The 72,089-nt window shown below is 42.5% G+C and overlaps 1 protein-coding gene across 1 annotated transcript; it reads left to right on the forward strand.

Moving 5' to 3' along the window:
- Window positions 1–8,466: 8,466 nt before the first annotated feature.
- KDR (kinase insert domain receptor) lies at window positions 8,467–39,077 on the forward strand. The gene is made up of 30 exons (XM_082282383.1): window positions 8,467–8,594; window positions 9,834–9,924; window positions 10,412–10,608; window positions 11,771–11,895; window positions 12,196–12,364; window positions 13,586–13,725; window positions 13,921–14,089; window positions 15,502–15,613; window positions 15,706–15,869; window positions 16,679–16,835; window positions 17,929–18,049; window positions 18,641–18,749; window positions 19,513–19,857; window positions 20,757–20,903; window positions 21,049–21,180; window positions 22,861–22,967; window positions 23,389–23,524; window positions 23,785–23,889; window positions 24,518–24,631; window positions 25,854–25,942; window positions 27,660–27,816; window positions 29,186–29,286; window positions 30,634–30,756; window positions 30,897–31,008; window positions 31,397–31,496; window positions 31,613–31,718; window positions 32,799–32,950; window positions 36,398–36,494; window positions 36,589–36,677; window positions 37,537–39,077. The coding sequence occupies exons 1-30, from the start codon at window positions 8,543–8,545 to the stop codon at window positions 37,739–37,741; spliced, it is 4,023 nt and encodes a 1,340-aa protein (XP_082138509.1). The 5' UTR covers window positions 8,467–8,542; the 3' UTR covers window positions 37,742–39,077.
- The last annotated feature ends 33,012 nt before the right edge of the window (window positions 39,078–72,089 follow it).

The following is a 72,089-nucleotide window of genomic DNA, read 5'->3' on the forward strand; positions in this document are numbered from 1 at the left end:
AATCCTCCTGAATAACATGCAGGCTCTGAGCCCTTCATCTGCTATTAACTGTCTGGCTCTAACTTCAGCCAGGCTCAAGCTTCTAGTAAATATTCCTCTTTGCTAGTAGAATTTGTACTTCAATAATGAAGCACTGTGTCCCAGTGGGCTCCCTTTGCTGCCCGTGGTTCTCAAAGGTCAGACTGAATGTCCTAATATTTCCTTCTGTCCTTAATGATTATTCTATGAATTTTGTGCGTGGCCTGTTTGGGCGTCCCCCTCCAGAAAACAATGTGGAATGTATTTTTTAACCTTTGGTTGGTGACAACCTTTGGTGAGACAAACCCAGTGAAGAATACAGTCAGTGCCTGGTCACTTCCTTTCCTTTCCTGTTGATGCTTTTCTTCTGGTCCCATATTGCCACACATCAGCTACTAAATGTTCAGAGGATTCATTTAGCTATAGCCACAGCAGAAAACAATGAGGAGGTAGTACAATATTTGCTATGATATTTCTTCTTGGATGAGAGAGGTGAGAAAATAGTCAGGTGATTAAAAATAGTGTAATCAGTCAGCTTGTTCATAAAGGCAAAATCCATAGAAACCAGAGCTTTGGGTTAGGGTTTCTGGCTTTGGGGTAAAGAATCTGAGAATTGAGGTAGTCTGCTTCCCCAGACTGTTGAAACACGATTTGTACCTCTGTAAAGAGAGTACTTTGATCAGCAAAGAAGCTGTGATATTCTCCTTGTTCCTTTTCAAACCTGACTGATTTGTGTCCTGTAAGGGAAACCTGAACAGAAGCTGAACTTGCACTTAGTGGAACAGTTCTTTTCTTTGGAAAAGATGATGACCGTTATCTCACTAAAATGGGTATGAAATAAACAAAATGGGTGTTTTGTAAACAAAATATTAACATGCAAATACAATTAGTTGTGATGAACTTTTACACTTTGTAAGAAAAGGCTTTTGAGACATGGGTGTTAAAAAATCAACTCCTGTATTACAACGTTAAAGAGTTTAATCACATTTAAGATATCTGCTATGCAAGTAGATTTTGACCATAAAAACAAGGTTTCCTCACTGCTGGGAGGTTCAGTTCTTCAGAGGGACTGTGAGAGCCAGGTGTGCTAGTACCCAAAAAGGTCTTCAGAAGAACAGTAGAGAGATGGAGATCCCTCCTATGTCTGTAGGAGCCCTTGCTGCGTCTTTTGTGGATCTCAAAGTTCTTTGTGTTCTTAAGTCCCTACATCGTGTCCCATAATACAGTTCAGTTACTATTCAGTTATCCTGGCTGTGAAAACATTTGGGAAGAAAATGAGTTACCTGGAAGGAACCAGTTTGGGAGTTTCCCCCAAATGCAGTTTAAATGTACTGGCAAGCAACAGTTGGGAAAGAGAAGTCACATGCTTTGGGCAATTGGCCCTGATTTGGGAAAGTCGTTTGATGTAATTTTGAACCATCACTATAAAATGCTGCTTGTACTTTGGCAACTGTTGACGCATTTCAGAAGTCCTCACCAATTTTTGCCCTCAGGTATCTCCCAGGAATTCCTAGCTGGAAGTAGGGTGATGTGAATAATGGTTTGGAGGTTGGGTGGTTTTGGATTTTCTTCAATTTTGTTGCTGAACACACAAGAAATGACAGGAAATCTAGTCACTTCAAGATACCTTCCAAGAAAAAGGTGTAAAAGAGGTATCAACTTAGACTGGTCACATTAGTTCTTCTAGCTGAAAAGGAGTGCTGAAATGTTGTAGGCTGGATGAAGTATTACACTTGGCCCAATAAAGAAGTACCTAATTTTTGGGCTGTTTTATTAAAGAATGGGAAACCACAAATTGTATTCCTATTAATTATGAATACATGGGACTTGAATAGACCTGAGAAGACTCTCTAATACTGACTTCTATTGTAAATCAGAATTAAATTTCATCCCTTATAAATATCTGACAGACCTGATCTTAAATACCTCAATTAGTATCAGTCCCAGACTCTCCAGACAACCTTATTTGGTGCTTAACTGCCCTGAAAATCAGAAACTGTTCCCCATTACCTGAGATAAATCTCCTGTCTAGAAAATTAGACTGATTATTTCCTCTTTTACCTTTGGTGACTATAAGGATAATTGATCAGGGACCTCCAGTCTGTCCCCTCTGGAAGGTTGTTATCACACCTGTCTGTCTGGTCTCCTCTTCTTCAAGATTGAACAGTCTCAAATCTGTCAGCCTTTCCTTGTAGGCTGAGTTTTCACAATTTCTGACAGCCTGTTTCTGTCCTTTGAGATTCCTCCAGTTTCAACTTTTAATGCTGTCCTATGAAGTGCTGGCAGTTTTTTCCAGTTGTTGTGACCTGTAAATTTTAGGCTGGTTCCCTGTGGAAATAGGACTTACCTAATCACATTTTATGTCTGTCTGTTTACTTTTTATATCTACTTGACTCATAATTTTTTAACTCTTCTGCCAGTTTCAAGCAAACGTGACAGTGGTTAAATATCTCTAAGATATTAGGTCCATATTTATTTCATTTAAGAAGTGGTAAGGTGTAGGAGAGACATCTCAGAGTTCTCACCAGTGAAAGGCTGCAACATGATAAAATCCTTAGCAGACACTGAGGCACCTCCGTGGCAGAAAAGTGCTACAAACAACCCAAAACCCTTCAGATTGTTCCTTATGTAGTATGGGACACACAAACACCCTGGGATCTGGGGTGCATTGCTTTTACTCTGAATGCAATGATGGCTTGCAAGAATATGTTGGATCGGCTGGCTCTCTGTCAGATACATTCACATTTTTTCTTTATTTCATAACACATATCTTTGGCAGACTCTTTCCCAAAGTTAGACTTCCACTACCATGGAAATTCAGCTGTGGGAGGCCTGGCTTTGTGTCACTAGAAAGCCGCAGACACCATGCCATAACAGGTAGCCATTTCAGTTTTCCTGATGGTGCTGTTCCAAATCAAACTCCTTCCGTATTTGCAGGTGCAAGGTCCAGAATCCAGGTCTTTGCTCCAGGATCTTCTTTGTGAGTAGTGTGATATTTACTCCCTTGTTTTCCTTCAGTGAATATTAAGGGAATTCACGTAAAAACACAGCCATTTGGACAAAGTGCCTAAGGATGCTGTTTTCCATTCCTGCAGTATGTAGGTGAGGGTATTCTTGTGAATGCAAATCTCTTCACAGGAGAGGATGCAGTGAAAGCATGCTGCACCTGGCAACTAATGGAAAAAAAGGTTTTTGTTCTTCTCTGGCAGTTTTGTCAACTTAGGCTTTGAGACTTTTTTTAGAGACTTTTAACTTTGAGCCCAAAAAAGGAAAAAGAAAAATCAAGGGGAAAAAAAGAAGGAAAAGAAACAAGAAAAAAATATTACGTGCCACTTCTGTGTAAGAATCTGTAGCTTGTCCCTGTCACCAGTTGCCCATCCATTAGCCAAACTGACCAGGGGCCCCAGGCACCCTCTGCTTCCTGCTCAGAAAGTGATGCTTCAGAGCTGCTTCCTGCTGCAAGCAGCAGAGAAATTTCCATAGACTTCAGCCACAAAAACAACAAAGGCATTTGTCCCTTCTCCACAAAGCCCTTGCCCCACAAAGAGTTTGGTGGCAAAAAGCAACTTGATAGGGTAAAAAATGGAACTCCTTCAATGAGGGATGTGTAGGATCCTGTTATCCTGGCATGAGTAGTTATGCAGAGTTTTAGGACACTATGGGGACAAGCAAATAAACAATGAAATAAATTCAGTTTTTCAAAGGTGTGTCCCTAAAATTCCACATGCCTCCAACCATAATTACATGCCTAGGAGTGGAGAGACATATCCAAGGCACTTTAGACTAGTCTGGGGCTTGACAGCAATGAACCTGCTCCTCCAGTTTTGTTACCTGCAGCACCCAGCAAAGCTAGAATAAAGCCGCTTTGGGGATGTCCATGCACACTGAACACACACCTCCTGTTTATAGATGGACAAAGCCAAATACAAAGCACATATCCCTAGATTTCAGCAAAGGTGTCAACATTTTTGGCATACTCTGAAAATAGAAGTATTCAAACCTCTACCTTTAGGCAACTGTCTGAAAATTAGTGGGTTTATACTGTCTCATTCCTACTTCCACATCTGTTCTCACCTGAGACAGTTATTATTTCATTTCTAGCTGGAAGGTTAGATTTTGTCCTTTGCAATGCCCCTTGCAAACCAACATGTTTTGTGTGGTCTACACACGAAGTACATGTTGTAGTAAATGTATTTCTGATTTTGCCTGTCATTTACATGAATGCCATCTCATTTTCTTGAAGTGGCATCTCAAATGTACTTCCATGTCTGCCTCATCAAAGTTTGTCGGTGTGCCGTGGATGCAGGCCTGAAGAAAGCCACACTAGGGCCAAGGCTGCAGGCTGCTGCAGTGGTGCAGTCTGCAATGTAGACAGAGCTGAAGGGAGCACCCACTCCTGCACTAGATGCTGAGGTGCTTGCAGCCGTGGCTGTGGCACAGAGGTTGTGACCGAGAGGCAGTACAGCTGCCGGCTGCCTCATTCCAGATGTATTCTGCACGGGATGCTGACCGCTTGCAAACTTTTTGAGTTACAGGAGCAGGAAAGAACATAATCGGTGGTGCCAGGGCCAGCCCTTATCTCCCCCCAGGTTGTTAGTTGAATAATTAAGCAAACAAAGGGCCGCTTGGCTGCTGCTGCTCTGTCCTCTAGCCGGGGAGGGCTGCCCGGGAAGCCCTGACAGAGCCAGAGAGCCTGGGGGAGTGCGACAGGTCGGGGAGGAAAGGGGAGGGGGCTTGTCCGGTTCCTCTGCTGCTTCTTTGTGTCTTGTTTTAAATGAGCTTTGGCGATCAGAGGAGCAGATGCACAAAGGCTCGCCGGCCCCGTTTGGCCAAGGCAAGGCTTGGTGCCCCCTCCCACTGCACAGATCATTCCCAGGGACCGTTCGTGGACACGGAGCTTTCCCTGCGTGCAGGCTGCAGCAGAAAGAGGCTGCAGGGAAGGAGGAAGATAAGCGCAGGGACTGGGAACACGCTGATTTCAGGATGGAAGCTGCTCTCCGAGGGGCTCTGGGAGATGCTGTGTGAACTGGCAGTCAATCTGATGAAGCACAGAGTGATGCACAGGGTTTGACTGCATTCTGTCTGTCAGCTACCAGTTCTCCCACAAATCTCCAGGTCTGGTCTCATGCTGAGCTGAGATCTGCTCAGTGTGGCAGGATGGCTGAAGTTTCATGGAGCTCCTTCTAGCCCCACGTTTCTTTGCTGTTATTGTCTGGCCAAGGCAGAGGCACTTTTTTGAATTAAGACAGATTTAAAAAGTCTCAATGGATTTTCCTGTTATTCAAGGCAGGTGAGAATGCTGAGACAGAGGGTAGAGTATCTTTAGAAGCCATTGCAGGCTGGATTTAGATCCCAGGAAGTTTTCCAGATTCACAGTGTCTCTGGATAGGGAGGAGATCCCATCCTGTACTCACTGAACTACGTTAATATGTTTGGCTTCTCTCACTAGCTCCCTGTGGTTCAGCATGGATAGTCTCTGGTGCAATCTGGGCTATGCTAGATAATCTACAAGTCTGGAGGATGACACAAAGGCTGTGCAGAGATCACAGCCTAAAAGGCTGGATGAGAAAGCTGCCATCCCTTAAAGCGCTGGGGTTTTGGTTTTTTAACCAGACATCTGTGTCCCATAGCTATCACAGTAGCAATATATTTACATGAATCTTCCACTTGGATTTTAGGTGACTGTCTTTCCTCTCTGCTCTGGTTGATTCTTCTCTCAGAGGTTCCCCATGGCATCTTCCAGTGAAAATCCTCTTGCAAAAGACCCACTGAAGCTCAAAATAGAAAAATCAGTTTCGCAAAATACATATGACATCATACATCATGTATTGGTAAAGTCACCTCACACATTTTCCAGTTCTCACTTTCCCCTAACATCTACCATTTTCAATGATACTTGGCTCCAGTTTTTATTTGATCTTCCTAGAGGATTAGTCTCACCAACACCATATAAGTAATTTGAATTAGATGAAAAGTCCTGCATCTGTTGAATGACTCTTCAGAGTAAAGTTATTTTTGTGCTCAAATGTTTACAGGGTTAGGGCCCCATTCAAAGAAGTTGCTTTCTTGTTCTCATTGGTACCACAAATATCCCTGGTACTACAGGGATGGCAATTCATACAGTGAAGCAGCAGTTCCTGAAGCATTATTCTAGTTACCAAGATTATATTGACAGACAGGCAAAGTGCTGAAGGATTGTGTCCCATTTAGGAAGCACAGTATAAAAATTGAGATCTCATTGGGATCACTCAGGGAGATAAAAACACTTTGTGCTTTTGAAATGTGCAGTTCCCTGTGGATGCACTACAGTCACAACGTGCAAGCTCCTTGCTGCCAGCTGCTCAGTTCAATGTGTGCACTCACCAGGTTTGTGTGTTTGAAGGGTCAGCCCCTCTCTTTTCTTTCCTTCCTCAGGATGCTGCAGGGGAGAAGGAGGCAGGGGACATGGCAAATGCCAAAGGGCCTGTAGAGGGCTAGCATTCATCTACCTTGGCTTAGATATGCTTAGGGCAAACAGTGGTTATTTGTTTCCATAAAGCTCAGGCACCACAATAATTTTCAACAATGAAAGCAGCCACCCCCCTCCAAACCTCTCATTTAATAGCAATGACTCTGCATGAAAACAGAGCCCAAGTGGTATTGCAGTAAGCTGTAGCTGCACATCATCTGACTGAATTCTAGAAAAGTTACTTGTTAAAATCAAAATAGGAGCATATTCTCTACAGCTGCATTTTGGAAGCTCATATAGGAACACAGAAAGCATTAAAGTGAGCTACCAGTGATTCTACTGTGTTCTGAATTGTTTACTGTGTAACAATTTCACGTAAATAGTTTTTAACTTACGCTGACAATTTCATTTTCTTCGTTGACTACTTAAACTGCTTTTGAGGCAAACACTTCTTGCAGGTCATCCAACCCTTACCAATTTTTTTTCTCTTCATAGTCAAACCCAACAAAAACAGCATCACCACAAACCAAGTTACCAAACTGGCTTTTTTAGCAGTAGGTATGTTTGGTTTTCTCTAAGTATCAGTCACTAGCACAGAAACCTTAAATGCAGCCTAGTATCAGCAAGGTCAGTAGTTGAACTCACTGCCTGAGTTCCCCAAATCACTCAGCAATACCAGTGACCTGACATGCAGTATGATGGAGGAGGGGGGGATATTAAAGAGGGCTGCCAATATTCTGGTTTAAGAGCTCATATGAATAGCAAGTACAGTTTTTATTTGCATGGTGCTGACTTGCTGCCACTTGAATCACATGAGTCTTATTTGACTTTTCATGGATTTTATTTGATCTCTAGGAAAACTTTGGCTTCTCCCATTCCCTGTATCTTTCTGTGAGCAACATGGGTGTAATTTCAAAGGAAATTACACTCTTTCCCCAGTACAGTAAAACAGCTGGAATTGCATCGCATGCAAAATAAAATTACTGCTTCATTAACTTAGTCACTTGTGGACAAGCTTCCACGCAGACTTGAAGGGAAAGAGGAAAAGGTAGCCTGTAGAGGTGCATATACATATATGCATGCATAGTTACATACACAGCTGTGTTTTTCTATGTACCTGATTATCTACATTTTCATCTACACACCTCTCATTGCTGATCTATCTATCTATCTGTCTATCTATCTATCTATCTATCTATCTCCCCAAGAGACTTTATATTAAGCGCATGGATAACACATTAATTAACCATGTGTTTATTTTTCCCAAAGGACTACCTCACAAACTTCTCTTTAACTAGTTAATAGTTTTGATTAAAAGGTATAGTTCCGGTTGGGGGGTTCATTTTTGTAAAAAAATTCCAGCGTTTGGTGTGAGAAGGCAATGGCTAGTGCTACGGGGAGCATCCCACAGAGCGCAGGATGCGGATGCTGATGGGTGGGAAGGGTGGCTCTGGCAGGCATTGTTGGATCCCACAAGCGGTGATGTGGCCAGCCAGGGCTGTTGGGTACGTGCTACCCGGCTAGGGGACTCCACGGCGTGAACTCAGCACTGATGCTGCCAGACACTTCAACCCGGGGGTACAGCCGCTGCCAGCAGGGACGTGGCTGTGTCTCACATGGCAGTACCTCATATGGCTGGCCTTTGGGGTCTTTCCTGTTGAGGGGATTTTAAGAAACCCCCAAAAAGCACGATGAAGAGCCAGAAGACGCTGAATTTTACTGCTGAGGTCCTCCTGCCGCCGAGCAGGGAGGAGGGAGAGCGCCCGGTGCTCGTCCGAAGCGGAGCATCCCGCTGGGATGCGCCGGGGGAGCCCGGGGCCGGGCCGGGGGGCGGGGCTGTGCCGGGGTGGGCGGGGGCTCGGCCCCGGGCCCCTCCCCGGGCACAAGGGGGGCGGTGCCGCTCGCCGGGGTCCCGCATCCCGCCGGGCGCTGCGGGGCGTGCGGAGCGGCTCGGCTCGGCTCGGCTCGGCTCGGCTCGGCTCGGCTCGGCTCGGCTCGGCTCGGCTCGGCGGACGCGGCGCGGCTGCCGTCGGGCAGAGGGCTCGCTTGGCGCCCCGCAGCCCCGGCGGCCGCGGGATGGAGCTCGGCGCGGCGCGGCTGCTGGCGGTCCTGCTGTGCCTGGCTCCCGGTAAGCCCTCGGGGAGCCCCGCGTGCCCCTGGTCCGGGGTGTCGGGGAGCCGCGGGGTCCGGCAGCCCCGCGGGACCCCGAGGAGCGGGGGCGCGGGGATGCCCGGGCGCCGCGAAGGGCGCGGGTGCGGCTTTTCTATGGGTTTGTCGGGGCTGCTTGAGCGGATGAGACAGTGCGAGCCGCCGGGTGGGACGGGACGCGGGCTTGCTGACCCCTCCTGTCCTGTCCTCTTGGCCTCTCCTGTCCGGCCGGCTGGTGCTGGCCCCTCGGAGAGGGCTCCCTGCCTTGGCATAGTGTCCTGCTCGCTTGGCTCCAGCATCAGCTGTCGTTTCCGAGAGCAAAATGTCCCTGGAGCCAAACGCGGGAAACCTGTCATCAGCGAAGGACCTGCTCGGAATGCGAGTGATTAAAGCACGGGGAAATGCTGGCGAAATAGGGAATGTCCCGGTCTGGCCACGCTTTCTTGTTGCCCGTGGAAGCCGGCCGAGCTGTCACGGTCGGAGCTGCGGCTCGGCCCGGTGAGGCGGGATTCCTGAAGGTGATGGCAGCAGCTAGGGCGGACTGAAAATCTCTCCCTGTGGTACCCCCCAATGTTGCACAAGCTGGGCTTGTGCCTCAGAGCAAGCACTGCCACCCAGATCACAGCCCTCACAAGCGTCAGTGGCTCCGGGTGCGTGCAATACAAGCCGTTGTGCCAAGAGTTCAGTAGTAATAGAGTTTTGCCTAACTGCTTAGGAGGAGAGAGATAACCTTAGCAAATCAAGGGATAAAATAAATTCATGGGATCTCAAATTTGTGATGAACTGTTAAATAGTTTCTTCGCATAATTCATTGACCAGTAGTCTCAAAGAAGTATATTCTATTTATTATAAGAAAAGTTGGTAATCCCCAAGGAGTGAGATCATCAAATGAAGGTTCACTTCGTTTCAATGTCCCACATCCTCTTGTTAGACCTTGAAGTTGGCAACACAAGAAAACAGGAACTCCACCCTGGCTGGCTGAATTGTAATGCTCTGCAGCTAGCTCCTGACCATCTGCCTTTGCTTCCTGTTATGACAGAGTTTTTGAACTTTTTGGGATGCGTGAAAAATCATTATTTACCCTTCGCTGCTAAGTAGGTGATGTGAAAGTGTCCATTTAAAACATGCTGCATATCCCTGTATATAATACTTTTCTGATTGAGTAGCATTTACTTTGTTTAGTGGGTTGATTTGAGGGGTTTCATACATGTTTTCGCAGGTTTATTTATTTCTCTGGATCAGCCAACCCTTAGCATCCAAAAAGATGTCCTCACAATAACGGCAAACAACACACTAAATATTACTTGCAGGTAAGATCAAATCTGTTAGCATGATTTTGATGATTGGTAATTTATGTAGTGAGATGTGATCTTCCTCCTGTCATTACTCCTGTTTTCTCCCCACTCCCTTTGTGCCTTCTGCCTCACTTTCCCCTGACAAGTTTTAGAAATTATGTGGGAGGGTTACAGCAAGAGAGAGCTGGGGAGTGTAAGGTGGCTGGGAGGAGGAAGAATCAGCTGGGTCCTTGTGGATCCTGCTGGTGAGCCATAATCTCAGCACTCTCTTTTGGGTGCTTTGTCACTTAGATTCAGCAGAATGTAAACCTCAAGTAGCTTCTTTGTAGCTGTTAACAATAGGGTGTGTATGTGAATTTGTCTACGTGGTTTGACGCTCTTTCTGTGTGACGGGGTGAAGCCCACCCCTCTCCATAGCCACAGAGGGGCTGGGGTTCACCACCAGGGCATCAGTGCTGGCACATATCACAAGTGTATGCTCCTCTAACATTTGCTTTCCCAGCGGTCAGAGACCACTGGAGTGGTCGTGGCCAAGCAAGCAGAGCAGTGCTGAGAAGCGTATCTCGGTGACAGACTGCAGTGATGGCCCCTACTGCAAGACACTTACTCTGAGCAAAGTCATCGGCAATGACACGGGGGACTACAAGTGCCTTTACAGGGACAACCAGGCAGCTACAACCATTTATGTTTATGTTCAAGGTAAGTGCCTACACTCTCAGGTGTCTCTTTCCTTAGCATCAAGAGAAAAAAAGGGTATCAAGTGTCTCAAAACAGTTTTGATACTAAAATTTATTAATCCTAGAATTTTTGATCCTATGAAAATTTTTTCTTGTTTTCATGTTGAGTAATTAAATTCAGGTATGCCAGTTGCCATCAACACAAAAGCTTTCGTACCTATAATTCTGAACTTATTGGCCATATGCAGTACGTGGTCTGCTGACCTCCACCCAGAATTCAGCATACATATCTCTGCTGAGCTCTGAGCCTGTCCTCATGAATGCAGAGCTATTACTGACCTCAGCAGGAGTTTCATACGAGAGAGGATTACAGAGACTGTATATTTGTTAAAAATTACAGATCAAATCCCATGTATAATTTGTACTGATACCATTAAAAAAACCCAGAGAAACCACCCAAACCATAAACTTCCCTACATTTGCTGACCGTGGTGGTAAAATCTGTGTAGGCTGTTAGGGCTCAGTTTTCAGACTCGGGCTGTCAGTTGTGCTGGGAGCAGCGCAGCTGAGTGTCGCAGACGCTGCAGAGCCTCCAGTTACACGCTCAGCTTCAGTAAGTGCATTCATTGTGGCATCTGCCTTTTTGCACTGCTGGCTTCACCCTCGTTCCCATGTGCATCCTGTTTCCTTTTTATCGTTAACTTATAGTTACCACTTGGAGAAATGAGATGTAATCATGTACATGAGTTAGCTTGTTTTATAATGTCATGGACCTATTTTTTTTGGTTTTTGGTCTGACTTTGAAAAGGATGCTGCCATCAAGGGAGCCAGTGTCACATGTCACAACTTTTAACTGATATTTCCTGTAATACTTATGCAAGGAAAGTCACACTAGGGTAAATCAGTTTTTTGTTGGCAAAAGGACTGCTGTGGCGGGAAGCCATTCTCCAAAGTGCACTCTGCTGCTGATAACTGTTTTGAGAATAATGATACTCTAAATCTGGGGGGTGGGGTATCTATAAAAACATGTACCTCCCCTATTTAGTCTCATTTTCTCAGTGCTTTATGACATAGAAAATAATAAAACTGATTTGTGAAATAATAGGGAAAGAAGAAAACTGGAAAAGTTTTCTCCATAATCATGTGACAAATAATACCCATTTATCTATTGAATATTATTCTAGATTACAGATCACCATTTGTGACTTCAGTTAGTGATCAGCTTGGCGTTGTATACATCACTAAGAATAAAACTGTGGTAGTGCCGTGCCTTGGAACCGTATCAAATCTCAATGTATCTCTACATGCGGTAAGGAAAAAGCCTGTTATTTTTTCAAGAGTTAGTTGAAATCACTGTGGCATAAATATGTTGCTTGAAGTATAAATATATTTCTTAAAAACTTATTTCCATCCTTGTGAGTTTTACAGTCTGTGATTACAAGGTGAGTGCTGTACCTGTACTCGTCTGTGGCACTGCACTCTCAAAGTGTGTACTAATTCCCTGAGCTAGGACGTTAAAATGGGGGCCCTGCAGTTGTGGACAATGCTGGAGGTGACAATTCAGGGTTGTTTGATTTTTGACTATGTATTTTATCAATATTTCAAACAGAAATATCCAGAAAAGATATTTGTTCCTGATGGTAAATCCATTTCGTGGAATAATAAAAAAGGCTTCACTATACCCAGTCACTTAATCAACTATGCGGGCATGGTCTTCTGTGAAGCTAAAATAGATGATGAAAGCTACCAGTCTGTGATATACATAGTTGCAGTTGTAGGTAAGCCAAAGTTTTTTATTTCTCTATAACCAATGTTCTTTTGCTTTCTACAGCATACTGAACCAATTACATTTGGTTGGACACTAGGTTATTCAATACTGACAATGCAGCTAATGCAAAATGGATGTTGAGATTTATATCAGTTTTCTTTTAAATGCAATGTATTGTGTTCTTTCTGATTGGTCGTTGGGATAAGTGCTTCTATTTTTAGTGTTTTACATAGATGCCAGGGATTTTAATTTTTTTTTTCTGACAATGCAGACCTTTTTCCTAAAATCACTTATCCACAATGCAAGTCATAGTTGAAGGAAGTGAGAGGCAAGCATCCATCAGCAGCAGATGAAAAGAAATTGCTCTGAAGGGGTACCAAGGGAAGGGTGGATCTGAAGGCTGCACAACAAGCTGGGTTATCTTGTCTCTCTAAAGACCTGTATCTTGACTATCACAGGGTTTTATGCTTTCCTGGTATATTTTATCAGTTGTTCATACAACCCCAGCAATAATGTGATAATTCTGTGGAGGCTTAAGTCTCAGCTGAAACTCAGCAGCTATTTCTCCTTCAGCTGAGGACACAGTGACCATTTAAAGTATCCAAATGGCACCAAGGCAGTCTCTCCTGGCTTGTCAGGAAGGCATAGCAGCCCTCCCCTCTTTACTCTGTGCAGAAGGCTTTTACTTCTCCACCAAATTCACAAGTCCTCCCTCTGATTTGGAGGAATTTCAGAATATCTGTAGAATTTCTGCATTCAGAATACTCTGTTTTGAGTTTTTTTACTGCACAAAGTAAACTTTGGATAATTTTGCTAATGCTGCACTGTTATTCTCTGTAAAGTTCTTGCTTACTGCTGGGAATGGGTATATATCTCCTTTAGTTTTAGGTCTCATAAGGATAAGAAGAAGGTGTCTAAGGCAGAGGAACTGTGTGAGTCACTGTCTCTTGCTTGCTCCCCCCACTGGAGGGGCTCTGATCAAGTGCACATATTCTGCCGTGTCACTGTCTGACACAGGGCTCAGCTGGGAAGTGCTCGGGGCAGGCACATCACTTCTCTCCAGGCTCCTTTGTACACCCATTATTGTGCTGCACTGGGGTATCAAGGGGCTTTTTTGTAGCTGGGGTTTCAGTAGAGTTTTGGTGCATTCACCTGGGAAATTTGGTGCTGAGTGCCATAAAGAAAACTCTTCTTACCCCCGTGTTTTATGCGTGCTTTTTTCTTCCTCTAGGGTACCGAATTTATGACCTGACAATGAACCCGCATGATGAAGTAGAGCTGGCAGTAGGAGAAAAACTTGTTCTCAATTGCACTGTAAGGACAGAGCTGAATGTGGGAATCGATTTTAAATGGGACTACCCTTCCATCAAGGTAAGGTTGTACTAACTTACAGGTGCCTTCATCACAATGCAATTTGATCTAGGTATAATGTCACTTCCCCCTTCAAAACATTGAGAAAGAAGATGATAATATACAACGAAATTTCTGGCATATACAAGTGTGCAAAAGGTGACAGAAGGAATAACAATGACATTTCCAAACATCTCTGTCTTTTGTCTATTACAGGAAAAACGTGCCACTATTAGGGATGTAAAAACCACTGCAGGAGAAATAAAGAAGTTTGTAAGCACCCTTACCATTGACAGTGTGTCCTTAAGTGACAAGGGTCGATATACTTGTGCAGCATCCAGTGGCCGTATGAACATGAAAAACAGCAGTTACTTTGTTATCCATGGTATGACATCGTCCACTTCAGTTTTGTTGGTTGTTTCAGATTTGGGATTAATTACTGGGATGCAGAAGGCATCTTGATGATGAATCAAATGACAGAAATGAACCAAACTGCAGCTACAGTATTTCTCTTGCAACTAGTATGGGATTATTTTTTTACCACAACCTTAGTTAATAATAAGATTTTAAAGGATGCTGTATGTTACTGTAAGCTGTAGAATCCCACCAGAAAGTGGGCAGTAGAATAAACTGATGTAAGCCTCCATCCTCTTCTGCATTGACTTCCTTAAGGTCCTGTAAAACTCAGTTTGGGTAGGTGGCTTTGTATAAGGGCTGCCTGTTCTCACTCTTGGTGAACTAAGGCTAGATTTTGGTGGCTCTGTGACACAAGAGTCTGGGTCAGCATGAATGAAGCTAAGAAAATAAAACTTTCAGCTTTTGCGTTATGAATAGATGAATCAAATGGAGTTTTGGTCATACGGAAATGATGCAAGGGAAACAGCTTTGGCTAAGTGAATAGATAAGTATGAGGCCACATCCTACACCCTTTTCTCAACCCCCTCTTGGGCACAGCCCCAGCTCCACTAACTTACTTATAGAAAAAAATTACCAGCATGAGAATGGCTCATTTTTAATCACCAAGTCAGACAAAGAGATTTATATTTTGAAGGAGACTGGTTTTCCTGAGGTCTGATTTCAGGAGCCAGAATATTAATGGAACTTTTAAAAAGAATCACTATGCCCACAATAAGTTTGAAAGTTCTTTGTTTCAAGATATACTGAATTTTCTGCTGGGTTCTTTCTGTTCTGCTCTTCAGGAGCCAAAATGAGATCATGTGTTATACTGAATATACCAGATACTAAGTCTAAACCATTCTAAATCTTAGTCAAAAGTCTAATTCAGTCAAAAGGCTAATCACTGTCTTATGTCTGAATGCAAGTTTATAACTTATAACAAGTAATGTAAATAATTTCAAAGTACTCTGTGACCGCAGTGGCTCAAATACATACTTGAGAATAGTCTGAGAGTATCTAACTTTATCACACTGTAGTTTTGAATAGTCTAATTTCCTGGAATGAGTATACTGAGAGAGTTTTATGATATGTATATATGTGTATGTGTATACAGGTGTGACAGTTGGCACACTTTCCTGAGAGCTGAGTCTTGTCTCTGCTCTCCAGAGCTCCTCGGTGAGGGAACTGGTCTGTTCCTCTGTGTGAAGGAAAGGACTAGGTTTTCATGATGGCATCTCTGCAGAGTCCAGTTGGGAGCCAGTTGTACTTTACCAATGACCCATAGCCCTATCACTAACTTCTATTTGTCATCTTCTTAGGTGCTAACCCAAATGGAAAGCACTTTTGTTTTGGTCCACGAGGAAGGACCATTTAGTTTAATTCCTTTTTTTTTTTCCCCAGAAAGTCCTTTTATTCATCTGGAGAAAATGGACAATGTCGTTGAGACAAGGCTAGGTGACACAGTCAAAATTCCTGTCAAGTTTAAAGGATATCCTCCACCAGAGGCTAAATGGTAAGAACTGGGATATAATGTGTTTGAAAAAGTGAGATTTTCTTAGTTAAAGAAAATAATTAAATATTCAATGTGCTCTGTATTTTCTTCAGGTATAAAAATGGAAAAGCCATCAATGCGAATCATACAGTTAAACTTGGCTATGCATTAGTGATCACTGAAGCAACTGAAAAGGACGCAGGGAATTACACAGTTGTCCTTACAAATCCCATTAACAAGATGCAGAAAAGACATACATTTACCCTGCTCGTGAATGGTAAGTGGGGTATCAGAGGTGCTTTTCTTTCATGTGTGGATGTGGTATATTACCATTCTTAGGCTTAATTCATCCCATAGCTATGAAGATTTAAGTACTGAGGAAGAACAGCCCTTGAATCTCAGCCCTGGGAGGGCAGAGGTGACCTGTCTCTCCTGTCTCTAGGATGTGTCAGTCAAGAGGCTGCAGACTCTGGGTGTTGGTGTTGTGATGATACTATGTGTGGGGTGGGTTTTTTTGTTTAGGTTTGGGTTTTTTGCTGTATATTATTCTTTGCCTCTGTGTCCTGCTCTTTTCCTGCCCTTCTTGCTGGCTGTGCTGCTGGAGTCCTCCTCCACCCCGCTCCATCCTGGTCCTGTCCCGCCTCACCCATCCTTCCTGCCCCACACAGGCTATCCCTCCTCTTCTGCCCTGCCCTCTACAACCCTCCTCCTCCTCCTCCCCTACCTCCTCCTTTCTGCTCCCCAGGAAACAGCCTGTGCTTTGAAGACAGCAGGTCTTGAAAAGGTCAGTGAAGCTACGTGCAGTGGGATCAGGCGTGGGGAATAATGTGCATTTAATGGCTGGGAATGGTGGTGAGAGTCCAGGAGCTGCATTTGAAACCATGGAGGATTGAAGAGTGATTTTGTAGGAGACCCTAAGTATCCCGATCCTCAAAGTGTTGGGCAGGTTCACTGCTTCCCCACATGTCCTTGGAGACGCTCTGTGTTGCACTCGGGGGCATGGTGTGAATTGGTCACCCTGGGTCTAATGGCATGCATGCTGGGGAGCCTTCAGCAGGAGGTGTGACCTGCTGCTCTCTCCTGCAGTGCCCCCCCAGATCGGTGAGAATGCGCTGATGGCCCCCGTGGACTCCTACAAGTACGGCTCGGCACAAGTGCTCACCTGCACCGTCTACGCTGTCCCACCACCCACCACTGTGCTCTGGCACTGGCAGCTGGAGGAGGAGTGCACTTTCAGCCCCCAGTGAGTGCCACGTCCTTGCTATCTTCTCAGCTTATGTAGATCTTAAGGGATGTTTGTGTTGGGTTGGGGTTTGTTTGGTGCCTCCCTCATCCAGGCTCATTACTGAGTGCAAACCCAATGGCCAGTGAAGAAAAGATTGTTGTACTTAATTTGCAGATTGCTGCAGGCAGGCTCTGCCAAGGTCATTGTTGTTGGCAGAGGCGAGGGCCACCCGCAGAGAGGATCCAGCAGTGCTGGCATGTTGCTGTCGGGCTCTCTTGAAGGGCATCTCGACTTGCACGGGGTTTCAAATGCAGCTGTTCACATGCCCTTCCCGCAGATCCCCTGTGGGCTGCAGGCCCAAAACTCCATCCCAAACAGAGGAAATTTGCTGTTTATGCTAATTACGTGTCCTTGTGGTGTTTTTTTTTCTTGTGCTCAAGTGCTGAGTGTGATGGTGCTCTTTATCTGTGTGAAAGTGTATCTCAGAGGAAGTGCACTGATTGATGTTGGGGAATGATAGAGAGAGTGCCTGACTGAGATTCACGCAGCTTCCCTTATCTGGGCCTGCCATAAGCCCAGATTTCCTTTAAAAAAAAAAAGGCCAGGGACAAAAAAAAAAAAGCATTCTTCTTTCCTGTTGTTGTTTTTAAAATGATTCCTCTAGTTTCTTCCTTTGGTGCCTGGTTGCTTCCTACACAATAGCTACTGTCCTCAAGAAATTCTTGTAGGGAGTTCAGTAATTTCTATGTCTCTCTGTCTTCCTTTGAACTAAATCAACTTGGATCATCCATTTATGAATGGAGGTTTGTTCCCAGAACAGCTGCTTTCCTCCAACCATCCTGACTGAGCTGACACAGCCAGATTAATAAGGAAATTCACCTTTAGGCTTGGGGGTCCTTTACTTTGAAGAGCATGAAGGTGTCAGGAGGTTATAGGGTGACATTTAATAGAAATACTTCCAGAAGCATATGCTTCCCTCACAGATGCAAGCTGTGGCCAGTGATACATCTGATTTATAGATACCTGCATATTTTAAGGAGAACCCAAAATCGCTCTCTTGAAGGGCAAATATTCCTCTTATCTAATGCATATGTGTCTACTTACATTTCAGGAAGGTTCGCTCAGGAGCCAATCCATATGCATGCAAGAAATGGAAAGTGATCTCAGAGAGAAAGGGTGGGAATCAGGTTGAAATTAAGCACCGGGTCGTTACTATTGCTGGGAAAACAAAGGTGAGCAGAGTTTCTTTTCACTTGGCTGGGGATGATTAACCCTATTCAGGCAGTCCACATATCTGGAAATACATCACTAGAGATGAGACTCTTTTCACCTATTGTTAAACTCAGGGATCTACTCTCAGCTAGCCAGGCAAGCTCCTGCTGAAGCCAAGGGGCAGATACACACTTTCAGGTCCTTTGAACACTGATCTGAAGAGAGTCTTCATGGAGGAATATAACTGACTTAGATTTCAGTAACTACCTTTTAGTGGTCTGAAGTTAGATGAGTTAATCTTGCCAATTAACTGTAATTAGAAGCTGAAGAGACTGAAAAGCAGAAAAAATTGTGGGTACAATATTTTTTAACATGTATACCAAAGTCCACCTTCTGCTTCTTCCCGTTTCCTTTTACCTGGTTGTTACACAGTTAAGGACAAATATGTAAACTTCAGAAGGGGACTGTGCTTCTACCATGCCATGGACTTGTGCTTTGGAGGGATTTTCGGTTGTGCAGGTATCTGCAGAGCCCTTTGCTGAGCTGTTGAGGTGGTTGGGTGTTACTTCAGCACTGATGTGGTATGAAATTGCTTGATTGTTCTTTCGTAGACTGTGAGCACCCTCGTGATTCAAGCAGCAAATGTATCTGCTTTGTACAGATGTATGGCTACCAACAGGGCTGGGTCAAGTGAGAGAGTGATCTCCTTCCATGTGACCAGTAAGTGCACCCTGCCAAGGAAGCCATGTTAAATTAATGTTATTTTGTCTGTTTGCTAGTGAAAGGCACTTCAGTGCTGTTATCTGATTCCCGTCCTTTATGAAATCCTTTAATTCTTTTGGATTTTAGGTTTACCTAAGGTTTTCTTTAGGTAGCCTTTAAAGTTGCCACTAATTTCAGCCAAGTGATTAGTTCTGCTAGTATCAGTGGAGTGGCGGGCCAGTGAAAGTGATGCAAGATGGGCACTGTTCTCCCAAGAGTGACTACTTTTAAGCTTTTACAGTCACTTAAAAGAGCTACAGAGAAAATATGGTAATGTCACAAAATGAATAAAGACATACTGTAAGAGCTAAGACTAACATTTTCAAAACCTGTGGCAAAGAGCTTCTGTCTCCTTAACAATCGGTCCCCATATTCACACGCCAAAATTTTATTTTAATCCAAATTTAAAAATTAACTATAAGATAGTGCTGAGAACCATCTTAGGTTGCTGTAAGTTTCTACAGGAAAAACAACAGTATTCGTTACACAGTCTTTCATTTGATCCATTTGAAATATATTGCTTTTAATGAGATTGTACTCCTTAGATAATTGATTGGTTAAATGATTGATTGATTTGATTGCTCTTTTTCAGTGTTTCTTTTCCTTATTTCTAACCAGATAGGATGACAAAATCTGTATTTCCAAAATTACTTTTTCAAGTTAATGTTAGCCACAAAATACAGAATCAAATAGGAATTTCTTTTACTTTTTTAACTTGCAGGGGGTCTTGAAATTAATCTTCAGCCTCAGAATCAACTGACAGAGAAAGATAACATGTCCTTGCGATGCACAGCAGACAAATTCACCTTTGAGAAGCTATCATGGTACAAACTCAGTGCTCATGTTTCACAGACTCCCTTTGGAGGGCTGCCCATGCCTGTTTGCAAGAACCTCAATGCTCTCCAGAAGCTGAATGAGACAGTTTCAAATACCAATGGTGAAAACATCACCTTGGAGCTCATCCTTCGTAACATCTCCCTGCAAGATGGAGGGGACTATGTTTGCATTGCTCAGGACAAAAAGGCTAAGACACAGCACTGCCTGGTGAAGCACCTTACTGTTCAAGGTACTAATCTCTTACTCTGAAGCAAAATGAGTGGTTGTGTATGAAAATCATTGCAGTAGTGGCAGTTTTTGGTGTGTTCAGGCTTTGCATGTGCTTGGTTAATGGTGCACTCAGTGTGTTAAATAGATTTAAACCAGTTGTTGTAACACACACTTCTGGGGCTTGTCCAGGCAGCAGGGACTCTTTCATTAATACCAGTGAGGAAACACTGACTGAGCCACTGTACTGTGCAAGGAGATGTGTTTGGCTCCTGCTGAGGTAATGTGTTTAGCTCAGTAACTTCTCAACTCTACTTTTCAGAACACATTTTTCTCTGTAGCTGTATATGCACATGTGTATTCATAGCATTAATGCTGTTGCTTTGTGTGGCTGTCTCTCGAGTCTGAAGCAGTGCCTATAATTTAAAACTGCCATAAGTGATACTGGTATTCAGACACAAGCAATGCAAGCTGATAATCAGTCAGATTTCACAAAAATAGTGATGACTTTGCTTTGGGACCTAGATGTCTAGGTTGATTAGGCAGATTCAGGAAAATACTTATACATGTTCATGGCCCATCTTGAATGGATGTTTAATGGACTAAGAGTGTCAAGCCTCTCATAAGGACCCTGGACGTAGAAATGTGAGGGAAGCAATTTCTCAAGGATTCCCTCTTCCCTCAGCAGCCTGAGCAGTTACAAATTAAATCAGCTAAAGCAATTTATATCAATACTGTTGAAATTTTCTTGGCTATATTAATCTTTTCATGTCATGTGGAAGTTGAGCTATGATCTTAACATGAATGTTGTGGCTCTTGGTGTAATAAAAGGATCTGAGACTTTGTTACTGGGACATGAATGGCTACTAATTGATCTTTTTATTAATAATCAGTAATTTTACTGTATTTTCAAATCAACAGAGCCCATAGCACCCACACTTGTTGGAAATCTGGAAAATCAAACAACAAACATTGGTGAAACTATAGAAGTGTCATGTGCAGTGAATGGCATTCCTCCTCCAAGCATCACGTGGTTTAAAAATAACGAGACCCTTGTGGAAGATTCAGGTGAGGATTGCTGCCTTGCTATTGTCATTAAAATGCTTTCTTTCATGGGACTGACTGCTGATTTTCACCATGAAAGTTTCATTTTGAATTCTTAACAAAAATTAGCATAAAAATAGCAAAATTAAGAACCATAATTTTTTTCCAGGTATTGTTTTGAAAGATGGGAACAAAACACTAACCATCCGTCGAGTGAGAAAAGAAGATGGAGGGCTATACACCTGCCTTGCATGCAATGTCCTCGGATGCAGTAAAGCAGTGGCTTTTTTTTCAGTGGAAGGTTGGTGTTAGCTTCTTTCCAGATTGTGCATAAAATCTTTAGAATAACTAGAAGGAAAATCTACTGGCTTTCCTGATGGGAGATCTGAAAATACGCTGAAATTTGTGAAAAGTCCTGACCGTTCCTAACAAGCTCAAATTTGGTGCTGTCATAGCTGTCATAAACCAGCTGTTGAGGTTGATGCTGTCTTCTCCACTATGCTGTTTAGAGCTTTTCAACAAAAACTGCATCTATCTTACTTTTTTTGCAAAGAAAACTCTGCCAATCTATATTACATGCAAACCCATACAACAGAGCTACATAAACATGCAGCTATCCTGGGGCAGCTCTGTTGTCTAGGTAACATAACTGACATACTATTTTTTTTAGCATAGGATGTTGTACCTTTCAAAATTATGTCATTGTTCTCACAGCATCTAAGAAAAACATAGTGAAGAGTTTTTGCAGTCTGTTGTGATTGCTGTCCCATTTCATTGAAACAGGTAGTGATTTTGAGTTAGGGGACTCCAGCTTTGGTCCATCACACTCTGAAAGCAGCATTTGTGAGACCCATCTCTCACTTGTTCCAGTCCTGTTGTGGCACACCAAAATACAAGTTGCAATGACAAACAATAAATCCTAGCAAGAGGTTAGTCTGCAATGTGGGTAGCTGGGACCACGATGGACTTTCAAAAGTTGCAACAAGAAGCCTCAAACTAAAAGCTCCTTGCTCTTGGTATTAGTACATTTGCATACTTTAGTCACTGAACCCGTCACAAACCTCTGTCTTTACAGTCAAGGTGGTTGTCTGATCTGTTCCATTAAGGTAATTAAAGCAATATCATGTTATCCTCATAGGTTCCTTTAGGATATTTAGATGTTGGGCAAATGTTTACATGGGGTGGAAATTATCTGCAGATGATATCGATGTAGATCTCAGCTGATGTGGTAAATATGGCTGGGGCACGTCTGTAGAAATTCGAAATCTGTGTAAGACATACTGTTTCACTCCAAGACGTTTTTAGTGCAGCTCATTGGGGTCATGCAATGGAGTGTGCTACTGTGTGGGAAAATCTCTATGCTGCAAAGGATGAAATACAGGAGCATGATGTGGCAAACGGGAGTTGAAGAAGAGAGCTGCCTCTGTGCACTAAAAGATGTTGAAGTGGTATCTGCTGGCCACTATTTTATGGGAAAAGGAACGTTGTAAATAAGACCTTATTATCATGGGTTCTTGTAGATCCACATTTTTCATGGCCCAGATGAATGATGTCAAGAGACAAGAGAGAGATTGTTCCCTGGGTCATTCTCACAGCTCTTTATTTTCTATATGATGGGGGTGTTTTTCTATATGATGGGGGTATCTTTCTAAAGAAAGAGTAATTAGTTTTTGGTATTCTAAAACAATTATTTCTTTCCAAAATGTGAATTTTACTTTTTTTATATTTGTCAAAGGTTCAGACACTGTCCTCGGAACAAAGTTGATGCTGAGAAATTGGATGGTGTGTAAAGCAACATGGAACTGTAATATTCCAACATAACCCCCCAAACTTTTTGTTTTGTTTAGATTTCGTTTCCTTGCTCTATGTTGCACTTTTAAAGTGAACCTTCAGAACAAGGAGCACCATTCTTTACTTTAATGAATGAACAAAACAAATATGCTTCCAACTATCACTCAAATATTCATTTATTTCTTCCCAGGCGCTGAAGAGAAAACAAATCTGGAGCTCATTATCCTCGTTGGCACTGCAGTGATTGCCATGTTCTTCTGGTTGCTTCTCGTAATCATCCTCCGGACCGTTAAGCGGGTAATGAAAAAATTCTCATACTGTCCTATCAGCACTGGTGTTGCATGACAAATGAGAGCTGACTTGAGGCCTTTTGTGTTGCTTCTTTCCATTGTTCTTAAATCAACAGACACATTTTTTCTCTCCATGCCATAACATTCTTGCCTGGAACCAGGAGTGCAGAAATTTGTTTTTAATTGAACAGGCCCTTGCAAGAGAAAAATGTTTCATCTGGTTCTGTTTATTAAAAAAACAAAAAGAGAGAGCGAGAAAAGAAAAGTGCAAGTAATTAACAATGATCACACTCATGATGACATGGTGTAGGAAAATGGTAGCCTGGCATTTCTGGGAACTAATGAAATACTCTAAAGTGAGAAAATGGCATTTTGCCTGCACGTTGCCAGCAAAAAACTGTGCAACTGCAACTAATACCATTTTCCAGGCCAACGGAGGGGACATGAAGACTGGCTACTTGTCAATCATCATGGATCCGGATGAAGTTCCTATAGATGAGCACTGTGAGAGACTCCCATATGATGCCAGCAAGTGGGAGTTTCCCAGAGACCGGCTAAAGCTAGGTGAGTTTTCATTGCATAAGCCATTAGTGGTGCTGCAGCCAGCACTATGCTGGAGGGTGTTTTGGGTCCTGGCTCACCACGGGACTGCTCTGCTGCATGATCCCTAGGTGGGCTCTGTGTTCCCATAGGATGTGGTGCATCCTGTCTACATTTCAAGTCCTCTGTTAATTTCTGCTTCATTAACTCATTTTGGAGTTGCTTTTTATTCTACAACTTTTGCCTGCTGTGCCAAGCGAATATGTTTGTGTTCTCGCTTCAAGGTAAACCTCTTGGACGTGGAGCTTTTGGCCAGGTCATAGAAGCAGATGCGTTTGGGATTGACAAAACTGCTACCTGCAAAACAGTGGCAGTCAAAATGCTTAAAGGTAAAAATAATGACTAAAACTTCAACTTGAATATACAATATAGGGATATTTGTCAACACTCTATTGTACCCATTGTGGTGAAAGTTAAGTTTAACAGGTGTTATCATGAAGCAATGATTAGAGAAAGTACGTGCCTTTCCCTCACTGATAACTGGAGCAATAGTGGTTTCCTAGCCACTGCTTTTATAATTCCACTTAGGTTCAGAACATAAAGTTGCTCCTGCAATCAATTTGCACATGTCCATTTTTGCCTTATGCATCCTTGTGGGAAGTTTTCTGCAAGTCTCAAGACAATGGCTTAGGCACGCTCCAAACTGAGTTGTAATTTGGAATAGCTTTCTCCTCACTTTAAATCATATTATACTGCCTGACATTTGCCACAGGAAAGTTGAAATGTGTGGTTCCCAGACACATTGTTTCTAAAGAACATGTAATAGGGCAGCGAAATGGGGCTGCCAGCAGCTAGGGGCTGTATTCCACCCTGTGCTGTACTGGCATTGCTGACACAGCCTACCAGCCACCAAGGCTCCTCACATGATGGGCTGGATAAATACCAGAAGAGAATGGGTAGGAGGGAAAAACCTTTCTGTCTATGATGCTCCTGACCTGTGTTGCTTTACCTCTGCAGAAGGGGCAACCCATAGTGAGCACAGAGCACTTATGTCAGAGCTGAAGATACTCATTCATATTGGCCATCATCTCAATGTTGTCAATTTACTTGGAGCCTGCACAAAGCCGGGAGGTGAGTAACTTCTTAGTGGGTGAGGAGGTGCTAATAAAAACCCTATTTCTTCCGTTTCTGCTGCATAGGCAATTAAAATTCAAATTGAGGATTGGAAAGAGTAGTTCTTTCTTAAAAAAAAAAAAATCTGATAAGAGTGAGCAGGCCAGAGGTGGAATAAAGGTGGAATAAGGGCCATGCAGCTCCATCCCTTAGTTGTTCTCTCACTTTGCTTTTCTGTACTTGAGATATATCTTTATAGTGGACAGCCCATGTGTAACAGACTTCAGAGCTGAGTCTAATACCAGATTTAACCAGTTACTCTTAGTCTTGTCACCAGCTACAGCATGACTGCAAGCTGGGACTTCCCCTTTCTGTCTTTGGATGGGCTGTTGGTGCCTCTGTGTGTGTGTAGGAGGGGAGATTTCAATTTGGAGTCCAGCTCTGGGTGGATGAACTTATTTCACTTTATAATCAGGGACAGATGTTTTGTTTAGCAAATCTAGTACTACAAATTAATTTGGAAGAAATTCAGTGTAAAGTAACTCAGTAATAATTTTTCAGGGACACTCACTTGTTGGCTTACAATGGGATGAAAATTTAATTTGTAAAGTTCCATGACAGAAGTCAGTAGTTGAAGGAAACATAATCCATAAATATTTATTTCCTTGTTTATTCCATAATAAAATAGAAATGGCCAGTATGTGAAACCTAGGATGGAAATTTTTCACCACAGCATATGCCTATATGAAGTAAATTTGAACATGAAATACCACATTTAGATTGTACATTAAAGCATCTATGTCTGAAATCAAGATTCCAGTTTTAAATTTTTAGTACTTTAACTGCCTGTAGAAAAGTGCATGGATAATCATGTGTGTATTTTATTGCAGAGGTTAATTGCACTTAAGTTCATTCAAATATTTATGTCGCATCCTTACAATGTCAATTAACTTGGGCTGTTATTGGTGCTTCAAGTATAAGCACACCGCTATACTTTCTGGCATATGAAACTAAGCCTGTGATTTTCAAAATTATGTGCTTTGTTTTCTTCCCTTAAACAGAAGGAAAATGAATAATTTCAGTGTTTTGATTAGATTTTAATTTTTTTTATTACTGATATTTTAAAAAACCTTTGGCTGTCAGAATACTCTTTGAACTGTATGTGTTTCTAGCTGGAAGTTATGCTGTGAGATAAGGTGGGATATTAATGGTCTAATGAATTGCTTTATGTGTTGTACAGGCCCACTCATGGTGATTGTGGAATATTGCAAGTTCGGAAATCTGTCAGCTTACCTACGGAGCAAGAGGAGTGAATTTGTCCCCTACAAGGTAAAGAGTCAAGGTTAACAGTAGCATGTTTGGTTTGGTGGGGTTTTTTCCACACACAAGGTTTCTTCTTCTAGTGCAGGCTGAAGCAGCAATCCTTGGGGACGCTGAATGTCTTAGTGTACTTCTCATGGGAATGAGAGATGGCAAAGACATCAGAGGTCATCTAGTCTTTTCCCTGGCCCCTGCAATGTAGCTGTTTTGTTATTGTTAGCTTAAAATGTGCAAAGGAACTGGGCTTCCACTATTTCCTTTGGCAGACTGTTCTACACTTGGCCATATCTTTCAGGAAGTTTTTTCTGATTATCAGCCTGAATTTTTTCCTTTCTTAGTTAAGCTCCAGACCACCTTAAATAACTGCACTCCTTTTTTAGTGTATATATCCATCAGATATCCATAGGTATCTACTATCACGTGATTATCTGTTCCCTTGGCTCGTTGCTGAACGAGGCTATACATTTCTTTTGCTGTTAATAGTTTTGTATAATTGATGTAACTCATGAGTTTACATTCAGCTTTTCAACTCCCAAGTCCTTTGCAAACAGGAGCTCCATCACAGCACCCCCTCTGCACCCTGATTTGAAAGAAGGGGGAGGATGGAGACCAGCATTTTCAAACTCATTTCTGGGTAGCTCTGAGAGGAGTATTATTTCTTTAGAGGATCCATCTGGAGGATCCATGCCCTCTGAGGGTCAGATTGCTGTCTGAAGAACTTGGCTGTGTGTACCCAGCACTCAGGGTCACCCTGGGGACCCAACCCTTTTCCACCCACAGCTAAGAGGGAGGCCTCTGGGCTGTGCTCTGCCATGTTGGTAGACTTGAATCTTCCTGCAGCTGCTGTGTTTAGATCAGAGCTTCTTCCCACTGCTTGTTGGTTCTCCAGGGGGTTATTTTTCTTTATCCTTGGAGACATTGTTTACTATTTTGTATTGGCAAAGGCAGCTCACTGCATCTTCTTGTGAGGTAAAAAGATAAACAAATATCTGAGAGGCCTTGAAGGAAGAGACAGGGTTTCATGAGGGTGCTGACCCTCGCTTACACAAGCGGCAGGAATGGGATTTGGCAATGGTAAAACACAGCCCTGCCAGGGAAAAAAGTCACCAAACCAAAGCAATGGAGAAAATGAAAATGTTTTGGAAGACGCCTCTGGGGCTGGATTCCTCCCTAGAGGCATGCAGTGGCTTAGGGGAAGAAGGAAATAAGTCAGATGGCTGTTAGAGTTTTGGCCAAGGTAGAGGTTTAGCAGGAGGCTCTTTGCAGCAGCAGGAGGTAAAGCCGTAGCAGTACGGAGAGGCTGGAGTGTATGAGAGGGTTTGGCAGCATCCATCCATGTTTGTTTCACAGGTGGGGGGCACCAGGGGCTGAGGAGACCAGCTCCTCAGTGTGCATTTAGTCCCCAGCATGTGGAGATGTTGCTGGGTTTGGCTGGGAGGTTGTGAAAGCAGGCAAAAGTTGTGCTGTGGAGTGGCAGAGGGTGCTCCAGCTGGTGAACCTGCATGGCCATGGGTTGGGTTTTGCTGGTACTGTCAGTGCACCAGCCTGGTGCCCCAACCAGCGCTGGCTTGGAGCAGAGCAGCTGATCATGCCTTCACTGGGTTGCTGTCCCTGCCTTCGCTGGTCACCTTGGCACAGACCATAGGGAGCACCACTGCCTCTCCAGTAGAAGCTTCTGGCATGCTTTCAGCTTCTGATTTTTCTCACCCTCCCCTCATATTTCTAGACCAAATGTGCCAGATTTCGGCAGGGGAAAGAGAACTACGTTGGTGATGTCTCTTCTGACCTGAAGCGACGGTTGGACAGCATCACAAGCAGCCAGAGCTCAGCAAGCTCTGGCTTTGTGGAGGAGCGGTCCCTGAGTGACGTGGAAGAGGAGGATGGTAGGATATGTCTTCTCCTGGTGTTGGAACGTGTGTCATTGGTGGGGCTGATGAGGGACACTGGGGACTCTGTGATTTCCGAAGCTCCCTCAAAGCTGTGTGCAGGCTATTCTCTGGTTGACCAAAGTTCCTGAGCTATGGATTATCTAGATCAGGATCCCAAACCCCTCAGCCCAGTCCCAGATAATGTCCTGTCTGAAAAGGGTCTGTTTTTAGTGTGAAGCCTTTTGGAGATGTGTGTGTTTAATGCCCCTGTATCTTCCGGTAAAATCACAGAGCACAAACTCCAAAGGCAGTGCAGAGAGGGATGCACCAGGGTGCTAACTGAATTTCCTTAAAGTTTACCCAGAAGTTAAATACTGTGAAATGCTATTTGCTTCACTGCTTGTTAGCAGAGAGCTTGCTTCGCCTTCCCTCGGCCCAGGTGGTCTGTCAGGAACAGGAAGCCTGAATTATCCGCTCATTCAAAGCCTCCCCAGGATGCACATATCCTCTGCAGTGGTTTCACTGATACATTTGCCATGTCCTCCTTTGGCAGATGCAGCACAAAATGCTCAGTGCTGCCATTTCAGAGGCTGCTAATTTCACCTAGGTGACATCATCATCAGTATGTGAACAGGGAGAATGATCTTGCAGTTTCAATGCAATCCAATAGGTAATGTCACACATGCATTTCCACACCATCATGGTCCCTTTCCAGTACTCCCTGGTGTAAATATTCACCCTCTGAGCTGGGATGTTACCTGAAGCAGCCCTTAGGTTAAGGTTTTAGCCACCAGTGCTGTAGTTCTTGGTAGATGCCTGCTTAAAATGAGGAGCTGAGCAAAGAGTTGTTTATTTCAGCATGAACTAAATGCCTAGGTATCTTTGGATATTTGAGTACATTATTCCTCCAGGTTACTAGAGGATGAGGTTAGGGTTCTTCTACACTAAATTAGCAGGGCTTTTTGCTGAATTGAAGTCTTTCTCCCTATGGCACATTCTTTCCTCATAAAGACTAGGTGGGGCCTCCCTCTCCTTCGTTTCTAAGTTCAACTGAAACCACAGAAAGCTTTACTGTCCTAGGAACTTGTGAGCTGGGTTTCAGTTGTTTTGCTTTTGGGATTGTTTTGCAAATCTTTCCTCTGGTGCTAACTCTGGAAATAAGCAAGGAGGCCTAGGGTATAGCCCATCATCTCAAAATTTATTTTACACAGGATTAGTTTGATGTAAAATGGGTCGTTAGTGATAATTATACAGCTAAAAAAAGTGCTTGATTTGCTCTTCCAGTCCAGTGTGGCATAAGGTTCACATGGACTTTTACCTAACAGCAGTTATTGGTGAAATCAGTGACAAAGGGCATGTTTGACTGTCATCTGATTCTTTGCAGCTGGTCCTGAAGACCTTTGCAAGAACCCTTTGACCATGGAGGACCTCATCTGTTATAGCTTCCAGGTGGCAAGGGGAATGGAGTTCTTGGCTTCACGCAAAGTAAGGAACTTCTCAGGAAGAGTGGCATGTTATTTATTTGACTGTAGGAAGTAATGCTGTAGGTCTATAGAAGGAAACAGCATGTTCATCTTTGGACTAGCAGTCACCTGCAACATTTTCTTTTTGCTCTAAGACATATCCAAATCATTCATGCTACAGAGTGAAACAGCGTGTGCATTTATTGACACAAATGTTAGTGATCTGTATAAGGTTTATGGGCCACCACAGAAGAATGGTTAAGTGGTTGGAGGAGGGGAGCTGACTTCTAAGGACAGTTAAAGGAATTAGGGACAAATCCCTGGTAACAGGAGCTAAATGAGAATAAAAGATTTTTCTCTGAGGAGCAAAAAGTTTCTTGTACCTTGTGCACTGGGATTGGAGGGGCAATGTGAGGAGAGACGATACTCAGCTATGAAACTTCATGGATGACTCCTTGGATAATCTCTTGTGGAAGACACCCTGGCAGTCAACAGCACCTCACTTGCATTTTGGCCTTCTAGAAGTATTTTTCTGTGGTTTGAGCCTAAATATGTAGAGCACATATTTCAAAGGATGACAATTCCAGCAAGAGTGAGAAATTGCCTGCAGCTGTATAGAAACAAAAAATACTTAGAAATGGGAAAAGAAAATAGAAGCAGGAAATACAACACTGCTCTAGAGTGCAGGCTAGGTGTTCAAGAGCAGACTTCAGGGTCTTTTTCTAAAAACATGCTCTTGTCTGCCTTTCATACATCTTGATTGATGTGCATATGTCAAAATACCTTCTTCCAGAATCTGCAGTTTCAGTCCATACTAGAAGCAAACCTGTAGCCACTTTCAGAGCCTGATTTTTTTACTTCAGGCTATTGAGGCTTGAGTTTTGAAGTGTTTGGTTGTTAATTAAGCTGTTGTTCTGCATAGGTAGAGATGTGGACTTCTTTCTCTATAGTAAAGATTAGTTTGTGTTGGAATCAAGTCAGCATTTTAGTGTGGTGTTTTTCAGAGAAATAGTGGAGTACACAGATTTGAGTGAACCTAAGTAAATCTAAAGGTAATCAGATCTGAACCTGTTTTGTGTCAGCTTCTTAGGATAATTAATTAGCTAACTTCAAAGGCCCTCTCTGCACAGTGGATAAACAGATGTATGTTTGGACTTGAGAACACAAGTTTCCCTGAGCCAAATCAGTTGTGACCATCAAAAAAGCACTTAAAATCAGCAACTGTTGATGCTGAGGTTTCTTTTTCTTAAAAGGTTTTAAGAATTATCTGGCCTTTGAGGGTAGGAGAGCACATATGTGAAAGAGATCAGCCCTGTGGACAGAGCTGTGACGACAGGCAGCATATGATGTTGTTTACTTCTCTTTGCAGTGCATCCACAGGGACCTGGCTGCTCGTAATATCCTCTTGTCAGACAATAATGTGGTCAAAATCTGTGATTTTGGCTTGGCTCGAGACATCTACAAAGACCCAGATTATGTCAGGAAAGGAGATGTAAGTTTCAGATTATCTGTTTGATAGAGAATTAATATGAAATAAGGACTTCTTTTTTCTTTTTTTCCCTTAAAGAAGTTTGTGGAAACTCAGTGTTTTGCTAAACTGTGATATCATTTTGTTTATGAAAATGCTTTTAGGCCAGACTACCCCTAAAATGGATGGCACCAGAAACCATTTTTGATAGAGTATATACCATTCAGAGTGATGTATGGTCCTTTGGAGTTCTGCTGTGGGAAATATTTTCGTTAGGTGAGTCACTTTAATTTTACTGAACCATCTCTAAACAAAAGAGTCTGAAGAAAACAGTCAAAGTGTTCTTGGATCCTCTGTTGCATTTTCTTTTTACTTCTTGAAAAATTCCTATGTATTTTCTCCATCAAAATAAAACACCAAAATTTTCTTCAAAATGCAAATGTAGGAACATAGGCTTGAAATGCTTCTTCATGCAATTTCAGTATGTGATGATGTGCCTCATTTACTCAATCAGTTGCTGTTTCCATCATAAGTATAAATTGTTTACACATCCAAATACACCGAATTGCCTTATTAACACAAACCATAACAAGTTATTTGCTTGAAAATTAATCCCAAAATTTAAGAGTCTAATGCATTAAAATTACCGTTGCTTTCATTTTAGGTGCATCACCGTACCCTGGAGTGAAAATTGATGAGGAATTTTGCAGAAGACTGAAAGAAGGAACGAGAATGAGAGCACCAGATTATACAACACCAGAAATGTGAGAAACTGTTCTTCCAGCTGCCCACATTTACCCCACACTACTAGCAGGTGCAGGAGCAAGCAATAGGTGCTGTTTTCTTTATGCTGGTATTTTAATTGGTTTTGTTGTTCTAGGTACCAAACAATGTTGGATTGCTGGCATGGAGATCCTAAGCAGAGACCAACTTTTTCAGAGCTGGTGGAGCACCTGGGGAATTTACTGCAAGCCAACGTCCGTCAGGTACGTGAACTGTATTCTCTGGTTGCTAAAACCACCAGCTGAATCTGTCCTGTTCTGCCAGCCACCACAGCATTCCATAGTTGGGTACTGTCTGCTGGAGCTGTCACGGAGCCTGGGCTTCTTCTAGCGCTCCCATTACTGACCACCAGCTGGGTCTCCGACTAGCAGAGAGTGACTTGCGGTGTAAAGATCCCGGAGGCTGTGTTGTGGTAACCACAATCACTCCGCCCTGCCAGTAAGCCTTCCCATGACACTACTGCTGTCTTTGCTGGGGAGTTGTTGGCACAGGCTCAGTTCCCTGCTCTGCTGCTGATTTCTCTGCATGCTGCAGACGCATTCCAGCAGGTAGCTCCTGTTGATCTTACTGTGCCAAAGATGGTTATCTTCGTGTATGTGAGGCTGTGGGCTGCAATGCTTTTAATGGCTATCCTGGAAAACAAGGATACAAAAACTTCATTGCCTGTGAGCAGCTCCACGCAAATTAATGTATTAAGGCATGACCTGTGTGCAGGCATTCCAGTAAAAGAGCCCACTGCGACCAGGTGGGTACATGGGCTTCCCTTTCAGGCTCTCCATCTTGTGGCTTCCTCTTCAGTTACTACAGAAGTGGACAAGGCCGGGGCAATAGATGTGAGCCCACTGAATGAAGGAGGATTTATTTGGCTGTGTGCTCCCCTATTAGACAAACTCTCCCTTTCTAGCCTATCAGTGATGATGCAAATTACACTGCCCCTCTAAAACATCAGGTTCATTTTCTTTGTGGCATTGGGACTCAAACATTATTAAAATCTACTTCTATTTTTTCAAAGATGTCAATAAAAAGTCCAGTTTATACATTATGTTACAGTAGATCATATAAAAATCTATTTTTTTAAAATTCAAAACTACTTGAAAGTGGTTCTTATTAAGCTTCTTTCTTTTAATGTAGCTGCTCCTGCAGAGGTGGTATACTGTTCACAGTTTAATAAAACACCCACACTGTTGGGCTGATGCATTCTCCATGTACATGCATGTATCTGTTTACGTCTGTGTGTCTCTGTAGCCTATTTATTTTTTGTATTTTTTCACTGCATTCTACAGGATGGTAAAGACTACATTGTCCTTCCTTTGTCAGTATCACTGAATATGGAAGAGGATTCGGGTCTCTCTCTCCCAACTTCACCTGCTTCCTGTAGGGAGGAAGAGGAAGTCTGTGATCCTAAATTCCATTATGACAACACAGCAGGAATTAGGTATTTTATATGGTGGACATCCTACTGGGGCCTCTGGGAAGGTTTTGTTCATGCTGGGGGCAGGGAAAATGAAAGGAAGAGATTTCAGCTGCCTGGTCCATATTTAACCTTCTCCATAGGGATAAGAAGGATTTTGTAAAGCTTTTGTAGGCAAAAGCTTGTTTCTTACCTTCCCAATTAGTGATTTTCTTATTTATTTTAAATGTTGCTACCCTTTCAAGATTTGGTATTCTCATTCAAAAACAAACAAACAAAAAAAGCAAAAAACATGACAATATCTGTTATTTGTTTTTGAAGAACCAGAACATATAGAAGGTTTTACTGGTCCAATTCAGTTGTGTTCGCAGTGTTCTTGTGTTGCAGCTGCCAAGAGTATTAATGATGATAGATCTGTCATTAATAATCTCTCTGGCGTTTCTCCTCCTAAAATGAAATACTGGAAAATAGGTCATGAATTGATAGCCAAGAGGAACGTGATGTAAATAGTGTTGTCATTGAGTTTTGTCCACTGCTTGCTTCTGGTGGGCTCCTAGGACATCCATAATGGTAGATGCTGTTGGGTATCATGGCAGAGGTGACTTTCCAGTAAGGAGTTTGTACTAATGCACTTCAGGGGCTTATATTGGACACTTTGAGGACCTCTGGCTTGGGATGTAAGGGAGAAAGGCATTTTCTCATCCAGTGCAGCCACTGAGATGCTGGGAGCTCTGGGTTGCTCAATCCAGTCTCAGAAGAAGGAGGATAGAAAGAGATGGATGCAACCATCAGAGTGGAGACAGAGTCTGTTGGCAGGTTTCATGTGGTTTCCATGAAGCAGAGCCCTCTGCCTCACTGCGTGTATCATACTCACCACAGATGGAGTTCCCGGTGATTTGGGGTACAGCAGGAGAACATTTCTATGGGGTCCTAGAAGAGACTACCTGGGCACAATACATTTCACACTTCAGTTGAACTTATGATCCTGCAGCTGAACCCATGTTTTAGTAGTGGGACAGTTCAAACTATACATGTTTAAAAGACAAAAAAGCATGATTTAACACTCAAAATATCACACTTATTTTCCACTTTTAATACTTCTTATATGGCTTTTCCTGGTCCCCATTTCCTGTTATGAACAGAAGTAAAAGCACTCTGTCAACGTTTGAAGGAGACTTTGGATCTCTTTTTTCTCGTCTTATAGGATTGTGAAAGCACTTGTGGAAATCATGGTAGGAGAGGCAAAGTGAGGAGGTTAAGTCATGCTTAGGGGCTTTATTCTTACCTTCTGGTAGCTGAAAACAATTTTGTAAGCATGGATCTTGCTATATAGGTAGTGGAAAAGATTGATCTGTTCAGAGATGTCTTTTTCAATCTTCACAAAAGTACTAACTATGAGGAAAGGCTGATAAATATAATCTCTTAATCAAAGCTGGAGGAGGATAACAAGCACAGGGAAAACATGGAGAGTATTAAAGAATTCTTAGATTGCTGATGTAAATTAAAATCAGCAGGATGTTCTAGCATCTGCCATATTTCGCTTAGTAAATAGATATGCAATTTCTGAACCTTGAAAGATTGTCATTAAAAACAGTCAGGTGAGGTATAGAAGAGTTAGTGTAAAGTGTAAAGGTAATGCCTACTCTTAGAAAGAACAGAAAAAATGTAATTCTGAAATCAGTTTAATTTGAATTCTGGGAACGATTGTGGAATAAATGTTCAGATAAATAATGGTAAATGCCTACAGGAAAATAACTAAAAAATGGCCAGCATGGATTCATCAAGAACAAATCAAGTCAAAGTAATCGAAGTTTCATTCTTAGAGAGAATAATTGACCTGGAGGATAGCAGAGAAGATGCATTTTGATTTCCTGTAGAACATTTTTGGCCTTTTCTTAATGGGACAATCTAATACAAAATGCAAGCAAATGTCAGGAAATACTCTGAGGACATCAGCTGAGCTCTCACTGCCACCGAGCAGGAGTCAGACTCCATGCATAGCCTCTCTCTGCCTGCACACTGTTTCTAGTCCTATTTGAACAGTAGTTTGCTTAACCAGGAGGATCTCATTCACTGTAGCCCTTGTAGGCTGGCTCTTGTCTGGGCTGAGCAGAGGCAGGTCTCCCATACTTGGGAAGTCATTCAGATCAAGAGGCTGGGCTTCTCAGTCCTCACCACCCTGGAAAACTGTAGTGCTGGCCATGCAGCTCTGTGCCTGGGTGGACATTTAAATGCAAGCACAGAGGGAGCTTCCAAACTTAGAAGGCAAGTTGTGGAATAAACTTCTAGTCGTACAAGATCAGGTTGTCCAGGAGGGTGAGTGGACTAGATTGTCCATTTGATAGTTTTGGTCCTGGTAGTGTTGGATGGGAAATAGATTGGATACCACTGCAGAGGAGCAGAAGACATGGTCAGTGCAGAGAGCTTGAAAAGAACTGGTTTTGTTAAGTTTAGGAAGAGAAAATAGAGAGGGAACATAGTAGCAGTTTTCAGTACATGAAAATTTGCTCCAAAGAGGGTGTTAAATAATTGTTCTGTGTCCCCAGCATTAGGAAAAATTTGATTTGCAGCAAATACTTGGGTTTAATATTTGAAAATCATTCTAAAATGTGATTGAGCACCTGAGCAGGCTACAAAAGGAACTTGTAAAATCCCCACCAGTTTAAATAAATTTCTGTTGGAGATAAGCAGGATTCAGCAGAGCTAGACTCAAAGCTGGGAAAGGGGGTGAATGATACTCTTAATTGTCCCTAGCTTTGCACTTCAAGTGGATGCAGCTAACTCTACTAACTCCATGGATTTTCCTTCATTAGCTGTTAAGAACATAAATTTGCCCTGTTTAACTGGGACACCATCCATTTCATTCCATATTCACTTAGGCAGAAAGCTGAGGGTGCCGTTTTGTTTGCTGTATTAGTATCTCCATGAAAGTAAATTTTATTTTTTTGTCCAATATTTTTTATGGATGTCATCCTGAACCAGAGGGCTTCTTTTGGAGAAGAGCCTTCAAGAGAGATTTAGCACTCCCTGTCCTGATCCCCACGGCTGAAGGGCAGCAGTGTGCTGAGTCTGCTGTTGTTGTCCTAGGTCCAGCCAGGGGTCTCAGAAGTGCTGTCCGAAGGAAGAGACAGACGTCTGTGCTCCAGGCTTCTCTGTTTATTATACTTCTAAGCAAAGCTTGCAGGAAATGAAGCCCTCCAGTGTAACTGAGGAAAGAAGCTGTTTTCTCAGAGTCATTTCTTAGAATTTGCTCAGAGATCAATATTGTCAGGAGCAGAAGGTCAGAAATATGCCACTTTCTAGGCTGTTCATCCCTTTCAATAAATAGATATTTTGAAGTTTGCATAATATGTTTTGACAAAAGGATTAACTTCTCTGAAGAGAGATAAAAGGGTTCTGATATCATTGTGCTGTTTGCAGCCAAGTTGTGGATAGTGGACACAGAATTTTATTGTTTTGTTTTCTTTGCAGTCAGTACCGTCAAGGTAGCAAGAGAAAAAGCCGCCCAGTGAGTGTGAAAACATTTGAAGATGTCCCTTTGGTAACCACTGTAAAAGTTGTTCAGGAGGTGAGTTTGTCTATTTATACATGCTTCCTTCTATTATACATTTTTATGTGTTTTTATTCTTTTTCCATTTAATGCATTTCCAACATCTTTGCAGGAAAACCAGACAGATAGTGGGATGGTTCTTGCATCTGAAGAGCTGAAGGCATTGGAAGAAAATGAAAAACAAGTGAAAATACCCTTTAGGTAAGGCTTATAGGATTGAATATGACCTTTTACCTGCAGTATGTCAGAAGACTGATTGGTTTGTGGAATTGTTTGGAAGACAAAATCTTTTCTTAAAGTATTTTCAAAAACAGAAAGCAAAATTGTGCCCGGTATGCCTGGTCATCTGCATTTGGTATTAGGAGAGGAGAGGTAATGCAGCTTTTGGAAGCTCCAGTCAGCATCCAGAAAGGACTTGTATTTATCAGCTGCAATAGTATCAATCAGCCCTCGAAGCTACTGAGCTGGTGCACAAAACTGAGCACAAGGACCTGTCTGAACTCTTGGTTTTGGTTTTCTGCTTTTTTTTTCTTCTTTTTTTTTTTTTTTTTTTAATAGCTGACACTCAAATTTTCAGGGTGTACCTAGGTTTATTTTCAGAGCATTTTACAGGGGTTTCATTGTGCAGTTCACAGGAAGCACAGTGGTGTTCATGGAGCTGAAACCTCACGTATGCTGTCTGAGAGCTTCTCAGGAATTATTTTTTTCCAGAACAACTTCAGTGCAGACTAAGATATACTGCAGTTACAATTGCACCACAGCTGAAGTAAAGCCTCTAAAAGCTTTCTCTTAATTTCATCTGTGGTTGCAGTCTAACTCCTTGTATTGTCATAAAATTAAACATCTTTTTCATGCATTAGTGAAGTTAGGGCATATGAAAAGGTTTCTCCTTATAATCAAATGCATGTTTAAAAAGGCTTGAAGCCAGGTTTAAGTACAGCCTTTTGCTTTGGTTGTTGTTGTGATGGAAAGCAGCTGCCATCTGGAGTCGCCCACCTGCCCTCCAGAAGACAGCTCTCTCCACAGCTCTCTCAGCCCTGTTTCTGGGCTTTTTTTGCAGCACACTGGTGCCCAGCAAGAGTAATGAGTCCGTCATGTCCGAAGCCTCCAACCAGACGAGTGGGTACCAGTCGGGATACCACTCGGATGACATGGACACCACCGTCTACTCCAGCGAGGAAACGGAACTCTTGTGTGCCCAGGAGGCTTCGCCCCCACTCTGCCGTGCTCATGGGCTCCCCTACGAGAGCCCCGCGCCACTCTAGGGTGAAGCTGGCAGCTCCAGCTCCCCCTGGGATGTGCCTTCATTGCCTGGGCTAGTGGTATTCAGGTTTGACGTATTGAAAGATGGCATCTGTAAGAAAAGACATTTATTTTTCCTGAAGATGATGCAGAAGCATCTGGCAGCAAAACTGCGCTGTGCCAGACTGGGGTTCTTTCCTCAAGAGATGCTGGTGGCTGAGGGTGCAAAGCCCCAGCCATGGTGTGTGGGCTGTGCCAACCCCATGGCAGGAGCTGACCCTGTGGAGATGTGGAGCATCTGCCTGATGCAGGCAGCATCACGGCATTCAACTTAAATGTTTCTACTTGTACGAAATAATGGCACATCCCTGCTTCTGTGGGGGTTTTTTTGTTTGTTTTTCCCCTTGTGTGGCTGGACTCCAGGAAGGAAACAGCACGGCACTGGCTTCTTGTTTCTCAGAGTTATTCCTTGCTTGTACCTTCACAAACAAAAAAAGGAACCTCCAGCTCAAGGCTCTGGCACTCACTGACAGCCTGAGACTAAACATAGGCTGGGCTAAATATAGGTGGGGGTGATGGTCTCTGTCCTTGGCAGAGGAAAAAGGCTGCTGTACAAGTCCTCATGAGCTGCATTTTCTCAGTGAAGTTGGTTAGCAGGGAGAAGGCAGAGCATTGAGCCAAGTGATGGGACTCAAATGGCAGGGCCGTGCCTGACCTCTGAGGATGGCTCTGCTCCCCTTTCATCCCCAGCACCCTTGACTCACACCAAATGCCTGCCTGCCTGCCTCTGAGCTGCCTGAAACTGCTGCAAAAAATATTCCCCTCCCCCCAAATCACCACTTACAACAGGGAGAAAAGGCAATGTCATTTACCCTAGGACCACAGGAAGTTCTGTGGTTCTGGTGGGGCATCCTAAGGGCACCCTACCTCTCATTTCATCCCCCCTCCCACAGATTTAGGTCTGACTCTTTCACTTTGAAAACTCAAAGTCTGTTTGGAGTGGCAGAGATCTCAGTTTATGTAGCCTTGGGAATCCGTGGCTGGTTTCATGGCAGCTCTGATCTTCTCCGAGTGATGAAATTGTGCCTAATTGTTGGACAACTTCTTACCTGTGCTCTTGTAGTCCCAGAACTCTATTGATAGACACAGTGAGGACTACAAGATTTTAAAGTGTAAAGCTATTTCTACTGAGTTCTTTTTGTATTTTTATAAGTATTTTTTTGTTTGTACTTACTATAATGTCAAATGCTGGGAACCATGAATATAAGGCATATACAGTATTTATAGCCTCTTTATGTAGAAATAAATGTAATATATTAAAATATAAATATATATTATATGACAGATATTGTACTATTCACATTTTGTATCGGTGTTCTGTAGCATTGCAAAGGTCACAAAATTTTTAATAGCTAAAACTTTTCACTTCATTAAAAGGGACTGGAAATTTACAGTGGGGGGCTACAAGTAGGTTTGTTTTCTTTCATTATATCCTTTCTGTTGATAGGGAAGATTCTAAAGTATTACTTGTTTCAAGTCTATGAACATGTGTAGTCAAGGAAACTTCAGTGGTTTTTAGCAGTTGGCAATAAATACCTTTAGAGAAATGGACAGAGGAAGAGACTGCTTGTGCAAGCTGAATCTCCTCTGAAAGAGTTTATTATGTTCAGTTGGGGATGGTTGATCTAATTGTATAGTGGCTTTTGCCTGGGGAGTGGCATTTTCCCTTAAAGCCTTATTCATCTTTTCCCACTTGTGTTTCTTCCAGCTCACTTCTCACTGACTAAATGTCATCTCTGCTCTTGTACAGCGAAGTCTTCCTTTATTTTAGATCTGTACTTAAAGCTCCTACCTTTTCACTCTGTTGTCCAGTTTTTAACTTTCTCTTCTGCACTGTGTAGGCCTTTGCTCTCAGGGCAAGGCTGTCCACTGCTAGGGACATAACAGCTTATGCTAAAATAAAGTGCAAGGGAAGTTAAGCCACAAATTGCAGACTTTAATTCAGCTTCTCTTTATTGCAGTTTGAAATGAGACAGGCTACTGCATAGTGAGAACACTTGTCTAGGAAGTGAGAGATCTCACTGCTGAATTCTTCTCAGGCTGAATATGGGACTGATGCCTTCAGCACATTATGTGCATTGCCCAAATACAAGATTATGAGATATCAAGGTGTAAATGTTTCTCCATTGCTCCCCCTAAATCTAAAGCATTTTACAGCGAGGAAATCAGGAGCAGGGAGGTCAGATAGAAAAAAAAGGGAGAGACTTCCTAAATTTTGTGCAAGGGGCTCTACAAAGGACTTGTATTTTCATGTATATATTTGACATTTGTCTTGCTTCCCAGGCAACAGTCTAGCAATCAGAGTATGCTCAACAGACAATGCTACGTCCTTTAACATCCCCCCTCTGCAATATCTTTAATGAAAATGCTCTTCTATGTATTATTACACAAGGGACATAAAGTACTGACACTGAGAGAACATTGATGAGGCACATGTTGGAGAGTCCTAACAGTGAGGTGGAGATGGAGATGTGTCATTGATACCTGCACTACCCAAAGTTTGGGATGTTCAGTTTAGACATCTCATTTTGTAGCTTTTTTCCTCTCCAGCTTGGTGTAACACACAATATGTGCCATATAAACGCAGTCAGAGGCTTCCCTGGGTGTTCATGGTATCTCTAAAAGAGCCACCCACCACGATGCAGACTGATGAAGTTTCAAGACATAGCCATGTCAGTTACTAAATTCACGCTTACAATCCTAATCAGCCAATTAAGCTCTCTTCTGTGTCCAAATAGTTTTAAATATGCCTGGAAAATGTAGCAACTAGCACACACCTGCTTTAGGAAAGGAAATTGGTTTCTAAAAAAAAAATCAACCCAAACCATATATTCACTGTCAGAAACAAGCAAAGGTTCTATAAATGTGTTCATATATTTGGCATCCAGTTACACAATTCTTTTCTTAAACCATGGCCATTACATCCTTTAAAACACCTGGACTTTTTGTTGTATTATGAATACAGCACATTCAGCGGAACCCTAGTCATGCCACATCTGTCTTTGAGATGCTTTAAATTCCAAAAAGGATATTTTCAATGAAACAACAGACATATAATGCACAGATTTGCAAATGCCTTGCAAACCAGTCCCAGCTTTATCTCTACCCCGCAGCCATGCAGCAAAGCGTCAACATTTGGATCAGCATCCTTATCCATGAAATTCAGCCTGGATCTGAGCCCAGTGAGCTACAGATAGAAGGGACACTTACAAGATTATGTATCCAAACATATCACTGTGAGCAGCTGGGTTGGAGTGAGGAGAAGCAGTGATGGGATTGACTTGTCTTGTTCAGAGGAACTGCCGGAATGAACTGTAATGGCTGGTGGGTTAGGATGTGGGGAATCAGGCACAGCCATACCAGAAATAGGCAGTTTCAGGGCTTGGAGATGGCTCATGTCAGCTCTTATCAATGTAAACACAGCCCACCTGAAGAATGCAGGGGTGTTCAAGCATGGTAGGTAGATCTTTCTCCCTGCAAAAGACACTGTAAAATGTATCTCATCCTTTGCATGGAAATGTCTTGGCAAATCCAGCCTAAGCTTTTCTTATTAATGCATCTCCAATTGCAAACAAGTGCATTTCACATGAGAATAAAAGTGTTAGGATAATACTCCATGTCTTCTAATGCGGGTGTCCCAAAAGACAGTGCCTGGAGACTTTTGGGACAGAGTGCTTATTAATTATAAAAGCAGTATGTTACTAAAACCACTACAATCACAGAGCTGCTGACACTGGGGACAAAAATTTCCTTTTAATGGCATCTCTTTTTATGGTTCCAAGGCTGCAAAACATAACTGGGTAGCATGGATAGTCTCCAGATACAAAGCTGGAATCTGCTATTTTTATGCAAAACATTCCCAAACCATGAATCATCTGAGGTTTCCCCTCATCACTAATACTTGAGTACACACCCTGTGTTACCTCGCAGTATGGGACCTCACAAAGCAACAGCAAGGGCAAGGAAAACAAAGTTAACGTTTGTTCTTTCTAATTGACAAATTTATTAGGGACAGGAGTTAACCGACAGAGACCTTTTCTTTGGACTTCAGCCCTGTATTTTTATTCTGCCTGGCTGAGTGTTGCATTCTGTGTTGTGATATATGTCCTCAGCTCCTCAACCCCTGACATTCAGGCTGATTAAGTCCCCGAAGGTCATTGGGAAACATAGCAGGAGCTTGTAACATATGGTGCTGATAAACATCTCAGCATCAGAGATAAGGAGCTGGTCAATGTAATCTTAGGAAGCTCAGGTTTTGTTGCCATAAAACTGTACAATGTAAAGCCTAATCCCTACACAGGTTTAATTAGCTGTTAAACATATCAGATTCATGATGAAGGGTGTTCTGGTTACCTAGGCATTGTTCACTGGCTGCCACTGGTTGGTTCAAATGTGAAGTATCTCTTCCTTGCAGCTTGTTAGGATGACATGTTATGGTGAATGATGACTGCTCTGTAAGTTTTGGGGCAGAGCAGGGGGGAAATGAATTCAATTTACAGACCCAGCTGTAATGTCAGACACAGCCTCTGGTGCCAGGTAAAATGGAAGTGCCGTGTGGTTTCCTGAGTCCTGGTCAAAAAAATACTTCCTTGTAAGTTGGAATATATGAAATGAAGTTCAGTTATCTTTTCCAAGGAGAGCTATATCTGTTCACCATCCTACAAAGCTGTTTCCCTGAGCTCCATGCTGCTCTCTCTTTCAGTATAGTCATGCTAAGTGACTTGATTAGCAATGGTTTCGCAAAGAGTGTTTAGTTTTATTTCTCTCAGTCTGTTTTCACACTACAGTCAGAAGCATGATTGCCACTCATTGTAGAGAGGTGTAAGGTAGTTTTCGTCCTGCCTCGCTAAGCAGCAGTACCAGTGAGAGTTCAGCAGCCTAGACTTCTGCTTGGCCCAGCATCACCCGTTGTAGTGATGGCTGTGTGCCCCATGATAGTGGGGCACACAGCAAAGTCTGTTTGAATCATTTGAGGCTGAAGATGGCAGGTTGTTTTCCATCACTTACTCCCAGTGTACCTGGATCTGTAGACTCTGGTTAACTCTGCAGCTGGTGGGGGTCAGCAGGCAGAGGTGGCCTTGGTTTTGGGACTGACATGGCCTAGACTTGGCAGTGCTGTATTGCACGGAGCAGGGAGAGGAGCCAAAGACTGAAAGAAAGTTTTAATAATGCATAGGTCCTTATACTAGAGAGTTGTGCTTTAGCACCAGGAACCAAGGAAGAGCAAAGGGGTTTTGCTTGTTAGAGACCTTCAGGTTGCACTGTCAAATTGGAAGACCAGCACTGCTTGCTGCTAGTTACGTAGAGGCTGCTTTACAGTGCATGTTTCATGCAGAAGTAGGGCCCCTTTATTCCTAGGAAGGACAGTTCCTGATGTTTTCTAGGGTTTCACTTGTACATTTGCTCCATTTATTTCTCTGTTCACCATGTTCAGGCTATGGTTTAAGAGCTGATGAGTTGGGCAAGGCATCTGAACCAGCAATGGACCCTTATGTTTAACATCGTTTGATGGATTTTCTGCTTTTTGAACTCGTGTGTAACCCTTAACATCTGCAACATCCTGCAGCAAGAGCTGTTTGCATGCATATTTTCACTTGATGGCCAAAGCTATTTTCCAGCACATTGATCAAGTTTTCCCTACTCAATTTCTTCATGTTATTTAGGATTTTATGGACAGCTATCTCCCAGTCTTTCCCTTTCGAATCAGAGTATTCCTGTAAAATCTGTTTGCATCTCCCCAAACCTGTAAATAGGGCCCCTTGGTGAGAAGGTGACATCTGTCTGGCATGATTCCGAAGCAGGTCTCCACAAGATACCCGGCTTCCGTCAGGAGGAAGGAGGGTGTGGGACAGTCAGCAGAGGACCGTGTTTTGTCAACTGACTCGCGTGACGGATGTACCGCAGCATTGGCAAACATCAGTCAATGTCAAGACCCGACTTTGCCGGCATCTTCTCAGCACTGCTATTTTTGGCTGGTGAAAGGTTTCCTGGGGTTGGGCTGGACTTGTCTCCTTTGTGCAGCGTCGCCCCGTTCCCAGGCTGTTTGTGCTGGCTCCTGGCTGGCTGCAGGGAGGGATAAGGGGCAGAAGGCAGGGGCTGGGTGACTGAAATGCAGCACAAACAGGAGCACCATTTACCACCATGAACCAGCAGAACAGAGGGAAAGCCAGGCCTATCTTATCAGTGACTTACTCAGTTAGACTCAGGGGTATAAAAGCTCTCTTTAAACTTTGGGTAATACCCATAAACAGAGCTCTTAGGAGATAACTTCACCAGCAGAACTTTTTTGGTGCACTTATGTGTAGTTTTGTATTACAGTCACAAAGGCATCTTTATATTGTCTGATAAACTTCTTAAATTGGCAACAACTATTTAGCATTTCAGTTTAGTTAAGTACTAAAACAGCAGGGAGTGTGCAGCTAATGCAATACAACTATTAATATATGTTTGGTAATGCTATCAGAACAATGGCTTTAGTCATTTCAAGCCTGCTTGCAGGCTAATGTTGCTAATTTTTCAGGAGGATTATTAAGTTTGATGAGCAATTTGCTTCTCAGTATAATTATATAGCTATTAAAGAAATCAATATTGTATCATGTAGAGTCCCTTAATAGCTGTATTTCATTGAGTCTGTTATGGGGCCAGCTTTGAAATCAAATAAGGAGGAATCTTTATAATTCCGCTGAAACTGGGCTTTGCGTTATGAGATAGATGTCTTAGACATTGAAGAAAAGGCTGCAAAATCTGTCCTCAGTCTTAAATCTTTGTATTCAATTAACAGTTTTACAAGTAGACTGTAAAAAATCATTGCTGTATGTTTAAAAATTTTTCCCCTCTTCTGACTCCTAAACATCATTAAAATTCCTGACCACTATATAGCTTTCAAGCAAATCAATATATTCACATAAATATGCATATTCAGATCACCATGTCATAAACTGGTTTGTCAATTACTCCAAAAATTCACTAGCCTAAGGTGAAGAACTCTTTGCCACAGAAGTGTCTGTGACAGATTTCTCATCTGAACTGATGAATTGCTTTTTATTTTTCATTATATGATGCTTTTTCTTTTTTAATAGCATATCCTTAGGTTTGGGCAGATCAAAGTTCATCAGAGCTTATATATCATGGCAAAAAATGTAAGGTACATCTCATTTCATGAGCTGTACTTGCACTATATATACTTTCAGTATAGCTCAGCCCAGCATTTCTCTGACGCTCTGACATTAAGTGTCAGAGTTGGGCAGTTTCTTCAATAGAAGAAACTCCCTAAATTTGCCTTAGGACTCTTGGGATTAACCCTTACCCTGTGTTGTGTGGGTTTTTTTGTGCCAGCAAAGGACAGAGATGACTGAAAACAAATTGGGGTGGGGTTATTTGGTTGCTTGATTGGTTATTTTGAACTCAACTCCTGGGACATAGTTTGCTGAGCATCACAGCTATAAAAAGGGACATGGCAGCTGCAGGAGAGAAAGCTGTGGGTGCTGGCAGTAGTGGAGAGGCACAGCTTCAGTCCTTCCTCCAGCTAACACTGCTTGTGAAACTAAAACCACTGCAACCTTTTTCGGATGTAGCACAGTGTGTCTATGTGGCTGTGAGCTGCAAATGGGGGAGAGTCACCCACTGCTCCCATCAGGGGCATTTTCTGAAATGGTAAGAAAGACATTTTCCCCTATCCACTATGTACTTGTTTTTTCTTCACTAGCTGAAGGAACTTCAAGTAAACTTGGAGATATTCCTTCAGATGTGTAAAAGTCTTCATCAAAAGAGTTCTCTGCATTCCTTTTATTTGTGTCACAGACAATAAGATAATACAGAGAATAGATAGTATTTTGGTCGCTCCTCACATAGGTTTTGTTTTACAGAAGTAGAGTTGAAGGGAAAACCTGTTTTCTATCTCTTCCAGCATAAGAACTAGTGACCATCAGCTGCAAACACATTAATACAGTTTTCATCTGTGCTTAGTAAACTTGTGAAATTCTTTTCCACAGGTTGTAAAAATTTACATCAGTTGAGCAAACTGTTGAGCAAATTAATGGCAGGAGAAAGCATTCAGAGGTACTAAATACATAAAACACCATCACAAGTTCAGGAAATCTCTGAGCTGCAAATCATGGGAAACTGAGACAGAGTGTTTGGGAGAAGTTCTCTATGTGCTTATCCTGCTGATTTACTGTTCCTCTGGCTTCCACTGTCGACTGCTAAAGCTCCTAGAATGGTGCTTTGGTGTACTGCAATATGATCCCCTGAAGCTTTTATAAGTGAACTTGTAAGCTCTAATTGTTAACTAAAACGTTGTCTTGACACTAATTCTCTGCAAGTGTTGCTGTTTTTGGGCTGCATGTAAAAGATGATAAATGTGGGTTTTCCAACACACAAAGTGCTCTGCAATGAGCACCATATACATTGGTAAAACAAATCCTGCTAAAATTTCTCTAAGTGGTTCCAAGCCCTTGAAAAATGACTGTGTCTCCAAAGAGAGGGTGACGGATAGTGGACCAGACACTGTACTTCACATGCGTGGCTGCAGCCTGCAGTTTGATTTCAGTGATGCTTCATCATCACCAAGTACCAGCTGCACAGCTTGTACCTCTCTAGCAGCCTGTTGAAGAACCATGTACCTTCTGGGTAAGAGATTTTGGGCCCTGATTTTCAGCCTTTTTGCTGCAAATAAACACTGCATTCCTGACATTTCAAGTACATAGGCAGAATATCCTCAGCTCCATCAGGCTGCTAACATGTTGCGCAGAGGAAACCTATTACAGCCTCAGGAACTGATGAGTTTCCTACTCATTCTCAGCAGATTGACTGCTGCTAAATATATATATCCTGTACTTCCACATAGTCTTGGTGAAGAAGTCAACCTGTTTACCATTTTTTTTTAAGATGGAAAAAACCAAAAGGTGAATGTAAATTGGTAATTCATAAAGGAAAAACTAAATCACATTTTTCTTATCACTCCATGCTTCTAGCTCAAAGTTCACTGAACACAACATGAGACCGTGCTCAGCAATGCACAGAGAGGGAAAGCTCATTGACACCATTGGGATGCCTGTGTAGTTAGTAATTTTACAAGGAAAAATTTCCTCGAGCCTAAAGCATGGAAATTCTAAACAACTGCTGAAAGCCCATGACATGTAAAGGCTGTTTACTTTAGTGTCTATGGATGTTTCCCTGTGGCATCAACCATTAAGAGAGAGTCAATATTCGGGCCTCAGTAAAATCCCCAGTGACAAAACATAGCTGGATACACTGAGCTCAGTCCTGCAGCTGGTGGGACTTGTGCATCCACAGCCTCTCTGCAGACAAATGAAAAACTGCCCTGAATATGAGCCTGAGCAGAAACACCCTGTCAGGTTTAAAGCTTGGTATTTGGTGCAGACAAGCACCAAATATCTGGCAGTGCTGCTGCAGCTCTGTCAGGCCATGCACAGCAGGTATGTGAGAGATCTGGATCCAGGGGTTGTACAAACCATGTGTGATGCAATACAGGTTAGAGGCCTTCACAAGACTGTAACACAGCAGTTCACCTGTCTGACTTCTTCCAAGCCTTTCCCATAAGGCTGAAGAAACAGAACAAAGAGTCTGATAAAGCTGCCCTCTGGAAATCCCAGCTCCCTGTTTCAGCTGACACCTCACTACTATCTGTGTCCTTTTCCAGCAAGTCACTGGCTTGCTTTAAGTGTTCTCCCATGTGAGAAGTATAATGTAAGCTTGTAAACAAGTTTATTCTGCAAATATCTCTGTAAATCTGGGGTGGGGCCACAGGAAATTTAAGACACAACTTACTTTACTCTCCCTTAAAAATACTCTACCTTAAAATTTTAAGTTTAGACCCTAGGTGTTAACTATTTAAATAGGTTGTTTCTTCCTTATTCCCTTGTTTCACTACACTCTGACACCTTAACATTTCAGTCAGCCTCCCCGCTGTCTTTAGAGCAAGACTCTAGAAAGGCTCTGGTATAGCTTTCCTTAGTCATTGCTGGGAATAGATGGAGATGCAAGCAAGGCTGTGACTGGCATTGTCAAAGCAGGAACTAATCAGCCCCTGGGAACAAATGTTTGCTGTTCTGCTAGGAAAGCAGTAGGGAAAACTCAAGTTACATCTGGTTTTCTCTCAACTCAGCTCTCTGCAGACAAGGTCATGTTAAAATAAAACTCATTAGAGGAAGAATATGCTAATACTACCTGAGACTGAAATAAAAGGGGAAAGCAGACAGGTCTGCCCTCTAAGCGTACAAGCTGAACTAGCTGTGGCTCCTGTTCTCATGGTCAGATTTCTTACTGCCTAATAAGTCACAAACTCCATCTGAAGTCTTTTGCCAGCACTGGACTATATATAAAATAATAAAATGGAAAATAGTAGATCCAAATAGTTAGTTGACTAAAAAGTTACTGCAGGGGTCAGGAAGGGAGAACAGGCAGACAGTGTGATCATATTAGAGTGATTTCCTGCCCAGGGTCTGCAAGAACCATCAGAGTGGTGTTATGCAAAAACTTAAATGCCATACATATTATACCACAATGACCAAATACATTTTTTAGACAGTCTAGGGAACCAGTTTTCTCTGAAGTTCGCAGGATTTTTTCCCTCTTATAAACCTCCTCCCTGTGAGGAGCATCATCCTGCAGAAAGAACTGTGTGAAACTTTGTTCTCATTGAAACCCAAGAGTGTTTCACCCTGGATTTTAATTCAGCCAATATTTTAAGTTTTGCTGTCTCTGCAAGAACCGTGCATAGAAAAATCACCTTTCACTGGCCTCACAGTTTCTGAAGCCCATGGGACAGTATCTGTGGAAAAAAACAACAAGTCCAGTTAGACAACAATAACCCAGGCTTCTCCCTACAAAACAGCAGTCCCCTCCCAATGCAGCTAAAGGAAGCAACAAGCCAGATGAGGAAGGTAAACCTGGGATCCTAAAGGAAAGAGTCTCTGGTATTTATAAAAGTCAGAGGTTCACACGGAAACTTGGTTACAGCACTGATCCTCTCCAATCTATTTCAGGACACACAGCCCTTTTTCAGCTATAGTATTTGACTCATTAGTGCTGGAATATTGCACCTCTTTTTAACTCCTTAAGTGGGAAACCTTGGACTTATTTGAAACCGTAGTGACAGCTAGAATGTATGAAGTGAGAGCTGAGAGCTGAAATTCACTGCATGAGTGAAAACAGAGAGAAAACCAAACCACAGCTTCAGCATGTGAACTGTCAGCAACAAAGTCTTTTGACCCATCTCGGTCTCCTGTGAAAGACATACCCACCAGGCAAAAAACAGACAGGGAAATTGCCTGTAGCAGGCATTGTGATGAAGTGCAAAGAATGCTGATGCATGCTACACATCAAATGTTAATATTCTCTGAAAGAAGTGCATGGAGTGCATTTAATGTCTTCTCACAGGTTCTAGAGATAACTGAGTTTGGAAGGGACTACAGAAAGTCTCTGCTCCAGGCTCCTGCTGAAGCATGGCCAGCTCTGAGGTTAGATGAAAGTGCATTTCACCACGCCCTTTGAGACATTGATAAAGGTGTTAAACACAAGAGTTTACAAGATGGACACCCATGGTACCCCACTTGTTACCAGCTTCTAGGTGGAGGATGACCCATTAACCCTCAAACCCTGATTATTCAACCAATTTTTCAGCCCTCTAGTTATCCACCCATCCAGAGGGTAGAGCTCCAACATGGGGTTCAAGATCATTGTGAGCAGCAACCTCTAAAGCCTCACTAAAGGCTTTAGGTAAACAACATGCACTGCTCTCCTGTCACCTGCAAAGCCAGTTACTTTATCACAGGAGACAATCAGGTTGATCAGACATGATTTACCACTCTTAAGTCCATGCTAACTGATACCAATCACCTTCATTTCCTTATATGCCAAAAAATATCTTGGAAGAGTACTTGTTTCAAAATTTTCCCAGGGATCAAAGTGATGCTGACTGTCCGCAGTGCTCTGGGTTGTCCTTTTTGGTCTTTTCTGACCATGTGTGTGTAGCTTTTCTCCAGTCATTAGAGAGAGGCCTCTCCCAGTTTCACTGACTTTCCAAAGACCATATAGAGGGACCTTGCATCTTATTGGACTGTAGCTACAACTTTTGGAGGGTCCAGAGTCACTTCAGTCCTTCAATTAACCCCAGAAAGCCAAGAAAATATTTTGAGGTAGTTGGTCCTCAGCCTTGTGAGCTCTTCTGGGGGCTACCACAGGGGTCTAATCTCTTGCATTTTCTATTCAATATGTCTATATGATACTAGATGAGAAATAAAGGCTCTGTGATGATTAATGGATGTCAACCAGCAAGCTTAAAGGATCAAACTATAGATGACACCTGACTCTTAAGTTTCTGTTGCTCCTGTCCAGGTGATATGTTGACTCAAAGGAGACAATCCTTTCATTTAGAGAGAATTCAATACTTAAACCTAAAAAAGAGCTAGATGGCCTCAATCCACACAACAGGAGATCTGCTTACATATGCTTAAATATCTACAGCAGGAATAACTGGGATAAGTGGGCTGTCCTAATGAAAGAGGTGTATAGCCATTTACGACCCAAGATAAAAACATCTTTATCACAGAATTAGAATATTCTGAATTGAAAGGGACCCACAAGGATCATCGAGGTCCAAATTCTGGGCATGGACCATTCCAAAGAGTCACATCATGTGCCTGGGGGTAAACTGCTCTTTCCATCCATAGACAACTGTAACATTTTAGCAATTAATGCTGGATTATTCATCACTCACTTGTACCAATGATGGTTCATTCTTGGATTGTCTGCCTGGAATGTTTGGACTCTGCACTGACCTTTGTGAGCTTTCTGCTGCAGTCAATGTAGAAAGCAGCAGCCAGCCCAGCCAGAGCCACAGTTACATCTTTACATGCATTATACCATTATACAGATGCTATTGCCTTTCAAGTACTGGGAGGACACCAGTACATGTAATTTCATATGTAGCTCCTTGGAAAGCTCAGAATAAGTGCCTGGATCCTCACAAGTGCTAGGGCTTCCACATGCAGTTGTGATCCATAGAAAGACATGCCCAGTTTTGTTTGGCTCAAGATTTTTCTGAGAGTCTTTTTCCAGTCATGTGAGATATTATCCTGGGAAGGACAGGCAAAATTCTGCTGTGTGGGGAATTCCCTCCCTTGCAAATGCTGGTGAGGCATATAAAAAGGTGCAGGCTCTGATTAATTCTACTGGAAGGTGAGTAAGCCTTTTGTCATCCTGGAGAATCTCACTTGGTTTTTTGCCATTGTACCTGGGTAATTTCTTGTAAGTAGTCTTGGATTTGTTGACCAAGAGGAATTGTCTATAAGGCTATGTCTACATTAGCATCAGTGCAACTCTGTAGCATGATACATGAGCTGGTGCCAAGGACTCAGTGACCATGCTGTATGTGGCGAGGGGAGGTTGCTTTGAACTGTTTTTAATCTGACTCGGAGCCCGAATGCCCTTCAGTGGCTGGGACACATCAGTTGTGTTTCTAGAGCTCACCCTTTTGTCTGGCATCATCTGAAGGGATCCTGGTTTACACAAGCTGTAATGTGAGCAAAGAATTCAGCCATGAGCAGGAGTGGAAGATTTGCTTCTAAAATGTTCCTTCAAAAAGGAACAAAATTGCTAAGGTCAGTACAGCCTGAGCTACCCACCCTGAATACTGGTCTTGACTGTAGGAGTTTCCAGATCACCGTTAGTCCAGGTCCCTCTCCTTGTCCAGTCCTTTCCTACGACTTGTTAATATAAGCCTTCAGCTTTTCTCAACAAATTGGTTTGAACTTTCTAACCTCAAAGGTTAAGCCTGCTGCTCAGTGAGTATCTCATATTATCTGCCTTTATAAACTGGAAGAATGCCTGTGTCATCCCAGCTGTAGATGTTTGCTCCACTCCTGGCAGGATTTTAAAATTGCAGGTTACACCTGTTTATCATCTGGAATGAGAAAAGCAATGTGACTCGCTCTGTAGCAGTACTGTGTTTATCTGACAGCTCAAGCTCAGGATCATGAGATCCTCAGGAGACCACATTTCGACTTGGTATCCTGATTTGTGGCCTCTAATTGTTTGTTTTGAAAACAGAACTGTCACAAGCATCGCTTGAAAACGGAGCTCTGGGTTTTAACTATGTTGTAGCAGTCACTTGATATTACTGCTAAAATGAGAGAGCATGTTGGTGTTAATTGAGGTCAGCATCAGATGTGTTTTATTGGCTTCTGATTGCTACCATTACAACCATTATTCCTACTGCTTACTTTTCTATAACTTGCTCATCCATCAGGTAGTATATCAGTTAAGCAGGTTTCTTCCCATCATAATGAATAGCAAATGAGGGATAATAAGAAAGTCAGCTTCTGCTCCTTGAAATTAATGGAAGCGTTGTCATTTCACCAGCATCATATCAACCTAATTGTGCTGAAAGATGTTATAGCATTCCCCTTCTTTAAAAAAAAAAAAAAAGAAAAAAAGGAAAAAGTTAGGATTATGCACTTAAATCAGTCCTAAAACTTAAAACCTACCATTTGAAAAAGGGATAAGAGAGAGGGGAGAACCTGTCAGCACCATCACCTTGAATAATCGTGGCTTCTGGTCTACTGATAAACACTTTCTTTTATCTACTGATAAACACTTTTGACTTTGGGAAGACACCCTAGTTTCTGGATGCCTGGAAATAATCACAGGGCACATAATTCACAAGTACATTCAGATGTGGTTGTGTCACAGGGAATTTGATGTATAATAGAGGGATATGTCGGACAGAAGCTCTGGGGAAGGTCATACCATTCCAGGCCATCTCAAGCAAGATCCTGAGATGGTGGAGGAAGGAGCTAGTATGGACTAAGAGGAACCTTCAACAAAGACCTACAAAGAAACGAGGTGTCTGTATCTTTTTCTGCTTCATGACTTAGAAAGTGTGCTACATCCTCTTTCCAAAGCATTTGGTGTGTTTCTCCAAAGAAACAGGATCTTCTTTTTGCATCAGCTGTTGATGTTCCATGAATCCATCCTTAAAGGGAATGATGTGCTTTTTAAGCAGTTTAGAGTATTTCCCAACACTGCATTCCTCACTAGGTAAACCACAATTTCTTTTCCTTCTGCTCCTATTAGCTTGCATTTATCTGATCATCTGGTTTTGCTTCCATTTTTCTAAGTCAAGTTCATGTGGTGCTTTTAGTCTTAGTGGTAATTTTGATTTATTTTAATTTAGGTTTCAAGATTTTATAAGGGAGCAAAGGAGGAGAGAGGTTTTGCAATAACCCAACTCAAATTTGTAGGGAGATAATGGAGTTTGAATTCATGCTTGAACATTCCCTTTTCTGTCCCTGGTAAGTAAGGTGAGAAGTCATCAACCGTGAGCTAAGGGATGAAGACAACTGGCCTGGGAAAATGATTCCCTTCACTTCCTGAATGAAGTGAGAACAGGTAAAGATGACTAGGCAGGGTAGCAGATATGTTTCTGCCCAACTGGCCCTGCTACCCAGACACACTAAAGGAGTGCAGTAAAACAGATCAAAAAATAAGTGGTGAGAAGGATTACTTGTTGCGTTGGCCAAGCTGCATGTTTTAGTCAGATCTTGGGAAGAGATCAGGCTTGGGAAAAGATAAAGTGTAAGAGACTGTCTTCTCACTCTCTGTCCTCCAGTTTAGGTAGTTGGAAGCCTCTATTTCTTTTGTTTTTATTATCTATTTCCACACAGAACTTGTAGCAAATTACCTGAGAAGCAAGACTGGGATGGAGCTTGCTCTGGCTGGTCAGGGCTTTACATCATAACCAGCAGGGACAAGCCCCAGGGGCCAAAGGAGGTGAAATGAGATGTGCTTGGAGGGACAAGGTTTTAACACTGAGCCATGCCCACTTACAGGATAAGGGTTGCATGTGGATAAACTAATTTTACTATCAACATTTGGATGTCATCAACACTCATCTGTCCTGGAATTAAGCTGCATGCTTTTGAAATAAGGCATTGTGTTTATCTGGTTAACAAGATGACTGGCAATGACCTAATCTTGAAGTGTAATATTTACACTGTAAAAATAAGGATCATTGACTAATAAAAGATTGCAATTAATGGCAAGAAAGCAGTGATTCATTTATAGAAAAATTGAGCCTAACTGTAGAAAGGCACCTTAAACAAGGGTTGAAAGAGCCTTGGAAAAAGAAAATCACCATTCATCTTCGCACGTCTTTTGATTGAAGTTGTTTAAGGAATCACCTTTCAGAAGGAAAACAACCATAGCATATAAACCACTTTGGCCATTGTTTATCCAAGGCAAAACATGGGGACACAACTCAAGTGTGTATAAACAGTTAATTTCATGGGGAATTAGTCTGTATTTCAGGCATCAACAGGGCAGCAAGGTACAATGTGCTTCAAGCTGCCACTGAAACTCAGAATGCCTATGACAAGGGTTTTAGCAGAATTTGTAATGTTATTCAGAATATTTATTTTTGTAATAATCTTTCTGCTCTGATACTTAGTTTTTACCTGCCACAACAACTAGTAAAAGCTGAGGTAACAGTCCAGAATATTTACCCTGCTTACTTATGACATTTAAGGTTGAGATGCTTCTCTAAAGTCAGTCTTTCCCATCACAGCCTATAATAACATATTTTAAATAGAAAATTATTGCATAAAAATAAATGAGAAAGAATAAAATCAAAGTTTAAAATTTACAATATAAATTTTGTATTTCAGGCAAATTTAAAATAAAAGTAGGAGCTGAGTGGCTCTGCTTCTGTATATGGCATTTAACATGGAAAAAAAGTTAACAAGAACATCATGGTTGTTACTTCCAGGAAGCAATCTATTTTTAATATTACAAATGCTTTCCTGTTTTCTTCTAGCAGAGATTTCTTCAGAGCATATGAAATTCAAGGGTTTAAATATTTTTTCCCCTTGTCTGTGGTATGCAATCACAGAAAGAGATCAACATTTGTTATTTATTTTAAGAAAGCCTCTGCACTGTATCAGCTGGGCAGGGTAACATTGATAGGCTTTACAGTTCACAAATGTCACCCTTGTCCTAGGTGAAAAGCTACTGCTGCTAGAAAGCTCATGCAGTGTGTGTGCATCCAGTGTACGTGGGATACATGTTCTGAGACTGAGAGCAGCCAGGATATCTACTGATCTGCAATTAGATTATCTATGTTATTATTTTTAGTTCTTATTGAATTGGAAGCAAAGTGAGCTGAAAAAGAAACCATCAAATGGCTCCAACTGAGATCAGTGATAAACAATGCTTTTTTTCACACAGCAAAAAGGAGAGTAAACACAGCCCAGGTTTGCTCTGGTGGCGAAGCTTGTAATACAGCAAGAACATCCTTTTCAAATTCTTGCCCAGAATGCTGCAACAGGAGAGAATAAGGTGTGTTAGAGAGACTTCTCCAGGCTTTACACAATCTCTGTGGCGCCTGCAGCACAGTCTGGAGATGCCAGGAGAGCAAAGAGAAGTACGTATATGCATAGCTGCATGTACAGCAGGTACTCATGTCGATGGTCAGGCAACATGTGGGGTCCTGCAAATTAGAAGTAAAATCCAGCGATGGAGCTGATTGCCTTTGCTGGATAGTGAATATCTATGAAAAAATAACACTTCTTGTTTTAATTTGACAAGAACTTCAGTCAGTAAAGCCATGATGCTGGTGTCAGGATGCAGCTTGATAGTACCCTGATTTTACTTTGCAAGGTCCTTTTCTCAGTGAGAGGACCCTACAACTGTTCCTGAAAGCTGTTAACTGCTTTTGCTGACAAATGCCCAAACATTGCACAAACCACTTTAAAAAATAATCATGCTTGGATTTGTCCATGTATTATACTACGCCTGTTCTTTACTGCAAATTCAGAAGCTGTAATGACCTCCAAATGGATGTTTGAGTTTACCTGTTCACTGAAGAATGAGATGTCTGGTTTTCAGCTCCAGTCAGAATCCCTCACTCTCCAGAAAATCGTTGAAGTTTTGTCTTGTGACTACACTGTTTGCTAATCTTATGCAATGTGTATTCAATATTAAAAAGCCTACAATTGTTATTTATGCGCCCAGACTTAACCATAAAACTGATTTTCATACACTCAGATGCTTCCTCAGTGTCCACTTCAGAGAGTCATCTACATTTGTGATGCTCCATCCTCTTCTGTCTGACCATTTCATATGTTTTGAAACAGAATTGTTATCTTTGCAAACTGAGTTGTTTTCTGGTCCTTCACACTTTGTCATGAGTCACACCAGAACTGCTGACTTTCAGCAAGACACAGAGTAATTAGGCTCATTAATGATCTGCAGCCATCTTCCTTGCTAGCACCTGCTTCCTTTTCTGTTGCATTACTACAAGAAAAAATTTAAGTAATATGGCAAATTCCAGAGCCATTCACAGTTATCTGGCATCCATCCACTGACCTTGATCCACAAACTGAAGACCAGCTGAAAGATCTGGAAGTTGGTTCATTGCCAGTTTATCCTGGAAATCCTTGGTAGCTTTCTTCTCTGCTTTGAATATGTGACTTTGGTGGTCCTCCAGCAGCTCAGGTAGAGCCATCCATTTCCCTCCCAGCCCGAAACCCCCATGCCTTTGTCTTCACTCTCAGCTGTTTCCCTGGGCTGCTCATACTGCTGCCTGTCTCCAAGCCACTCACTGATGGTCTGTCCACAAGCCAGGTGGCTCACACTGTTCTGTGACACCATGAGAGAAGCCCCACTCATGCAAGGGCATTGACAGGCACTCCTGCTTCTGTTAATGTCCCAAAGACAACAATGAATAGAGAATAACAGGTTTAACAACTTCAGGAATGACCTACATGATGGGACAGAGTGCATACTCAGCAAGTTTGAAGTACTAATCAGGAGGAGTGGTTGATAGACCAGAGCATTGTCCTGCCATGCAGAGGGACCTGGACAGGCCAGAAGAATGGACTGGCAGGATCTTCATGAACTTCAACAAGGGGAAATGCAGAGTCCTTCATTTTGTGAAGAGTAACCCCAGACACCAGTACAGGCTGGGGACTGAAGGTCTGGAAATCAGGCAGATATGGCCTTGAGGGTCCTGATGGACACCAAGTTGAACATGAGATAGGCATGTGCTCTTGCAGTCTAGAAGTTCAACAATCTCCTGGACTGCACTAGGAACTGGACTGTACCTGGACTGTCTCCAGCAGATTGAAGAGGGAATCTTACCCCTCTACTCATCATTGGTGTGCTAGGAGTGCTAGGTCCAGTTCTGGGCTCACCAGTTCAAAAACCACATGAACATACTGGGGTGAGTCTGGAAAAGGGCTACAAAGACAATTAAGGAACTAGAGCATCTCTCAAATGAGGAAAGGCTGAGAGAGATGAGACTCTTCATTCAGCCTGGAGAAAGGAAGTCTCAGGGGGATTTTATCTATGTGTGTACATACCTGAGGGGAAGGAGAGGGAGTCAGGCTTTTCTCAGCAGTACCCTACGGGGGGAGAACACAAACTGAAACACAGGAGACACTTTTTTATTGTGAGGGTGACTGTGCACTTGCATAGGTTGCCCAAAGAAGCTGTGGGCTCTCCATCTTTGGAGATATTCAGAACCTGACGGGGCATGGCTGTGAACAAAATAGCCTGAGCAGAAGAATTAGACTGGGTGATCTCCAGAGGTTCCTGCCAGCCTTGCCCATCCTGTGATTCTTTGATCTTTGCAGTATCTGAATCTGGATGATTCAGTCTCTCCACTTTCCATGGTCAGAAACAGATTAAAAACTCATCATCATAATAATAAAAACCCCCCTGATCTGACCCTTTATTGTTGTGGATGACTTCTACAATATCCTCCAAAATGGAGGGCCACAAAGTTCTCTTTCTACATTAAACCAGTCACAGTTCTTGACACTAGCTCATGCTATTTGAAGATCAGATCTTCCCAGGAAGATAAAATCAGAGGATAGAATCAGGGATCATATATAATCTTGGATTTTCTCAGAGGTGCAGTGCCTCTTTTTCCTGGATTTTCCTGAATTCAAATAGAAAAGATATCAGATTTTGTAACCAAAAGTCCTTCCTCAAGTATATGACTCCAGTCAAACTAACTCCTTCTGAGAGCAGTGACAGGACACTTCACTGTCTACTGCTAGTGTATCTTTAGTATTAATTAGTACCTCTCGCCTTTCTGCTGCTCCTTTTCTCCCAATGGCCCTTGGCATTGCTAGGTCACTTCCTAGGACAAACATAGGATGTGAGCCATAGAAATACATGAATGCTTTGGTTAAAGCCTCCTGTGGACTCCTGTTTTGCTCTGACCTGACTGACTAGAGGAGTCCAATGGCTTCTTTATGTTTTTCTTTAGTAAAAATAGACCAAACTTAGGGAGGTAATCCAACATACAATAAGGTTTACTTCATTAGCATGGACCTGGTTTTGGCAGACTCTGGAATTGGTAAGACCCAATCGTCACAAGTAAAACTCTACTCCTCAGACCTCACCTACATGTATAATACCTGACAGTCTCTAGAGAGACTGCACCTTCAAAGAAAAGTTACTGATGACTAGGTATACAAAGCATTAGTCACAAAATCACAGAATATTCTGAGTCGGAAGGGACCTGCATCTGGATCATCGAGTCCAGCTAAGTGAATGAGCCTGTGCAGTGACCAAACCTATGACCTTGGTGTTATAAGCACCATGCTCTGACCAACTGAGCTACTCTCAGGGTCATGATTAACAGATTCACTCCAAACAAGAATACACTGAATTGTCAATTATTAAGCAATAAAATGGACCTTTTTTTCTTTTCACCACTCAGGAACTTACGCTGTAGAAGTAACCCAAGGCTCTAGCGAATTTTAAACTACTGACTCTCTAACTGCAAACATGTAGGCACTTACCACAGCTATTTAATACAAAGTACTGGTCTGCACTGGCATTTGCAAATGAGTTTCCGTGGCTGACATTTTCTGTTATGTCTCTTAATTTTTAATTCCTTCACTTTCATTACCTGCAAGTAGTGAATTTTCTATTATAATTGTAAAGGTACAGCCAATTTAAAAAAAAAAATGAAGCATGAAACGACAAGTGGCCACTGGGCAGGAAATGAATCACTGACTTTGAGTGTGCTAACTACAGATAGTGCAAATATATAGAACCACTTTGAAAACTCTCCAAGGACAACGCTCTGTTAAAACTATAACATGTATTCTGAGGATATGAATGTATTATTACGCAACTCTTTGAAAACAAAAAACCTCAGTAAAAAAGCCCAGGGATGTGTTTGGATGAGAACATGTGTTTCAAATGGGCTGATATTTACTACTCTCAATCTGCTGTCTACAGCCAGATCTCTGTTCTTCTTTCTAAGAAGGACTCAGCAGACTACAGAGTGAGTTACATTTATTTATTCTTGCCAGATAATTTGTCTTTTTTCCTTCACATAGGTATCAACCCCAAAGGATATTGCCATAACATGTTGACATATTTTGTCATAGAATATGTGACTATTTTTTTTTAAAAAGGAGAAGTAAGGACTATTTCCATGCCCTGCTGTGACATTTGGCATTTTTCAGAACATGTCTTTGGCCATTTGTCAACATATTGACATTTTACATAATATTTCCAGTTTGATTTGTTTGATTGGATCCCATTTGCTCAAGAGAGCTAAAGATATACAGTTAAGATCAAAGGTTTCTCAGAAACTTTTCGATCTCTACTCCTATGTTGCAATCAGAGCAGAATATTTAAAGAAAAGCTGCAAACTGTAGGCAAAATTTAATCCTAACTCATGCTCATTGATTCAATTTAAGTGATGGGAAACACCAGCAGTTTGAATAGGATCCATTGCTTCCCAACATTTTACACCATGTCATTAGTAGAAATTATGTTTATTTCATTATGGTTTTAGGTATGTGCAGAGGGTTATCTAAAACTCAAATAAAATATTGACTTTCTTTCTGAGAGTTCTTCGTTGAGACTCCTGTTTGAGCTGCCCAGATGTGGCCTGGATAATAGGTGACTCAACCAGGGATAAAAAAACTCAACAAAGTAGGACATCTGTGGTTCATTTTGAAAAACATCATAATAAATAGTATAAAGTGTGAAAGTTCATGCAGCTTTATTTGAACAGCCTAAGTCGGAACAAACCTGCTGCATTTCTTTTCCCTCAACTTTCAGCACAGAATAAGGTTTGTCCCAGCCGTTTGGCCTTCAGCTGGACCTGCAGCTGGCTCAGCTCTCAAATGCAGAGTTGCTGGAGAGTTTTTATTCAAAAAAAAAGCCCAAGGGAAAAAACCCCAGTAACAGCTGCTACATACTCAGAAGAAAAACCTAAACTAGCTAGTCCAGACTATGGAGGCTCCCTTTCCCATTAGGCTGCAGGCTCCTTCACCACATGGAGCGAGAAGCGCTGTGCACTGTGCCAGCAGCACGGAGATGGCCAACCCACCATCACACACACCAGCTCAGGTTCTTGGGCAGACATGTAACCTCTATCCAGCTGGCTCTCCTGCCTGCTGTGTGGGAGGTGATGGCTATGATTCTTCAAGGACCTTCCACAACTCTTTTGTAAATAGCCTGGCTTTACTACTTAGCCAGAGAGGGTCATTATTTCACTACAATGACTTGATACATATATGAGAACATCAGGTTTCACTGAGTGGTGTTTGAATGGAGTCAGGGGATGATCAGTGGGAAGACTGATACACCCATGCAGGTGGGATATGACATGCCATCTGCCTCTGGCGGCTGCTGGGGTTCTCCCTCTCACCCACAGCATCCCTTGGCACAGCCCAGACAAACAAAGATCTGTCATGAGGCATATTCACCTCCATTCTTTCTGCATGCCCATTTCTCCTCCCAAGAGTGCTCCTGCCTCAGCAGTTTCTGGAAGAGGTCCAGCACTCATATGAATTCAACAAGAGGCAGAGAATTCACCTGAGAATTGCCCTTCATCAAACAGTGTGATCAGACATGTATGGCTTTGGCTTCGGCTTCCAGCTGCCAGCTCTTGCTCTGTCTCTGGACCTTTAATTTTTTACTTGTGAACGTAAATTCAGTGTAATCAAACCACCTTTCATTTTTCTTTTCTTCCTCTTTTACTGCTTCCCTCTTCTGCACTTTTCTCATGAACTTCAATGTCTCTCATAAAATGTGAACACAGACATGTACATTACCCTTACCTCTTCCTTACACTGGAAAAAATGGTCTCTGCTGCTTGTCCCTTGCATATGCCTTCAGACATCGCACTAAACCCCTGAGGTTGCTGCAGATCAGGATTATTTTTCATGCACAATAATTACTATGGTATTCCAAGATATGGGACCATCTGAGCTCAAGGCAGTAAAGCAGGGCCCTTCCCCCATCTTGTTTGTTAGGCTGTGTTCAGCCCATGGAAAAAAGGCACTGGCTTTGATCTTTGAGTCTGTATATTCAAACGTACACATTCAGATGCATGAAGGAGACTCTGGAGAAGTCATAACAGTCTCATACCATCCCAAACATCTCCTGCCTCGACTCCAGTGCCTTCTGCCCTCTCAGAAACACCTTCTTCACAGAGGTTCCTCCTAGACTTTTATTTTGTATTTCTTCACTCTGATACACAGCATCAAAAGTCATTTTTAATTAAGTCATTCACTAATAGATATTGCAGAATGCAACAGGTAATAGGAATAAAACTAAGATAAACTCCACCTGGGTAAGGTTATCATAGAGATTTTAAACCTCGCAGGCTGAAGAAATGTTTCTCTCTCAACCAGATGTCTAAGGAGTGCAATGAAACAACTTTGATTTGTAAATCACAATATAAAAAAACAAATTCAGGTGCCACTCATACATGTAATTCATGTTATTAGCAAATATTTGCATTATGAGCTCTAATAAGCTTCTAAGAAATAAACCATTAATGCAAGGTTGTGTAATTGCTCTTCATAACTTGGATGCATAGAGAAAACAGTAGGTAAGCCCCTAAATATGAGAAAATGAAGAATTGATATGTTGCACCAATTGACAGCTTTCAGAGTGAAGTGACAAAGGAAGAATAGAAGAAAAGGAAGGTGACCTTCCCTAGCAACAGTGGTTTGGATGTATTGATATAGGCAGAGTTCCCTACCAGGAGACCAACAAAAATACAGAAAGATAAGTGCAAAGTGACAAAAATCTAAGGAAGTTTTTAGTAGCTTAATACAGCATGCTAAAATAAGAAGGACAGGCTCTGTGCCAAGGGAAACCAAATCCTTATAAACTAAATTACCTTCCTGATAATGCTTTTTCTGAGTACCGATGCTTTATAACATAATATAGAAAACTCCGACTTCAGTGGATCTTCTTCTACCATTCTGATATAAATAAAAAGCATAATAAGAAAAAGCATATAAATTTTTTGCAATTAACGTGTTTATTTATGGAGTTGCATTGTTTGTTGTTTAAAAATTTTGTATCAAAGACAGGTTATTAAAGTTCCCTAAACCCAAACTTCTTTCAGATCTCCTTGTGTTCTTGTACTACTCACTGCTTGCTCACTGTCCTTCTGTAAAATTGACCATACCTGATATTAAATTACTGATTCTTACTAAAATGTTTCAATGTGTCAGTATTATAATGAACCATGATATAAGATCCACATGGTCATAAAATCATAGAATCACAGAATGGTTTGTATTAGAAAGCACTTTAAAAATCATCTGGTTCCAATCCCCTTGCCATGAGCAGGGATGTTTTCCACTAGATCAGGCTGCCCTGCCCTAGAACACTTCCATGGGTGGGGCATCCACAGCTTCTCTGGGAAACCTATGCCGGTGAATCACCACCTTCACAGTGAATTTCTTTCTAATATCTAATCTAAGATCACCCTCATTCTATTTGAAGCCATTACCCCTTGTTTTATTCCTACATGTTCTTGTCAAATGTCCCTCTCTAGTTTTCTTTTAGGCTCCCTTTAAGTACTGGAAGGCTTCTACAGGGTCTTTTTGGAGTCTTCTTCTGTCCAGGATGAATAACCCCAACTCTCTCAGCCTGCCTTCATAGAGAGCTGCTCCAGTCCTTTGTGGCCTCCTCTGGGATTGCTCCAACAGGTCCATATCCTTATGTTGGTGGCCCCAGAGCTGGATGCAGCACTCCAGGTGGGGTCTCACCAGAGCCGAGTAGAGGGGCAGAATTTCCTCCCTTTCCCTGCTGACCACGCTGCTTTGGATGCAGCCCAGGATACGACTGGCTTTCTGGGCTGCAAGCACACATGGCTGGGTCCTGTCCCACCTCTCATCCACCAGCACCTCCCAAGTCTTCTTCCTTGGGGCTCTCTCAGTCCTTTCTTTGCCTAGCCTGTGTTTGTGCTTGGGATTGACCTGATCCTTGTGCAGAACCTTGCACTTGGCCTTGTTGAACCTCAAGAGTTTCACACAGGCCACTTCTCAAGCCTGTCCAGGTCCCTATGGATGGCATCCTTTCCCTCCGGCACATTGACCACACTGCCCAGTTTGGTGTCACCAATGAACTTGCTGAAGGTGCACGGTCCCACTGTGCATGTCGCCGACAAAGGTGTTAAATAGCACCAGTCCCAATGCTGACTCTGAGGAATACCACTTGTCACTGGTCTCCACTTCAACATTGAGCCATTGACCACAAATCTAAATGCAACCAACCAGCCAATTCCTTATCCACCAAGTGTTTTTTTTGTCCATCAAATCCATGTCTCTCCAGTTTAGCGACAAGGATGTCATGCAGAACAGTGTCACATGCTTTGTACAAGTCCATGTAGATGGTGTCAGTCTCTGTTCCCTTATTTACCAGTCCTGGAACACCATCAGAGAAGGCCATCAAATTTGTCAGGCCCAATTTGTCCTTAGTAAAGTCATGTTAGCTGTTGCCAATCACCCAATTATTTTCCATGTGCCTCAGCATAGGTTCCAGCAGGATTTCCTCCATGAACTTGCTGTAGTTCTCCAGGTCTTCCTTCTTTCATTTCTTAAAAGTGAGGATTATAGTTCCTCTTTTCCAGTCACTGAGAACTTCACCCAGCTGCCATGACTTCTGAAATATGATGGATAGTGGCATAGCAACTTCATCTGCCTTTTTAGGACCTGAGGATGCATGTCATTAGGTCCCATGGACTTCTGCACCTTCAGATTCCTTAGATGGCCTTGAACCTGATCTCCTATAGCAGACGATTCTACATTCTCCCAAGCCCTACTTTCACCTTCTGCAACTTTAGTGATGTGGCTGGGGCATTTGCTGGTGATGACAGAGGCAAAAAAGTCATTGGGTAACCAAGTCTTCAATTTCCTTCTGGAGTGAGCCCATGTTCTCTCTAGTCTTCCTTTTATTGCCCACATATTTATAGAATCTTTTCTTGTCACCCTTGACACTTCTGCACAGATTTAATTCTGCCACTGCTTTAGCTCTTTTAACCTGGTACCTGGCTGCTTGGACAAAGTCTCTGTATTCATCCCAGGCTACCTGCCCTTGCTGCCACCCTCTGTAGGTTTTCTTTTTTTGTTTGAGTTTGTCCAGGACCTGTTTGTTTGTCCATTCAGGCCTCTTGGCTTTTTTGCCTGACTTCCACTTTGTTGTGATGCATCACTCCTGAGCTTGGAGGAGATGGTCCTTGAATGTCATCCAGATTTCTTGGGCCCCTCTTCCCTCCAGGGCTTTATCCCATGGTAGTCTACCAAGTAGTTAAACCTTATTTTCTCACGTATTTTAAGCAACCCAAATTTATATAGCAATGCAATGTATACTTTTACACACTATGTCCAATAACCTTAAATAAAGTCTGTTGTGAAGCACAAAGCATATACAATCAAAATACATTGGCATAATTGAGCTCTTTAATCTAGAAGAGAGGCTCTGCAGTTGCCATGTTGCTCTTCTTTATTAAAGACGGACTGGAAGCATTCTCACCACCACTGCTTCCCTTTGCTGCTTTTATTCTCCGAAGCAAAAGGAAGGATACCCAGCAAGGCAAGCTTTCCTCGGGGTTGCAGAGCCATCTAGTGTCGGAAAGACAAGGTTCTCACATACATAATTTCTTTCCATTTACTCTTCGTTCCTTAAATGTGTTGTCATTCTGTATCTTAACGATTTTATCACTGTTTCTCAGGTTCCTTTCCGTTCTCTGCATTATCTTATTTTCGTTTCCTTTTATTTTCAGTCTTTAGAAATTTGGCATGATAGGACTACCCTATACCTGTACACAAATTATGGCACATCTGAGTTTCTGCGTTTGTTTCTTCCTTAGGATAGAAAAGCTGAAGGAACACAAACCAAGGGCATATAGGGATGGATCTCAGCAAAGATTTTTTTATTGAATCCTCTGCAATACCTAAGGGTCAATTATAGCTCGGTTAGCCCTCATAGATGTTCATCTAAAAACCTAAAAACATCTGGAACATCCCTGATCCAAAGGTAAGAATTTCAAATTCTATCTGGCCAGCCTTTCCCCTGGGGTTGCTCATTTTCACTAGGGAAGTTTGCTCTCAAGTCTAGGTTCAGTCTGTTTCTTGCAAATTTAGGTGGCTTCTTTTTGTCCTTCGTTGGAAAAAAAGAGGCACTTGACCAGTGCTGTCTTTCTTGTATCTTTTGCCTGTTGGTGGATGTACTTCCTCTTCTACTTTTTCTCTGTGCAAAGCAAGTGTCTTTCTCACAGATTTTCCTGTCTGGGGGTGTTTGTGGGACCTCTCTGCTACACTCTCTGCTCTCTCCTGACCTGTCTCCGTGTCTTGTCTCTTACTCCCAGAGATGTGGCAGTGTCGGATACTGCTTCAGCCAAGGCTTTGTTAGCGCAGCATTAGGGCGGCACAAGGGATGCCTGTGCCTTACAAATGATAAACCTGGTGCTGAGCTTGGGTGACCACCTCAGGTAGGGGAGAGACAGTCTGAAGGGCTGCAGACAACCCAGAATACAGCAAGCAAAGGAAAGTTTGAGTGCAGGTTGCTCGGAGAGAGGACTACAGGGTCTATTGGAAACATTATCTTCAGTTCCAGCTGGCTTATGAACACTGGTGGCCCTCTGGGTCAGGAGGAGTAGTATAGGTAAATTGTGCATAAACATGCACGTTTCCTACTGAATGTTTCAGGTCACTGGATACAAGATAACAACTATTTTAGAGGTGGAATAAAACTGTGTAATTTGCCAGATTAGCTGGACAACAACTGAGCTAAATATAGGTGCAATTTTATTTTGTGACTGAAATACTTCTCTAAGTCAACAGAAAGTGTTTATGTAGATGTCTGTTCTGGGTCCATTAATCAACAATTTAAAAAGAAATAAAACTTTGGGGCCAGAAAGTTTCCTTATTTCAAAACTAGATTTGACCATATAGGATTTGGCAGCTGATTCTGTGTTTCATTTGTATTTGGTGGTATATGTTATCTAATATGACCTGCAAAAGATAGGCTGCTCTATCCCACGCAAGACAGGACCTCAAAGGGATGCCAGAGCAGATTTCAGTGATCTTCTTTGGAAGTGATGAGGAAATAAATGACAGACAAGCTGCTACTCAAGAGCAGAGGCAAATGTAAATGATGACCTGAAAAGGACTGATCATAGGAGGGATATTGCTACCTAAACATATGAATATCCATGTAGATAAAGAGAGGCACTTACCACCCACACTTCTGTTTAGGATCTGAAAATAAGAAGCCCAACAAAATTTCAAAAGCACTCTAACAGAAGGTGGGTAACCTTGGATTTCCATTGAGATGGTTTATTTTTAGGCTGGTTTGCTAAGAAAGATAGTGTGTGTGATCACACTCTTTGTCTCCCACTAATAACTTCTGAACCTGCTAGGCAGGTTGGATGGAAGATCAGCAGTCTCAAGGATATGAAATTCCTGTATGTTCCATGAAAATCAGTCACTGGGAGGAGGAAAGAGACCCCAAAGAGTATCTCTGTAAACCGACAAGTTCTTGGTACAGTTTGGTCTACCAGTAAGCAGATACTGAGCAGACTGTAAATAAATACATGCACATACGCTGCAGACCCAGGCACAGCAGAGCACTGCCTGCTGCCTGCTGCCTTTTGGAGCTCTATTGTGTCCAGCTGATAGGACAAAACTGGGTGTCCCAGGAGAAAAGCAGAAATATGAAACAGATGGTGACACTGGAAAGGGGAAGCTCTTACTCATAGAGTATGAGCTACCGTTATTATTGCTGGTGAGTTGAAGATGCTAGACCCTCTGCAGCATATAAAATATCTGTTTCTTTCTCTGCTATTCTACAAAAAGACATAATTTGTTTAAATAACATTTGTCTAGCTTTTGTTTGGATTAGCTATCCAGCGATCAACTATTTTATTAGCTGGAGATTACTTTAAAAACAAAAAGCCACTCATTTACCTCACCTTAATATAAAAGGTGTTTGTAAAAACCTTTAGCTCACAATAGCTTTTAGGACATTTTGTTACCATGGGAATGGATGTGCTTTCAGACAGACAGCTGCCGTGTAGATGAAATACATTAGCAGAACTGGAAAATTAGAGAAATAAGGTGGTGTTCTGCACATCTGTCCTCCACAGGCCTCTCTGCCTGCCTGCTTCCCTTGGTGATCCATGGGACACAGGTTCTCCAGCTGCACCAGGAGAGAGGAGCTGCTCTTCAGGAGAAAGGAGGTGCCAATGAGCTTGGTAACATAAGGTTGTGCCAGTAACTGCCTGACAATATCCAACAATACATTAAAGTATCCATTTACTCCAGGCTTTCTTCAGAGGCTGCGTTTTCACTGGGTTATTGGGATATAAGAAATTACTGACAGCTTTTCTGGGGAGGATCCCTGACCTTTCTGGCTAAAGTGGTGTAGAGAAGTTATTCCTATAAACTCCCATGCTTTCTCCTTCACCTAAGCTTAACCTGTTGCTGAAGAAAATCAGAAAGCAAATTTTAGGATTAGAAAACAAGGTTAAACCACAGACCTGTAAACCCTAAAGAACCCCATCTGTAAAGAATCCCACCCCCATCTGTAAAACCCTAATGAAGAGCTGCTTTCAATTGCTGGACAAAGGTATGGGTTATTACAAGAATATAAGCAAAACCGATGTGGTTTTTTTTCTTCTTACTCGTTCCTATCCTTAGTGCTGTGACATACATGAGAGGAAATGCAATTTATCAGTGCAAAACCTCAGTTTCTGCACATTGTACATAGCATACACACATGTAAACCCCTTGGGCCTTCACTGGTTCTCTGTATTAATAATGTGACCATGTAATGCCATCTGTGACTGAGCATTCCCAACTTTCAAAGAAGATGACAGTAGGTCCTTCTCCATCTTCCAAGACACATCTGTTGGGCAAGCCAGGGGCTGGGAGACCTCTGCAGCCAGCAGCAATGTCAGCTCTTGGCTCACTGGTATCCTTCCATGCTGATGAAACTGGAAGCTTTTTGTGGTATCCAAAGTGGAAAAGGTATTTTCATCAACACACAAAATGTCTCCAGTGGTCTGACAGTGTGGGTTGTGTTCATTGAATGCTCTGCCCAGCACGGGTGGTGCAAGAACTGGTGACACAGCAGATGCCTTTGTGGACATATTGTTGGCCAGTTCCAAATCCTTGTCTACCTTCCATCTTAACAAAGCTCAGTCTGGAGTTCTTGATGGCACTGGCAGTGGCCTTCCCACACTGCTGGAATGTGCAACCACTATTTAAAGACCAATCCTTGATGAGACTTTCTAGTGACTGCCCTGTGGTCTTGTGCTTCCCCCCCCCCCTCAGTAGCCTGTGTTTCATTCCCCTTTAGCTTTGGCAGGTCACAGTTCTGATATAGCTCCTCTCTTAATTGATGCTTCTTGTAAGGCACCATGATAGATGATTTATTGAAACCGTAACAGAGCAAATCTGCTGGGAAAATCATCTGTCTTGTCCAAGGAAGACATTGGATTAGTGTGGCACTATCTGCTTTTCAATGAACCTACACTGCCCTTTCCCTGTTTGTAGCTTACCTTCATGCCTTGAATTACAGCTTCCTCCTAGCAAATGGCAGCTCTTAGGAGGGTAAAACACCTGTATTCAGATCAGGCCAGTACCAATCATCAGCCCTCTTGTAAACAATAGGGGTTTTGATCTGGGATATTCCTCAGTAATGGAATGGTCTCACCATGGTGGGTGCCAGAATTTCCCAGGAATCACATTTGGTTTGCGAGCAAAAACTGTTTGGTCCAGTTGATGTCCTTACAGAACTACCAGTGGCAGTGAGTCACCTCTCTTCCTCTCTTTTCATTGAGGCACATCTTCATTCCAGTGTCATTCATCTCTACAAACAGACCTGAGCCGGTGTAACCAGGATGGCAATTTGCTCCTCTGGATGTGTCCCCGAGGTAGGGATTGCTCTCTTTTCTGTGCAGCTGAAGGTCTGGTCACAGCCACATGATACAAGGAAGTCTGATTAGGTCATGTGAGATGTTCAAATGCTGTTTGGCTGGTGGAAAAGTCCAGTTTCCCATGGAAAGGAAACAATGACTGGACTATAGTCTTTTTCCCTTGTTCTCTGTGGGGTTTGGGGTTGATAGCAAGAGAGAGGACGTGGTGGCAGATCGTTGCTCATTTTTAGTAAAAAGCCCAGCACATTGGAAACACCATCTTTTGTCTTTCAAACAATGTCAACATCAATACTACAGCCCCATGCAGTGGGAGTTCCTGTCTACCAAGACACTGAAGTGATTGTTTCTGAATAAGCACGGGTAACCAGAGCCCTGAGTCTCTCTGAACTAATAAAGAATTATTGGAAGTGTGTTTTGCTGCCATTCTTCTGGAGCTTTTCAGCTGCCACTCTGCACCAAGGTGATAAACACAAGCCCTAGGAGACTCTCACAACCTTCCTCCATGCCGTAGCATATTTTGTAGATCTAAAATAGAACTGTTGAAACTGGCAGTGAGGCACTCTGCCTCCGCTCTGCATACCGCTGCCTCTCCTACATTGCAAGCTTGAGCTGTTTGGTGATTTTTGTCCTGCCCTTCAGCATTTTTTAAGCAAACAAACAATCTTCAAACGTTTAAATGAACTTCAGAAAATGCAGCCGACTAGAGACTCAGATATTAAAATGATTGGGTCAGCAATCAGGTGGTTGTTGTATATAACAGAGTAATAAGAGAGAAATTACTCTTAACCTGACTTTAGGTGCCTCTGAGGCACATTTACATTCCAGCTTGGCATCTAAGCACCCTTTAGAGTCATCAGAGTTAATGAAATGCAGAAAGCAATTACTCTTGCCTAAAGCAGTTGACTAGATTCGCCCAGATGGATTATGACATCTCAGCTGACAAAATCTCTGGCAGGACAGGCACCTTGACAGTAAGTGCAGTTGCAGGCAGCTACTGCTGTGGTCGATGGCTAGTGTCGGGCAAGATGAGGTCCAGATATCTAATGCCTCCTCAAGATGACCAGGTACAACTGTTACAAGAGTAGTTAAGAAGATGCTATTAGAAATAACCAAAAAAGTGCCAAAGCAGAAGATTTTTGGAAAGATTAGGAATCAGAGAGCCTGAGAAAAACAAAATTCCCAGAAGGCTTAAACAGAGGAAACTAAAGGACTTGCATGAACATCAAAATTCAATTATTTATAACCCACTGAGAAAACATCTCTCCAACAGCACTTTTGGAATGCCTTCACTTCAGAGCTAGTGCAGGGTGATTGACAAGTTATTGTCATCTCCCTAAAGCAAAGCCCACTCTGAATTGCAGTGCCACCCTGACGAGACCTGTGTTGGTCTAGGGCCATATTCACCATCACTCTGGGCTTCTGCTGGTCTGTCACTGCAGGAGGAGGCAACCAGGAGCAGGAGAGGGAAGGGGGAAGCAGATGGCACTTGGGCAGCAGCACCTGCGACCTTGGCACAGGGTCATAGGTTCCAGGGGTGGTGAAGAAGAAGCTGGCCACTGACCACACCAAAGCCCAGAGAGGTTGCTCAGTGTAAGGTGCTTCCCAAAACAAGGGTGTGGCTCCCAGGAGTAGCAGTATTGACGTGCAAAACACCCAATAATAGTAAAGAGCAATTAGGTTTTTCTCTTCGCAGGGCTGTACTTTTCTTAGTTGCTTACTAATTGAAGCTCGCCCTTCCTTGCACTTTCCTTTCGCAGGGCTTTCAGATCTAAGCAGGAACCCTTGCTGCGCTTTCTCAAGAGTCCCCTTCTTTTTCTTTCTGCTGCTGATTGCAGGATCTGTACAAGATCTGAAGTAGAGATACTCCATGGTCACAGGCTAATAACAAAGCTTCCTTTTTTGCATTTTTTTCTCAGATATAGGGAATTTGTGCCCTGCTTTAAAACAAACAAACAAACAAACAAACTACCAACATACAAAAAAATCATACAATGAGAAGTATACCTAAACCAATATTCAGTTCTGGAAGAATCCTATTTTAAAACACCAGCGGAATTAGACAAACAACTTTAGCACATTAAGGCTGTTGTTCTAAACAGTAGCAAGAGATTTCATTAAGGAAAACCACCCCCTATTGTGAGCTACACTGTGTGACTGTAGCATGTACAAACCTAAGCAATTCTTTGATGAATACTGCCTCATAAGTTACTAATGTCAGATGTATAAATAATGCTATCCCGTGCTCCTGAAGCCTTGTTTCTCAGTGAGGACCCTCCCTAAGGGAAATGCTAAAAAGAGCAGTTCAAAGATTTACATAGGTCAAGATGTAAACCTTGAGGGAAGTAACAGATTTCCCCAAGCAAAGAAACAGGAAAGGGAAAAACAACAGCTCTCCTTCTGAAAGGGGAAAACAGATAAAGGGCCCTGGTGGCTCCTGCCAAGTCCTTGTGCCTGCTGTGCTGCAGATAGCCCTGCCTTTTATGGGCCACAGAGCAGCAACCATTCACTATTAGAAGAGAATCAACTTATTTTCCGATTTATTTTTTCCTTTTGAAATTATAAAAACAGGCTTGTGGGAGAAGCTAACAGTTTGGGTTGCTGTATCCTGCCTAATATGGTCAACCAGCAGCATTAAAAAGCAGCAAGAGGAATACAATTTGCTTGTCCGAGTCTTGTCTCTCACCCTCCCCCCCCACCCCCTCCCCGTGCCCCCAATAATTGTCAGTGTCTGCAGTTTGATAATTAGTGTTGTAGAGACAGAGTGCATGGCCTGGCCAGGAGCTGTGGGTCATGGTACCCTGATCTCCCCAGAAGCCCTGGAGGCCAGTGGTCAAGAAGTGGTGTGGCACTGACAGAGTAAGATGCCAGAACACGTGCCTTTCCTCAGAGGCCCTTTCATCTTGATGTCCGGGCACTTTCCCATGCAAGACACTTCAGTGGAAAGTTGATTCATATCTGTTTACAGCCAAATTCAGCCCTGTAAGGCAGATGTGTGTTAAAAGAGAAAAATGCTTTGGCTGGAGGAGAGGGTTTCTATTGCAGTAACAAAATGTTCACCCTTTGACGGTCTGATT

Source organism: Coloeus monedula (genome assembly GCF_965178545.1).
Source record: "Coloeus monedula genome assembly, chromosome: 5".
In the NCBI taxonomy this organism is placed as follows: Eukaryota; Metazoa; Chordata; class Aves; order Passeriformes; family Corvidae; genus Coloeus; species Coloeus monedula.

Bases quoted from the DNA above. Each gene is read 5' to 3' on its own strand.
- KDR (XM_082282383.1), top strand. From the start codon at position 8,543: ATGGAGCTCGGCGCGGCGCGGCTGCTGGCGGTCCTGCTGTGCCTGGCT. The intron at 13,726-13,920 runs GTAAGGTTGTAC...TGTCTATTACAG, and splicing joins GGGACTACCCTTCCATCAAG to GAAAAACGTGCCACTATTAG. The intron at 14,090-15,501 runs GTATGACATCGT...TTTTTTCCCCAG, and splicing joins CAGTTACTTTGTTATCCATG to AAAGTCCTTTTATTCATCTG.